At 35.1% G+C, this 60948-nt stretch overlaps 3 protein-coding genes and 2 long non-coding RNA genes across 13 annotated transcripts; 3 read left to right on the forward strand and 2 right to left on the reverse strand.

Moving 5' to 3' along the window:
- The first annotated feature begins 7203 nt into the window (after positions 1–7203).
- LOC110880251 lies at positions 7204–8765 on the forward strand. Its single transcript, XR_002559291.2, has 2 exons — positions 7204–7426; positions 8375–8765. It is a non-coding gene; the product is annotated as an uncharacterized LOC110880251 (long non-coding RNA).
- Positions 8766–10472: 1707 nt separating this feature from the next.
- LOC110880253 lies at positions 10473–13348 on the forward strand. 5 transcript variants are annotated; one of them, XR_004868299.1, is made up of 3 exons: positions 10473–10723; positions 10885–10950; positions 11023–13348. It is a non-coding gene; the product is annotated as an uncharacterized LOC110880253 (long non-coding RNA). The 5 variants fall into 5 exon arrangements; XR_004868297.1 differs by lacking the exon at positions 10885–10950 and having other exon boundaries at positions 10484–10723; positions 11023–11296; positions 11404–13348; XR_004868298.1 differs by lacking the exon at positions 10885–10950 and having other exon boundaries at positions 10485–10723; positions 11023–11099; positions 11249–13348.
- Positions 13349–36455: 23107 nt separating this feature from the next.
- On the forward strand, positions 36456–42143 carry LOC110880254 (GBF-interacting protein 1-like). 5 transcript variants are annotated; one of them, XM_022128836.2, is made up of 10 exons: positions 36456–36965; positions 37682–37725; positions 38752–38899; positions 39406–39538; positions 39623–40128; positions 40206–40509; positions 40587–40860; positions 40969–41064; positions 41150–41605; positions 41699–42143. In XM_022128836.2, exons 1-10 carry the CDS (start codon positions 36794–36796, stop codon positions 42017–42019), a joined length of 2454 nt encoding a protein of 817 aa, XP_021984528.1. In that variant the 5' UTR covers positions 36456–36793; the 3' UTR covers positions 42020–42143. The 5 variants fall into 5 exon arrangements, with proteins under 5 accessions (XP_021984528.1, XP_021984532.1, XP_021984531.1 ...); XM_022128840.2 differs by having other exon boundaries at positions 40969–41043; XM_022128839.2 differs by having other exon boundaries at positions 40599–40860.
- Positions 42144–53203: 11060 nt separating this feature from the next.
- Positions 53204–57071, reverse strand: LOC110876986. Its single transcript, XM_022125144.1, has 6 exons — positions 56666–57071; positions 56291–56549; positions 55228–56136; positions 54733–55106; positions 54542–54672; positions 53204–54187 (listed from the first exon to the last, which is right to left on the reverse strand). The coding sequence occupies exons 1-6, from the start codon at positions 57069–57071 to the stop codon at positions 53204–53206; spliced, it is 3063 nt and encodes a 1020-aa protein (XP_021980836.1).
- A 29-nt stretch (positions 57072–57100) lies between these two features.
- LOC110876987 lies at positions 57101–58390 on the reverse strand. The gene has a single exon (XM_022125145.1). The coding sequence runs from the start codon at positions 58388–58390 to the stop codon at positions 57101–57103; it is 1290 nt and encodes a 429-aa protein (XP_021980837.1).
- Between the last annotated feature and the right edge of the window lie 2558 nt (positions 58391–60948).

A 60948-nucleotide genomic window follows, 5' to 3' on the forward strand; every position in this document is an offset into this window, starting at 1 on the left:
ACATGATCTAAGTAACAAACCTCCTTACGCTAATCATACCATGTATAAACATATTCATAATCATTGTAACATGTATTTCACCCCCGCAGTTTAGAAAACTGAAAACAGTTAAGAGAAAAGGGGGACATGAACTCACAGTCAGTGCGTCGCTAAATCAAGCACTCCAAAAGTCCGAAAGCTGTGCAACGACCTACATGTGCTAATTCTATTAGACGGATGGCCGTGCTTTAGCTTCATAGTTTAATTTTCGGAAAACAGTTAGACAACTGTTCCTTGTACATAATTGGTAGTTAATCTCTTTCCCAAGGGTGGGGGAATTAATACATGTGCGTTTATGATATTAAGTTTCACTTAATATATTTTATTTCTCATTCCAAAATATAATTATTTTTCTCAAAAATAATATATTTTCTCTTCGTATAATACTTTCCAAAATAATACGTTGACAATATCCGCATTTATGAATATTTCCGTATAAAGCGTAAGTTACGTTTTGGCGATTTAGTGGTAATAATATTTACCGTTGTAACTTATATGTTTGTCGTGTAGGCGTTGGTATTATTTTGGGTTCGTTACAGTTTGTAAATATTATTTTTACTCTAAAAATAATATTTATATATTTTCACAAAATAATCATAAACAGTGTGGTGAAAAATATATTTATCGAATAAATATTTATCACGTTTAGTTTTTGTGAAAATCCCACCTCCGATTATTTAATAAATAAAGTCATGGCGAAATGTATTTTGAAAACATCTCCAAATAGTTTAACACTTGCAAATAATTCTAAGTGCTAGATTTTAGAAAAATTTCGCCAGAGTTTCCCCTGTAACTGGAGGTGGCCACGCTTTCAAGCGTATCATTTTCTTTTACAAAATCACTTCAACAATTTCTTTAATCAACCAATCAAGTTCCGATACTTCAAACCAGTTTTAACACATCGATCTTGTAGACTAGTATGTAAAGTCGCGTTGTTACATGAACTTGTAATTTTTCCGAAAGTCGTAATGTAGATCACCTTATATTTAGTGGATCTATGTATAAAATAGTTTAGTCTTGTAAAAACCCCGTTTTTGGAACAAATCATCCTTTACAACTTCCCGGCAACTTTTATAAAAATTGTTATTTTGTCGGATCTTTCGTTTCACAAGTGTTTATACACTTGTAGTTTGTAAAAATCATATTTGTTAACATGTCATCCAACTTTTATAAAACATGATTTTCTCGACACTTGGTTCTACGAATATACCACTTGTACATACGTAGATCGGCTCGTTTTAAATACTATTTTACAAGTCAAAATACTTTTACACAAGTTCATGTTTCTCATGTGGTGGAGTTTCACCTTTTAACCCTTGTACCGATAGAAACAAGCGTATGTCAAGATTCGTGATCTTAACAAAGTCGGGTTAAACGATGATAAGAGCCACCACATCGTAGATCGGGCCTCAATAACCAACATATTCGAATACTACGACTTTTACACGCGTTATAAGCTTTTAACCAACAATATTCGAGTTTTAGTAGCCTTTAAAGATTCAAAACGCATGATTCCGACTTTTAACCGTTAAAAATCATATTAACCACTTTAGATACGATCAAGAGCGAGTTTTAAACGTTATACCTCTAGCTCGGGGCTAGGGAAGATCTTTGGCGAAAATGGCGTGGATAAAAGCAAATGGGTGAGGTCCTTCAACTTCCGCTTGCTTCAAGCTTCCTTATACGTGACCCGAACACCTTGTATAAGCTTGGAATGGCTAGACAAGAACTCGAAAATGGTGGTGGACAAGTGTGGGTGTTCGGCCGAGAATGGAGCAAGAGGGAGAGAGAGTTGTTTGGTGATTGTGATGGATGATAATCTCTAATGTGTGTGAGTGGGGTATTTATAGAAAGATTAGGGTGCCATAAACCCTTGGTTACTAGTTCTCTAGATATCCACGAAATCAAATAAAATAATTAAAAAGAGTACTAGCTAGTTACATGGTGACCAAACCGGCCCAAGGGGGGGGGGTCACTTGGTTCGATTTCAATGGTTTAGTTAGGATTTAGTTACGTTAAGTCGGTTAACTTTAGGGATTAACCCCGTTAGTTGCATGATGCATTATAAAGCGGGTGTTAGGGTAATCAGGGACCCTAACTGGCTCAGAAAAAGACTAATAATATTTCTGGCAATATTTTTATGTTCCGGGTATAGTCCGGTTATTCGGTTGGATAGTAATCCGTTAAAGTGCTTAAGTAATCCTTCAAGCGTCGTAAATAATATTTTTAGCGACACAATTTATTCTGCAAAGTGTCAGGAATATTTCCCCATGTTTTGGCACTTTATTAATTAGCTAGAAGCTAGTATGTTGATAAAAGTGCTGTGTTTCGTGCTTAGAGTACGTTTTAGGCACATCCAATCTCTGTATCTTATTCCTAGAGACGCAGTTTAACAACCCTTGTATCCCTACACACATTATGGGTGTAGTAAAATATTTCTGGCTCATTCAGGCCTTTAGAGGCAGTGTTTGCCTGATGCTGGCTATATCAGCATGTTCAATAGGTTATCCGTCCAAATGCTACTGTGCTTTTGTGCATCATGTTTGTCACTAGAGTTTAGTAAGTAAATAATGTAGTGACGGAAAAATCAAAGTATGATGCAGATATGTACAAGTCTCAACAATCAGGTAGCAGTTTATCAGAAATCTCAGTTAAGCACAGTAATTAGGCAACAATTAATAGTTAATTAAGTCGTACGGATACCTGGTTTTGTGAGGGTTGTCACAACGATGTCGTTGTTTTGTTCGGTGATGTTGATGCAAGCCTTTTTTTGGGTGATCTGAGGCTTAAGGATGTGCGGATAAAGGTCCTGAGCCAGCCGTTGGTCGGTGGCTATTTTGATACTGCCGTCTTTGGCGGAGACGGCTCCGGTTGTAGGTTATGTTGAATCGATGATGATGAGGTTGTTCTCACAGGGAGCTATGTATGTCCCATGATAACAGTGTCGTTGTCAACTGTAATTTTTTGGGGTGTGTCAGTCGGTCGTTGCCAGCGGTCGTTTTGCAACGGCCATCCCTAGCAGTGGCGGCTATGGTTGTGGCGATCAAACAAGACACCTATGGTTGTGGCTTTTCCCTCTGTTGTCGCGTGGCGTGGCGGCTCCGTTCGCAACCATGCTGACGTTTTAGATTTGATTTAAGGGCTATGATGAGAAATCTGAGCCCTCTTATTTACTTAGGGCTGTCCAAAAAGCTCGCAGCTCGGACCTCGCTCGAAGCTCACTCGGATTTAGCTCGGAAAAAGCTCGCTCGATATGACTCGGTTTGAGAGGGAGCCGAGCCACCTCGACTCAGTTAGAAAGTGAGCCAGCTCGGCTCGGCTCGTAACGAGCCGAATTGGCTCGGTTTGGCTACCTATTATTTGATCATCGTTGGAGTATACTACTTAAGGCAGGTGGATTTTATATTTATGTTAATAGAAAGGACACCTGAATATCTGAAGTGCATGTACTTATTTTTACAGTTTGATCCGTGTATTGATATCTCAGCCATGTGGCATAGAAAGATATGTAGGAATTTATATCGAGCGTTATATTTACGACTTTAGTGGTCAATATTAAGTTGATCTATTTTGGCAGGGTGTTGGCTCTACCGGTGCTGTTTTAACTGTGAAAAATGCTTTGTCTTCACCTCCTGTTCAGTCAGCGGTATGTTTGTCTTCCCTTGGTGTACTGGGGTGAGCCTCTAGCTTGTGGTTTTTTTATGGGTTAATAATAAAAATAGTGTTTTGTTTGCCAAACACGGCGGGTAATATATGTGGCCCCGGCCGCAACGCGGCGGGTGCTATTTCTAGTTTTTATAGAATTAAAATGTTGATTTTGGTCTAATCTATCTGATTATGTGAAACAAACACCGTTTGATTATGTAAAACAAATATACATAAATTACATTACATTACAATTGTGAACAGATTACAAATTTTAACTGTCGGACCTAATTTTTAAAAGTTACGAATACCCAACCGCATATATAAGCCTTTCATCCATGGTCTAAAATGTTAATAGGATTACTTGTTAAACCTATGTGAGTTTATGATAGGAACCTACTTCAGGTCTATATACCCATAAGGGGTAAACAGGTCATGTCAGAGATTCAAGTTCCCGCCTAAATTGTTTAATTCAAGAGAAATTGATGGAGGGAAAGTAGAGGGGAAGTTTTTATCAGTTTTAGCTAGTAACTCATGTCATAGGACTAGTATTAATTGTTTTGTTCTTCCATTGTAGTTTCAGTTGTTATTCATCAGTTATGGAGACTAGCCTATCTTGAATCAGGCCAATTATCCTCTAATTTTGTTAATTTGATTTCTGAGTTTTATCATATGGTTCTATTGCCGGTAGGGGTGTTTTTCGGGTTTTTTAATCGGGTTTCGGGTTCTTCGGGTTTTCAAAGCTAAATATTTAACCCGATAACCGAACCATTCTAGGATCGGGTTCTTCGGTGTTCAGGTTAAATGGTTCGAGTTTAAATGGCTCGGTTAGATCAGGTTTCGGGTTAGAAACTCAGAATAGTACAACCGTTTAAATTTTAAAATATTAATATTAGTTATTAGCGAACACTATAAAAACGATTTTGTAAAACAACTATTGTATGCCGCTAAGAATGAAGGATATTTAAGATATGGAATGTACTATTTTTTTTTTTTTTTGAAAAGTAAACTTCATTAAACAAAAACAACGACCCAAGCCGGGCCGCCAACACAAACTACATAATTACATATTTATAAACGAACACCATTCCTTCCACTCTACCCCTTTATGTTTCGACCTACTTAAAAACCACAAAAAACTCAAGGCCTTAATTTCACTAATAATACCTTCTATTCTAACCGGATCCTTAAAAAATTTAGTATTATTCCTAGCTCGCCAAAGACTCCAACAAGTGATCATAATAATACCTTGCACCGCATCCTTTTTCTTATCCGACAAGCTGAGACCTTTATGTAACGTAAGCAGATCCTGAATAGAGAACGCAAAAACATAAGGAGTTTTGCACCATTTACTAACACCGTTCCAAACTATTGAAGCAATGAAGCAAGCGATAAACATGTGATCCGCGGTTTCAACTTCCGAAGAGCACATAGGACATAATGGGTCTTTGATTCCAATATTCTGATATAAAAGGGCCTCGGCCGTAGGGACCTTATTCATCTCTAACCTCCAAGCGTGAATATTAATTTTGGCCGGGATCCAGCTACACCAATCCATAACGAACCGACTACTTAAGACCTGATCTTCTTTCAGCAGTCTTTTTACTTCTTTCACTGTAAAACAGCCAGATGGAGTAGAAACCCATTTCCAACGATCCGGACCGGCTGTAAAAAGAACCCCATTAAGCGCCCCACACAGCTGAACAAAACTAGAACGCAAAGAATCAACAGAAATTTCCGAATTCCAGCTCCAGTTGAAAACAAATCCGCCATTCATAAACTTCATTCTCTCAAACACCAAACATCTTTTATCAGTTTCCAAACTAAATAAATCTGGAAACGCCGTTTTTAGCGGCACATCTAAGAGCCAAGTGTCGAGCCAAAAAGCAACATTCTCTCCATTTCCGATAGATCCTTTCAAAAAATACCTTAAGGGACGACCACCCACCTTAGTGTTGATAAAATTTTTTGCAATATTGTTCCAAACACCGGAAAGCGTTTTTTTTAAATGGAATGCATTCCTAACCTTTTCTATTAGAATGAAGAGCCACAATCACTTTCTAAATGGTTCTTACAGTTTGTATACGAAATGTGGTTTGTATTTGATCCTACTCCACCAATACTATTATAGATGTTGTTTGGTTGTTGTCTATTTGTTTTGATTCAGTACAACAGTGGCACGGTATAGTACTGATAGTCAGTATAGTTTACGATAAAAAAAAAAACTTTATTTTGCATGCACTCTATACAACAATAAAATTAATATCAAAATGTTGACAAAAATTAATTAAACATAACTTCGCATTTAGAATTTTTGAAAAGACTAACAAGCAAAAAAATATTAAAGAAAAATCAAATCAAATGATAAATGAAATACTAAAAAGATCACTAGTTGGTAATCACACGCGTTCCGCGTCGGGTCAGTTTTGCACAACATGTATTTAGACACGCAGATAAAAAAAATGTATGCTACAACGTTATGTCTATACTATATTATAATGCATGAGGGAGGGGTATTTTAAGATACCCAAAAAATAAGAACTCCCCCCCCCCTCCTTTATTTATAGATAAACCCCTAAAATGAAGGTAATTTGGTCTTTTAACCATTATTTATTTTTTAGCCCCTAAACTTGTTACACTTAAATCCTTGAGTTTTAACAAAATTATAGATAATTAGTTACACTTTTCCCCTTCCACAACAAACTTACAATTCTTTTACGTATTTTTTCCATATCTTATAAACTATAATGTTTTTAAAAAATCCAAAGGTACCGTTGATGGCGGCATACACGGTGGAAACAAGGACGAAAGCTTCGGAACTATTTAAGTGTATGTGTCAATCAACCAAGCCAAATTTGGTCAACTGAGCCAATTCAGTCAACGAAAGTATTTGGGAGGTATAAACATGTACATAGCTATTGAATCATTTAATGATTTATTTCACAAAGCTTGGGTGTTTTGGAAGTGGGAGTTTCTCTGAAATTGCTTAAACAAGAATAATCTTGCTTCATGGTCCCTTTGGTATCTATTTTTTTAGCTCTTTTAGCCGTTAAACTTTTAATTATTTGTGATGTGTTGGTTGGAATAACCTGGATTGGACCTGAACATAGCTTTCTGAAAGATCTAGGTCGTGTCGAATTGTATATCATCACTGATGAAGAAGCATTTGAAGGTATGGAAAACCTAATTTTTATATTTTGAGTCTTCGAAATTCGTGAAACCAAGGTCCGCAAAATAAGTGGGGTTAAACAGTTGAGATTTACCCACTAACATGTTTTTGTGCAACTCTTTTTAATTTAAAAAAATAATTAATGTAAATAGGATTACAAAAATTATACTACTTAAATAATAGTCTACTTATTTGTTAGTGAAACAATACTCTCTGAATACATGTTGGGAGGTTTTCAACATGTTCAACCCATTTGACATGTTATTTTATTAGATAGATGTTCATCCATTTGACACAGTGAAGATAAAATATACTTTGTATCTACTTATTTTTAGGTAAATATGTCATGACTGCCAAGAATAGTATGTTGCTAACAGTCCAAACAAAAATGATATCATTGAGGCCTTGAAGTTCTATATATGCTTGGCAGTCATATTTTGAATTATCTTACCTAGAGAACAGCCTGACACAAAACACCTATAGAGTTGAACCAGAGGCCAGGGCCTTCAAGACAACAGTCTATTGGAGCTTCGACTGAGCCGATGGAGGACACGTCTGTTGTCGACGATGAAGGTACCTTTTTATAAATTTTATCCTCCTTTTACGGGGGTGTTTTGATGTGATTTTGAAATAGATTATCATGTTAGCTGGTCGCAAGTATTCAATTTTAGATAATCAACTGATAACGGCTGCAAAAAGTTTGATTATAAAAGAGCACAAACAAGTTATTTTCTTATTTTTTAATCTAATTTGAGAGATCTTGACACTTATTTCACCAGACGTTTCCCATTTTTGGCACACGATTGTTCTTTTAGGCCTTTTGAATTTGGTGTTTTTATGTCGTTTTGTTCATTTGAGGAAAGGTAATCATTTTCAGTTTACTTTGAAGTGTTCAACCCAGTGAAAAATCTTAAATATGCTTCATTCTGCAGGTCTTTTTTATTTTTATTTTTATTTTTGAAATATGCATATTTTTGAAGATTCTTGTTGTTGTTGTTGTATGTGCTACGTTTATACTCATACCTAAAAGCCTTTCTAAAAACCTCTTCACCAGCCACGTCTCAATTCGGAGCTCATACATCCGACTCAGTTTTGGGAACGTTAAATATTGAGTCTACACTTTCAAAATGAACAAAAACAGGTCAAGCGAGTCAGTTTTATTAAGTTGTGGTCATTTTTATTAAAGCCAACAGTCAGTTTAATTAAAAGGGTCAATTTTTTTTAACTTTTCAAACGGGTCAGTTTTATTAAGACGTTTAATAACACATCATTTATTTTCCCAGTTGGTTGGTTGCTTCACAATTTTAATAACGGGTCATTTATCAAGGCGCTTGTATAAATTCCGCATAAAGATTAGTTAAACTGAAGCAACATTGCCAACTCACACTATTTATTGGGGTAGAGAACAATATAACCTTAAATTTGTTAAATGATCATAGCTACACAAGAAAATTATTAGAACGTATTTTTTTATTTCTATCTTATAACTTGATTAGTGAAACTAAAATTTTCAACTTTTAGCTATGGCGGATGTTGTTTCGGTAACAGGCCTGCTCATGATGCTATTCAAGAATAGTGTTTTAATTAAGCGAGGAAGATGACTCTATGGAAACAATACCCAAAATTCTCAAGTATAATTGTGAAATTAAAGAAGCAAATGGGATTCTTGATGAGTCATTTGCTGTAAATGTTGAAGAAAGAAGCAAGTTTAATATGCTTTTAAGGTACTAAAAATGGGCAACAAACTGAAGTATTAGTTGTTTTTTAATAGACACCTTGGGATTCTGGGGAACTATTTTGTTATGTAGATACAAAAGCCTATTATTATGAGATGTAATATTCATTCAGAGTTTGTTGGATTTTCTTTGTATATGATGAATTTGACTTGATTTGGTTGGATATTGTGGATAAAGATTTGTTCCGAGCATAGATGAAATTCGTTGTCAATACTAGCAATAAATAAATCATTTTATAAAGAATTATGGTTTTTTGTTTTACAGTCTGTACGTTTAATTTTGACTTCTATAGTTTGTGACTAAACACTTTTGTCATTCATAGTTTAAATGTCATACGACACTATATGGCTGACTTAACGTATTACCGGGGTTTAAGATAAAAAATAAACGTTGAACTAACAAACCCTCTTGCTTGATTGACGAAAACAACAAAATAAATTATCTATAGTTTAAGAATGCTTGATTAACTAAATTATGTATAGTTTAAGAAGTTATACACAAATGTTTTTTAATATAAAACTGAAAATATAGTTTAAAACGTTAATCAAATATAAGAAATCGACATTTTTTCTGCCCTTTATAATTGGGGTAAAATGGGAAATCACTCGTATACCCATTTTGACTAACTATTTTTAGGAAGATAGCCTTTTGACTAAAAGTATTACATATATTTTGACTTCGAATACGAAAAGGTTAAAAATAGTTTTTTTAACGGCGAACAAAATTAATCTCGAGCACTCTCGAGACATTTACTGGAACAAACGAAGTACTCCGAGAGTAACCCGAGTCCACCACCAATTCCGAGGAAAACCCGGTAATTCACTCGCCCGTAGGCATGATGGTGAAATTACCGATAAAACACGTTTGACTCAAGGATCGAACCCAGGTTTCCCTGGGTCTCCTATCATTGCCCATCAGTGCCTTACTCTGCACCAAGTGGGAGTTGAACCTGCAATGCATCTCTCAAAATAAATGCAAGCGTTCCACCACTTGATCTAAAAATAGTGACACGATATTCATGTGATTTAAACTTTTTTCATGCTATTTGTTTTTTTTTTTTTTTTGTTGGTTGCTATGCTGAGTGTCAGTGTCATACCAATACCGTAATAAACCAAACCCATATCAAATGGCTCCCCGCCGCATCGTGCGGGTTTCCTACTAGTTTTATATAACTACTCAAGTATTGAGTATAACAGGAAAACAAGCTATACGTGCAATCGTAAAAAGAGAAGTATATAAAACTAAAGCAAAGCACTTTTTAATTATCTATACTATATTATAATGTATGAGGCAAGGACATTTTAAGATACCCAAAAAATAAGAACTTTTCTCCTCTTTATTTATAGAAAGAACCCTAAAATAAGGGTAGTTTGGTCTTTTAAACACTATTTATTTTTTAGTCCCTAAACTTATTACACTTAAATCCCTAAGGTTTTAACAAAATTATAGATAATTAGTTACAATTCACCCTCCACAACAAACTTATAATTTTTTTACTTATTCTTGACATATTTTATAAACTATATTGTTTTAAAAAAAATTCAAAGATAGCATGACGACCTACACATTTTTGTCAACGTTTCGATAGTTGTCTTATTCAATATCGACACACAGGTTAAAAGGTACAAGTAGAATGCTTTAATGTACAAGTGATTAAAGAAGAATATAACAACTAATCTATACTACATAATCATTTAATAAGTTAAATAATAGGTTCTATAACATTTTCATTCTAGAATTTTAAAAATTAAAACTATTATCAATTAATTGAGTAAACAATTTCTTTATACTTTAGTCAAATTTTAACAAAACTTCCTAATTTTAAGGATAGATAGTATAACAAACCTTCTAGAGAAACGAATGTTATAAGATCAAGTTATTAGATAGTTTCATTATAACCCTTTTCGTTTGAAACACCAACATATAAAGTCCATTTGGAAAAAGTCATAAAGCCCTTCAAACACTCACAGAGTCAGGCGCGACAAGCATTTTGAATTTCAAACCCACATCTATCTCTCTCTCATATTCCCTGTGAATCAGGATCTGGATCTGCTCTCTTTATTCACCTTTGAATCAAAGAAAAAGATCATCAATCTGTTTTTGGCTTAGATTTGAAGGTGCATCTCCATCCAAGGTAAACCTCCAAACCCTAATCGAGTTTTGGGTTGTTTAAATGGTTAATAACCACCGACCTGGACAACGGTCGGTGTTCTGGATTCGTAAGCTACATCGACCGACGGTGTTGTCCATGGCTGAAAATGACCTTTGATTTCCAATTTGTTTTCTACATCTCAGATCTTACTCGCACTATACGATGATCCACTGCAGTTCTCAATTTCAAGAATCATTACATATGATCATGTAAATTTCATTATAGTAAACCATAACTAATACATAATACGTATTATTTTTTTTGTTTTGCCATTGTTTCAGAAGCAACCGCAAAGACAATTATGAGGACAGTGGGTATAAAAGGGCTCACCCTTTATCATTTGAAGTCACATCTCCAGGTTAGTCATTTTTGTTATAGATTTTCATAATAAGCATATGTCATATATATGATAGCCTAAACGCAGGGTGTTTGGATGTGAGCTTTTTTTTAATGATTATGCTACTTTAAGTTGTAATTATAAAGTTGAATGTGTTGAGTATGTATCAGATTCAGATTCAGATGATTCAAGGAATTAATAGATATCAGGGCACATAAGTAACTATTCTTACTACTTTAAATGATTATGCTACTTTAAGTTGTAATATATTCTTACCATTTGATAATTTTTGTTTGTATTTCATGTTGTATATTTGTTCTTGCAGAAATATATGTTGGGAAAGTAGTTTCGTAAAGAGTGAACTGAGAATTCTAAAGACGGTAATTATCTTACACATCCTAACTCATGGTTTTAAAAAACGGTTGAGGCGCGCGCCTCAAGGTGAAACGGCCAAAAGACGAGTCTGGGGCACGCCTCAGGAGGTTTATAATGTATGTGCACCTCAGAGGGGCTGAGGCGCTAAAAGGTAGCGCCTTAGGGGTTTTTGATATTTGTTTTTGATGTTTTTGAGTTTTTTTTTTTGTCAATTTCAAGCAATATATGTCTTTTTTATGTGTGTTTTTGATGAATTTGATGATGAATTTCGTCAGTATTACTATTTTCATAAGATATATAATATTTGTATTTTAATTCCGCCTCAGTTCTCCTCGACACTTACACCTCGTGAGGCGAAGGGAAAACGCCTCGAAACTCGTTTCCATTTTTTTAAACCTTGTCCTAACTGATATTTTCTATGCTTTTTTTGACACAATAAATTTGATTTAATGATACCTTATATTGAGTGGTTTCTATATTTTATAAACTTCCCGTGATCTAAAATCTTACAATTATGTAAAAAAAGAATACTATGATTTGGACAACAAAGGGGATTTTACGGATGCACATTTATAAAGTGATTGGTATTTGAAGATTCAAAATCACATATTTTAAGCTTAGAGATAGTTTTACATTTATCTTGGCAAAGTTTTTTTGGTATGACAACAGGTCACTTCTATGTTTAAAGGTGCTACATTTATGAGGTGTTTTAGTGTGGAAGAAGTAATAGAAAGAAAGGTGAGGATAGTATATAACGTCACCATACATTTGATAAACCATATTGATATGTTTCAGACTAAGAAAGATAGTAAAAATGGGAAGATTGGCTAGAAGTAAGAGTTTCATTTCATTGGTGAACCAATCCGTTTGTATGTGTGTTTTCCTGAGGAGAAGGCCTTTAAGGTGCTTCCTGAATCGTTTTTGGTTTAAACTTATTGTTTTGCAATTGTTTCTTTTGAGACGGTTCGTAAAAAATATACGAAAATTAGCTATAAAAAGAAAATGGTCAAATGAGTGGAACAAGTTGGAAGTCGTCTTAAGTTTGTTTATAAAGCATAAAACATCCAATATGGTTGTATTAAAAAATATTTGCAATATTAAAATTTTGGTGTTAATGTGTCACTTCAAGTAGCATATCTATTAGATAGCAAATGGCTGAATGAACAACTACCTGCACAAATAGTTGCGGAAGAAAGGGGTATGCTTTCAAGTATTGGTTTAAAAAAAAAACCCTGGTTGTAAGTGAATTTTTGCGTTTTTACATGCTTTTTTAAGTCTAATTCCTCATCTTTCACTCAAGAAAACTACTAATAATTTATGTTTTCTTACAGTCTTTCTTTAGAATGAAAATGCGAGTGTTCTTCAATAAGCATTTAAGTACTAATAGATAACTTGAAAAAAAAAAGATTTTGGAAAAAGTAGCTTGTTGGCATGTGCTTATAAATGTAGTGAAGATGGTTCAGCAGTTAATTGGTTTGTCACTGGTCAACTTACTTAACATCATGCTGAGTTTTCACCTACGGCAGATCCTTTGTTTTGAACTGCGTTGTCTTGGAGAGACTGCTATTGAACTGGGTCGGATTTTAGATCATGGTTTAAGGTATCAGTCTATTTGTTCATCTAACCTTTTTATCTTTTATTTTCACATATTCACCTCTGCTTGCCGGTGCACAAACAACTGCCAATATTTTGCAGCTCAGCGCAACAACGATCTCCGTCGCAAGCTAATGTCCGTTGCAACTTGATTCATTGCCACAGACAATCGCAATCATGATATGTAATATTTTTATTATTAAGGATTGTTATGGGTATTTTAGTTTAGTTTGGCATGGTTATTGTAAATTGGTTGGATTATTTATATGGTTATATTTGGAATGGATTAATTCGTCTTCGTAGTTCTTGTTATATGGATTGAAGTCATTGAACCCTGTCAAACCACTGAATTTGATGTCGTCATCAATAGATTCACGAGCAGCCATCATCACCACTACTTCTACCACAGGTTTTTATTCTGCCGCAACAGTTCCATCTTGTAAGCTTACCAAACAACTTCTCAACAACGAAAACCCTACTTTTGCGCTTCTTTCTCACTCACAACCAATGTATTATAAGACAGAGCTTTCTCTTCATCATGGCCACCGTCCTTCAACCGGTCGCACGACCTTCGCCACTGCCACCGTTGTGCTACTCTGTCACTATGTAGTAACCTGCTGTGACCACAACTGCATTGCAACTCACAAACCATCTGTTTGGACAAATTCATCGCCTCTTTTTGTACAAGTTATTGCACCATTGTTGAGTGCAAACGTTGAACAGTTTCTGTAGTTATAGAAAGAAAGGTGAGTTTGGTTTTGGCAATTAAACGAATCGAACAAAAAATTGTCAATCTAACCAAATAATTAAAATTGATAACAGAAAACCAATTGGTTAATAAAATTGACCAGCCGATGACTTCGGTTGAGGATGAGAACCAAAACAATTGAACCATACATACCACAATGAAATGGACTAACAAATGATTTCGCCTATGGCATATATCCACCAAAATGATGTTATAATAAATATTGCACGAATAAGAAAAACTACCAGAAATGAGTACCACAATGCAAAGTGTCACCCCCGCCGCATCGCGCGGGCACCCTGCTAGTATGTTTTGTATGGAACTAGAATTTTGACATGTCTCGCGTTGCGGTGGCGTCGAAACATAAAGTAACTTAAATTTGTACCGTCAAATATCTTACCGACTCGTTTCCGAGCAAAAGTTACATAAATACGTAATACGTTGACCAACTGAAAACATACATAAAATAAGCACGGAAACATATTATATTTCACTTCACACGTTACCGAGAATAAATTATGTCAAAACGTAAACCGGCTTGGATTTATACCGAAATGCACTTAAATAAAGCCCGTAAGAAAATAGTATTTTTTTTAAGTTAAAAAATGGTATCGCGTGTTTCGGCAGCGTTGAAACGTAAAGCGACTCCAATTTATACCGTCTAGTAAAAACGTATTATATATAACAAAACGTAGACCAACTGAAAACATACATAAAAAGGCTAAATTGCACTTTTCGTCCTTTATGTTTCAATGTTTCGACAGGCGTTGTCCTTTAACTTTAAAAATTACATTGTATGTCCTTTATGTTTGCAATTATTAACGAACCGTGTCCATTCAGCTAAACCCAGTTAACTTTTTATGTTAAAACCCCTCAGGTACATCACGTGAGGGTATTCTCGTCCTTTTGCCCCCTAAATTTTATGAATCGAGGGAGAGGATACCCTCTTATTGCATATTTTAGAAGGTAAAAAGATGAGAATACCCTCACGTGATGTGCACGTAAGGGGTTTTCACATAAAAAGTTAACTGGGTTTAGCTGAAAGGACACCGCCCGTTAATGATTGCAAACATAAAGGACATAAAATGTAATTTTTAAAGTTAAAGGACAGCGCCTGTCGAAACATTGAAACATAAAGGACGAAAAGTGCAATTTAGCCTACATAAAAATAAGCACAAAACGTATTGCCAAAACGTAAACCAACCGAAAACATACATAAAATAAGCACGGAAATGCTTTATATACGACCCACGAACATAAAAATAAGCACATAAAACTTGACGGGATCAAAACGACATTTTACAAAGTTTTTATAAAGCTAAGGGTGTAAGTGATAACATGTTGAAAGTTAAAGATATAAAAAAACAGTCATGGTAGCATGACATGATATTCGCTACAGTGATTTTGGTTTTTGTGAAATTTTATATTTATAATTGTAGCATGTGTGCCCAAATAACACAAACAAAAAAAATAACGAACCAAACATTGTCACTGTCACGTGAGAGGGGGGCATCATTCATACTGGCCTTCATAATTAAGAATGTGTGTATATAAGATAAATACCACATAACCTTGATTTTGTAAAAATTTAAACCCACAAACATTATTTTTTATAACTGCACTAGACTGCTATGTCATGGATAGTTAATAGTATATATGTTTTAAAAAAATCAAATCATTACTAAAAGTTATCAAAACAATAACTTGTAATGGATGTAATACATTATTTGGAATATATATATATATATATATATATATATGTATGTATAGAGAAGGTTCATTTGAGAAGAAATTTAATGTGAAAATAAAAAGAAGAAAGGACATAATGGTAAAACATTAAATAGTTTATAACTCCTCCTATTAATTATGTTATCTCTAATTAATAAAACAAAAAACATTTTATCCTACACATTTCAAAAATTTATCCTACATGTATCTTACACTTACTGAAATTTACCCTACACATATCTAAATTTATCATACACATTTAAGAATTTATCCTACACATACTAAAATTTATTCTACACATGTCGAAAATTGTCCTTCACCCTAAATTATTTTATCTTGAAAAAGTATATTTAAAAGTGAGTTACAAATTTAATTAGTTAGCTAATTAATTACAATTAGAAATTTACTTATATGCCCTTGTTAATAACATTAAATACACATATTAAATGAAGTAAAATGAAGCTTTTCTATTGTTTTAAAACTTATTCTTTTTATTCTTACAAAATTTTTCTTCTCATTTGAACTCTCCACTATATATATATATATATATATATATATATATATATATATATATAGAGAGAGAGAGGCCGGTTATCATACAAATATACTAATCGTACATTATGTACGCTACATTCACAACCGTCAGATCATCTCATTTAAACCGCGTGTTTAACTATTACATTAATCAAATTAAAATTAATAAAAAGAAACCGCCAAGGCTAAAATCGTCCAATGCGAGATCAAAATCCCTGATAATCAGCACACAATAACTCACAACACATACCGTAAAACCCAAAATCAACATCTCCCAAGTCCCTGCTACTCTCCATTGCGATTCAACTAAGATTCATGAGTTCTGAGAAACGAAGCAAAGCAAACAACGACAGACCACAAGCGAAGAAGATGAATCCAGGTATCGATTGACATTTGCGATTTTATAATGGAATATACAGGGACTTTAATGTCAAATGCGATTTTGTTTGTTTATTAAGCTTTTAGACTGAAACATATAGTTTTATAAGATTAGGGAGTAGGGTTCCTCCGGAAAGTGTGTTTTTCCTAGAAAGTCTAGGAAGCGATCTGGGCCATTCGATTGGTGTGTTTAATGGCTTAGATCAAATGGATGGCATTTTCATAATATCTGAGTTATATAATTATAGACTTTTAATATAGTGAGGATATTCTGGTAATTGGAAGTGTTTTAAATAAGTCAAGAAACTACCATATCAATAACAAAATCCCTAAGATCATGCGATTCCCCTTTCTTTCTCTCTCTCCCTCTCTAAACCGATCTCTTTCCCCTTGCTGCTGGCGACGCAAAACAGGACCCCAAAAAGCATTCAGATTTCGGTTCCAAAGCTTGTTCATACCCCTTTTCTTCACTAGGTATTCATATATTGTGTTGTGATTAAAGTTCTTGAAGTGTATATTCGTTTTCGGTCGTAATCTGCTTGTAACTTGGCTGCGTTTTTGCTGTTTTTGCTGTTAAAACACAATGGCCAGCAATCTGCTTGCTGTTAAAACACAGCGTCAAGAAATCTGCTTGCTGTTAAAACACAATGTCAAGAAATCTGCTTGCTTTTAAAACACAATATCAAGAATCCTCCAGCAAATCTGCTGACTTAAAACACAATCAGATTTGTTAAACTTCAGTATAAAACAACCTATTGTAAAACACACTATGATGTAATTTAATCATCAAAAAACACAATGTGATGTAATGTGACATAGACAACAACATAAAACACATTCAGAGTGTTAAAAATGCAAAAGAACTGTTAAAACACAACCTAATTATATATTGACTTCAGAGTGTTAAACTACTGACTTCAACTTCTCTGACTGGTAAAACACATCACCAAGACCTGCTGATAGTTTTCCAGATAAACACATTGACCTCCAGATTTGAATTCGAAAGCAACAAAAATTCCGAAAATCATGGAATGTTAGTTAATAAAAAATAAGTTCCAAAAATAAAATTAAAATGTGAAATTACATAGTTGCCCTTTTAGTTAAAATAACTCAATGCCACATGTCCAATTCTCATTGCTTCCTAGACTTTCTAGGAAAAATAGACTTTCCACCCAACTCCTACTATAAGATTAGGTATTGTTCATAACTACAATTTTGTTAGGGTTTATGAATGGTATGGTTATTTATTAGGTTTAGCATGATTATGCAGTTTTCTAAATGATAAACTGATATATGTGCGATATTATATAGGGTTTTGTGAGGGTTTTGTATTACAAATGCGATCTTATAGCTAAAGTTTTGCTTGTAAAAGATTTTTGTCTTAGCTTAGGTTGAACATGCGAATTGATAAAAATCTCATGCGATTTCATATGATTAGTTAGTTTTAGGGGATTATGATTAAATTATACATGCGATATTATATAGGGTTTTGTATTACAAATGCGATTTTATAGGTAAAGTTTTGTTTGTATAAGGTTTTTGTCTTAGCTTAGGTTGAGCATGCGAATTGATAAAAACCTCATGCGATTTCATATGATTAGTTAGTTTTAGGGGATTATGATTAAAATATACATGCGATTTTATAGTTTTTTAGTTGCTTAAAGCATGCGATTTATAAAGATTGGCTAGTTTTTGGTAATGTTTAACTAAGACATGCGAATTGATAACTCATTCATGCGATTTTATCACTTAATGACTTAGTGTACATGATTAACTAATAATGCGATTTTATAAAGGTTTTTGACTGATAGCATGCGATTTTGTAGAAATAGATTCTGATGATGACTTTGAAGGCCCAATATCAACACTGTAAAAGTTAACAAAAATAGAAAAAGAAGAATAGTTGAAGAAAGTTCTGAAGAGGATGACTTTGTTAAGCCATTCCCAAAAAAGAAAAAAGATGACAGGAAATCTAAGATACAGACAAAAAAAACATTCAAAAAAGGTGGAACCACCTAAAACGGAACATAGGGAATTCTTTAAATACAGCAACGAAGCAATACTGCTGAGATGCCAACCTAACTCATACATGGATACTGTGAAGAAATTTTCAAAAAAAACAGGTTGAAGAGGTGAGGAATATGGGATTTGGTGCTATTCTATATATCAATATCAACCATATTTCGACACGATTGGCATATTGGCTAGCCAGAAACTTTGATGAGAACTTCGATACGCTAAATGTATGAAAACTCCAAATAAAGATAACATCGGACACAGTTTATGAGGTATTTGGAATACCAAAGGGGCCAAAGCAGGTTGAAATAATAGCCGATAAGAGAAAAGTTAAAAAGCAAGAAAAAATTGAAAAGATTAAAGAACCAGGAAATGTTGTGAGGGATACATTCATCAGCCAGTGGGGGGAAAACACGAGAATTACCCATGGCTTAATTGCAAATACAATGGAAAATCAAAGAGATGGGGGGAGCCTGTTTAGATTAAATTTCCTGGTGTAATGGATGACCTTCTTTGTGGAGATTACAAAGGCAACAACTGCAAATGATAAATGTTTGCTTGGTGTAGAGGCTGTTGAGGAAATACAGAATCTAGATTGGTGCTCATTTGTACTTGACACTTTGCGACGTATATGAGCGGGCTGGAAGAACTATAAAATACAGTTCGTGGGACCTGTTGCCTTTCTTACGGTATGCATTAGTACATTTCATAACATATTTAAAATACTAGTTTGTTTTGTCATATAATTAAATGATCTTGCGATTTATACAGCTTCTATACACGCATGAGTACAACAAGAAGCTTAAACTGTTTGAGAAAGTCGTGGAAATACCAATTATTCGTTATATCACATTTTCGGAGATTGATAAAGTCGAAGAGCATATTTCGGATAACGGACCTCTGTGGACATCAAGTGAGAGTGAAGAAGAAGAAGAAGAAGAAGAAAATGAAGAAAAAAATGAAGAAGAAAATGAAGAAGAAGAAGCGGGTCGTTCAACGGAGGATTATACACTACGACCACCGGTTGACACCACAATAAGCTACAAAAGAAGGACTGCACGTGCAGTACAAAACATAGAAACCGGGGAAGAGCCAAATGATAACGAGAACATTGATGATTTCATGGATTTCAGTTTTGAAATACATGAAATGTCTCAGTTGAACCTTGAGATGAGAGTTGGAACACAGACACAGAAATTGATGGATTATTGCAACACTCCTGTTCAACTTTCACCATCGGTAATCTACGACACAGCCCATGAACGAAAATGAGAGGCTTCGAGAATCAACAAAAAGGTAAGCGGAAAAAATATTAATTTCACTTAATCTATTTATATTTAACATTTGAATTGATAGTATCTTAACTCGAAAAAAATTACAGAACATGTTGAAAAAAATGAAAGCAAATGTCAAAAAATACATTAAAATGGTCCAAGATGTTCAAGAGATGAACAACTTAGTTTCAGAAGTAAAAACTAAGTGTTTTTGGGATTCGGAGATTATGGAGGCCTGTAAGCAGTGGGATGAGACGCTTCGGAATAATCCCATTTGTGTGCCGCCTGATTCGGTTCAAGAGCATGAAACTTCACCCTCTCATGTCCATCAAGAGCCTGAAAATCCAGCTTTTGAAGTTCACCATGAAGTTACTACAAACGAAGAAGGTAGACAGGATGAAGAAGCTCAAAAAGTAATATCCAATGTTTTGGTACAAATGACATCAGAAGGTAAAACATGCGAATTCAATATTAACACATGCGAAATTATGTAAAAAAATCACTATTTTTTATGCACATGCGAAACCTAAAAAAACACATGCGATTTATGGCAAAACACTTCAAATTTGATTTCGCATGCAATGTCATGTATACCCCTGCGATTTTGATTCTGATGTATTAAAATTCAATAATTTGTATCTATAGGGGTACTGTAGCCAGATGATGAAGCACTGACAAATAAAGATGATGGAGGAGTAACAGACACCCTTATTGCAAACATTCAAACTGTCGAAACGGGTGTATACGCTTACAAACCACCCGCCAAAGGTAAAAAAAACTTTATATTAGGAAAAAAATTAAAAAAACACAAATTATTATATTTCTTAACTTACTCTGGCCTGCAGAAAGTGGTGAAAACGAAACTGTTATCGAAGAAACAGTGAACTTGGCAGAATCTACACAAAACATTCAACAAAAAGTTCAAGAAAAAGTGCCAGAAGTGGAAGCAGTTTCTTTAGGAGAAATTACACAAAAAGACCCTCAACAACCCGATTCGGGAATCGAAGTTGAGAAGGAACAGGAAGTTGAATGCCGTCAGGTGACGGCTGAGGAATTGCAGTCAGTTGAGTTGCTTTTGAGCCTGGGACCCAGCCTGGAAGAAAATAAAGGAAAAAAACCAGCTAGGGGCAAAAAAAAACTGTCACACCCCAACCGATAGCGGAATCATCAGGGCATGGCACTGAGCGAAACAGATTGTCCAGAAGTTTCCACAACAACTATTAATACTATTCAGTTAAATGATACGTCCCATACCGTATCCCAAATAATACAATATATTATTACAGATAACAACTAGGCAAATATTCTGTTCTGACAACTCAGATTTAAATTAATAACATAAATATTGTTCAAATGCTCCTAAGACCCAGTCGGACAAGATCTACAGACAACTATGCTCTAGACGCTTGTTCCTGACAGACAACTATTTGTTGGGGGCCTCTAGAGCTTTATTCTAGCCTCGCTTTCCTAGCAAGCAAACATCTTAAACACCTGTCACATACGTTAAAATAAAGTCAATACATATAATGTAAAGGTGAGCATACAAGTTTGATAATAGCATAATAGAGTTCGAATAGTTTACGCATAACCAACACATACACAGAGGAAAACGAAACATGTTAATTATCGACATGGACCTATCGATACCAATGACTGCGGGTTAACTGTCCGAGACAGTTCGCAATACATGATTACCACCGTAATACATGCAAGTAATTTGTCCTTAACAACCCCCGTATGAACGGGTGCTGAGTCTAAACTATAGTACTACGTCGTTAAGGCATGTAGACAGCATTCCACGTGTAAACACAATCAATAAGCATTCATTTAGTCACGTAATACATGCGAATCGGTTAGCGTTCAAATAATTGAGTAGTGTGATCGATTGTGTTTTGATATAAGTAACGTATGTAACACCCAAAAGTGCTAAAAGCAAAAAGGGATCGAGTATACTCTCAGCGATTGACTGATGGATTGAAGGGAGCGCTTGAGAGTAGGGTTAGCCTGAATAGTTCGATAGCATAACGATGAGCAACACGTAAAATGGAAACAAGTGATGAAGGGTCGAACAGCCTGGTCGATCGATCGATCAGCATGTTCGATCACAGTGAGTCCTCAGCTGGGTATCACCTGATCGATCGAACAGCATGTTCGATCGGGTGGCACTTCGTACTACTAGAGTTGTAAATCGATTAAGTGTTGAAGCATAGTATCTCATGATCCGATGAGTAATGTTACCAAACAGCTCGTTCGTTCGAACATCACCTCGTTCAATACCATACTTCATGAAATTGTCAAAGTGTGGGGCCATATGCTAGCCGATCGGCTGGCCTGGTCGATCGGCTGACATGTTCGATCGGTTGGGTTGTCCGTTCGGACAGCCTAACCGTTCGGCCAGCATCCTGACCTGGTCGGCCTGTTCGTCTAACACTTGGCTGTTCTGATTATTTGACGTTATATTGAGGTAGTTTGACAACGAGCTGAACCAGGGAACCTTCGTTCTTACTTGTTTCTCCTGCTGGGACAGGAATCACCCAAGTCCGGCCGGTGAACGGTTCGGAACGGCGGTTTAACGTTTAACCCGAAGTCGGTGAACCTCGTAGATAGAACCCGAATCTTGAACCACACAACCATTGGAATGATTAGTGAGTTGGCTCAAGCTCCGTTTCTATCGGTTTGAAGGCATTGAGTGTAAAAGAGTTTAAAGAAAGTTGGAAATCATTCTTTCAATCCTTCACACCATGTAAATGTTCAGATCTGTGATAGATCTTAGTTTGTTTATGTGGAAATCGGTTAGATCCAAGCCATTCATGGTGGAATGAGGCCAAAACATGATGTTCTTGAAGAACACCATGATGACATCACCCTAGAATGCTTAGATCTTGGTGATTTCACGGTTAGAATTCAAGATTTGAAAGATAAAAAAGGTGTAGGAGTGTGTAATGATCAAGAAAGTACAAGATTTAGGATGGAAACTTACCGGAATTGGAAGAAATCTGGGAAAAGATGAGGGGCACGAGCTGGTCGGTCAGAGAGTTTCCAAAAGTGGAAAGAATGACAATGGCAGCCCTATTTATAGGCTCCAAAAGAGGAAAGGGCTGGCCGATCGGCCTGGCATCCCGATCGGACAGCCTGCTCGATCGGACAGTCCGTCCGATCGGCTGGGCTGTTCGATCGGCTGACAGCCTGATCGATCAACAGCCTGGTTCGAGTGTTCGGTGCGACGATTTTCGATATTTCTATTTCGATTGAAGATGATACGAATACGATAGAGTTTCCTATTCAAATTACTTTTAATCCCAACCACTATATCTAACATACAGTCATCTATATTTCACACTATCTTTACGTTACCATTCGACATAATTCGATTTCATTTGCATTCGATTTGAGATTCGAGTTTCGACTGATTCGATTGAATACCACACAGGACATAAAGTAAGCACGCACAGGTAACACATAAGGCATACACACAAGTAATATAACACCAAATTCGCATAGTTCGAGTTTCGAGTTCGATTGATGATTCGATTAGCTTGATTATTGATTGATTAACTTTATCGCATTGTTACTTCCTACTATTCACAGTCGTAAGTCGGTTCGCGTCAATTAAACATTAGATCACTTCGATTTATTCATATTAACAACACTTACTCCACATAATACAAATAAAACATAAAATAGACTAATTATAGTCAAAGAAGTCAAAGTTGACTTGGACTTTGACTTTGACTTTGACTTTGACATTCGAAAACACGGGGTGTTACAAAAACACAAAGCCAAAGCAAGTTCCACAATAAGTTCTACCAAAGGAGTTAAATGAACTCCTTTATATAACAATAGAAGCAGCCAAAATTCGAGCTGAGAAAAGATGTGCAGAGCTTGGAGACAAATTTTGTTCCCCTTACTGCAATAGAGTGGTAAACATGCACGAAGCACTCTTAAATCAAGAATTGATTGTGATCCGCTATACATTTGCTACATTTGCAGGCATAAAGTAAGTAAAAATAGTTATATCAACTAACAAACATCTAAAATATATACTCACAACAATATTAATTATTTATTTTTTGCCTGGCAGAGATGAATTTTACCGATCAAAAACTGAGGTTTACACATTCAAAGCTATATTTGAAAGCTTCTACAGGGGTCAGTACATAGCATCAAATGGAATAGATGCATTTGTGGATGTTCTAAACCTTGAAGAGAAAAAGAGGGATAGAAAATCATCACCATACAGACTCTTCTTGTTTAGCACAATGATGGTAAGTTTTCATAAACATTTTGGCATTTGAAATTATAACAGTAAATGCATATTCAATGATTTTGCATGCTAGTTATAGCTAAATCGCATGTAGTATAAGAGAAAGTTTTCCTGTGAAAACAAAAAACAACATTTCTCATACTGTTGTAATTTCGCATGTGATATACATACTATTCGCATGTGAAAAAAATACATTGTTTAGATAACTTTTAATACAATACTTAACTTTGACTCTAATTACATAACATACAGCCGGATATCTTTTACGACGAGAAGAAATACACAGACAACCAACGACTAAACATATTTGCCTCAAATTTTGAAGACATCAAACTAAAATATGAGGTAAAAAAAATTGATTCGATTGACCTGGTGTTTATTCCGGTACTTCAAGTTGACCACTTCTATGTCTTGTGCTTCCACTTGAAAACCGGCAAAATTGAGCTGATTGACAATTCAGCAGCTGAACAAGAGTTTAATGAAATATACAGGGGGCTTCCAGAGACACTGGTAATACAAAAACTTATACATATAAATGTTATATATTATGTAAAAGCTACTAACACAATGTTGCTATGTTACAGAGAAGGGTATTGGTTTTATACCTTCGAAAGGCTTTAAAACCAACACCGGCTATAGAAGTACTTGAAACCTCAGTTATAGAAAGAAAAGAGATGGATTGGAGGACGAAGAATAACGGCGTAGATTGTGGAGTGTTTACGATGCGTCACATGGAAACATACAAAGGAGAGAAAACACCATGGCTGACTGGATTTGTGAAAGAAGATGAAGTAAACAACAGACAGAATTCACAACTTCATCTCCTACGGCACAGATATCTCAGTAAAATCATTCTATCTGATCACAATATGCATCGTGAACTAATAATTAAAAAAGCAAATGCTTTCGATAAAAGGCCAGACAAAGAAAGGTATATGAGAGATTTGGAGAAGATAATCCCAGATAGGATGAGTAGATATTTTGGAAAGCCAAAGTAAACTTGTTTGATGTTGGATTTATGTTAAATATTTAGACTTGTTATATAACATTAATGTTTTTAATTTCGCATATATTATGTTTAAAATCGCATATATAACATTGAATTGCTTAAAATTTGCAAAATAGGGGAATACACACATGCGAAATAAAAAATTCATTCCATAACACAACATGCGAATTTATTGAAAAATGCAAAACTTAAATATTTTATTAAACCAAAGCACTAAAATAAACAAAAGTTCATTCAAAAGATGAAAGAAACTCCATTTTCATCTTCATCGAGCATCTTAAGACAGTTATTGCATCCGCCAACTCTTTCAACTGTTTCTCATCCCTCTCACCCAAATCCACCATAAACATAACAACAATTTCTTTAAGACTACTCACTTGCATCTGAGATAGCAAGTTCAGAATTTCTTGTCTTCTCTTCATGTTTTCTGTTACACGAGAAATGTTGGTCTCCAACATCTCTTGACATGATCGATCCTCTTGAATTTGTTCCTGAATCCTTTTCCTCAAAGCCTGCTTGATACTTGATTCAGAAGAAGAGGATGTTGGTAGATCTGTCATCTTTAATAGGCTGTTTGAAATAGTGATAAAAAGATAAAATATATAATAAAAGAAAAATTATTGATATGAATTATTGAAATCAATTATTAAACTGAATTATTTGATATCAATTATTGAACAGAATTCTGAAACACACTGTGCGAAAATAAATATAATTATTTTTAAAGCATGCGAAATAAATAGCTATATATGTTAAATACTTTCTAGTTTGCGAAATCTCGAACTAAACATGTGAAATTAAATATTAAACTTCATTGTGTGCGAAATGTCTAACTTAAACATGCGAAATTATACAAATGATCCAATCTTAACTACTTGGACTATGTTAAAAACACCACATGCGATATCATAAACTCAACAAATAAAACCAGAAACAACTTATCTTTAACCTCAACCCTATTATGAAATCGCCATATCTGTTTTCGTCAGAAATCAATAAAAAAACCTACAAATAGAATTGATACTAACAGTAATTAAATGGACGGTTACGAAACGAACTCCATATATGCTTCCTAGTTGACAGAATTCCCTGATTAGCCCTCAGATGTTCGAATAGAATGTCTGAAATACCCTTATTTAATTAAATTGAATCAGGACACGTGTACGTGTATGGCTGTGGGTAGCGCGTACTTAATATACGATAAGGAGATTTGTACCCTACCCTTTACTTATATATATATATATATATATATGTTCTACTTAAAAAAGAACCAATACTAAGCGTTACATGCTTGATGCTTCCTTTCCCCCCTTTACTTATTATATAATAACGAGTTGATGCAAACCCGCGCGTTGCGACGGGATGTTAATAATGTATGTTTTTATATAAATGGGTTGGATCCATTAGACTGGATTTAAAAACCGAGTGACTTTTTTTTATATTATTGTTACTGGGTTATTGTCCCGTGTAATACACGGGGTGAATCATAATTATAATGTGAAATAAAAAAATATGTACATAATATGATCTAAGTATATATAATATAGAGTAATATGCAGACCAAATACGAAATAAATATTGAAGTTTGTATAGTCATTCATAATAATATGATCTGTTATTTGTTTTAGGATTTGTCATAGGAACTTAAAATTTTGTACCGCTACTAATATTTATTGTGACATTTTCTTGTTCAAAGGTAACGTGTCTGATTTTATCTGATAATAGATTATTCTGACGGGTTAATGTTGGCATAATATTATATTTCCTACCATCCAAATATAGTTTCCTCAATTTCGCTATCATTAACATTAACATTAATATAAGGTATGCTCGTATTCAAAGCTATAAACCAATATGAATTGTACGAAATAATTACTTTTATCACAATTAGTAAGGAAACCAATAAAAACCATTGATAATGTAGTATGTCCCATACCATTTGAAAGGTCTAAAAAAGGGACTTCTAGACTGATAAAAGTAATGTAAATGAATAGACAAAAATTGAATCAATAAAACCAATTAACTATAGTTGAGAAAATACTGTTATTATTTAATATGATCATAATAAAAACAAACGTTTGGCTTTATCTAAATACTTATTCATATATAATAATTTGTATCAATTATTATTATTTAATATGAGAGATAAATAGAAAAAATAACGTGAGAAAGAATTATACAATGGGAGTCGGTTTGGGTTATTGTATCGTTGCAGCGGTGGCTTCACCTGGGACAATGGGAGTCGAGGTATGCTTTCTTTATTCTCTTTTATGCAATCAAATATCGATCATTGATATGTGTTGGTACATTGCAGACATTTGTTCGTTACCGGTTACCGGTAGTGGTGATAGTGTTCAACAATGGTGGTGTATACGGTGATGACAGAAGAAACCCTGAAGACATTACGGGGCCGTATAAGGATGATCCCGCACCCACTTCGTTTGTCCCGGTGCAGCGTATCATCTTCTAATTGAAGCTTTTGGTGGAAAAGGTTTTCTTGTTGGGACCCAGATGAGCTTAAATCTGTTCTTACCGAATCTTTTTCTGCAAGAAAGCCTGTTGTTATCAATGTCACGATTGATCCGTATGCTGGTGGAGAAAGTGGTCGGTGCAACACAAAAATTGAGGTATGTAAGATTTGGTTTTGTCTTCATTTTGCATACGTATGAAGATCAAAAATTGTTTGTTTCAAAAATTGTTTACCAATTTATTTGTATGAAGATCAAAATTTTGATTTTTTGTTTTTGGTTTACCACTTTGATGCAAACTATTAGTTGATCTTGTGAAAATTAAAGAAAGAACACAAAATGTTCTTGCAAGAATGTCTAAAGAAACATTGTATTTGGGCAAGTATGTTGTGTTTCTCTTTACACATATCAAGGATTTTGATTTGTTTCATTGTTTGTAACGAAAATCCATGTATGATTGTTTGGAGAATCATGCACTGATGCACTTATAACTTTTATATAGTTGTAAGGAGCATTGCAAAGCATAGTTATGTTTATTTTTAAACGTTATGCTTATTTTAAGAAGAGGTAGTAAGTATATTAGGATTTTGATTATTTAAAATCTCATTCACAATAATGGTGATTCGTTCTAGATATATGGATTCAATCAAAATAAAATTCTAATATAATATTTAAATCTTTTGAATTTAAAATTTAAAATTTATCTATAAATTATTGTTGTCCTCATTGAATGACATGTGTCCAAAATCAGGTTTCTTTTATTATATAGTATAGATGATATTGTTAAGTTGTAATATTTAAAAGTAATTATTACTAATATATGTATATATACGAAAGTGAAAATGTAACTAATTAAATTAAATAAACCACTTCCAACAAATCTATTCTTACTGCACATGCAGTCATGCATCCAATTCATACGGTCTACCACCGATGACACTCCCCATCCACCGATGACACTCCCCACATACTCATCCACCGACTGCCGTTTCTATTCGTCACAACCGTTTCTAACTGTCGCAATGGTTTTTAACCAGTGCCATGGAAGGCCATACGATGCCGTCGCCGTTTGTAATTGTTGCAACCGTTTCTATTCGTCAAAATCTTCTTCCGACATTTATTCCAATTTGGTACTTATTTCAAAAACACTAATTTTCATGATTCAATCGTTATATTTATAACTTCTCAGCCATGGAACTCCGTCCAAGAATTTGTATAACTTCTCGAAGATATAAAATACGAACTGTTTTAATCAACAACGAACACATATAGCCATGGGAGTAATCATATACCGGAATCGAAGCGTCAAATGTAAACACGAAAACAACTTCACCAAATCAAGGACGTGCGTGACATGAAGACCAACAAATTGTCCGAGTAAGTCTATTACAACAACGAATATCCCCACTTTCAGCGGTTTCGTACCAAAACGGTGATGAAACAAACAAATACCGGGTAGAATAATTCCAAAGTTCCGTACTGAATTTCCGATTAAAATGGAAATCGTGCACAACTTAAGCCACTGCCTTTGATGTCTATAGGTGTTATTTGAAAAACGCAGCGCCCGTGTATGACTCTTCATTTCACCAAATCAAAAGAGACGAATTTCTACATAACGAACAAAAATGAAAACACATAACAATTCAGAACCAAATATTGGTCGAGTAACATATTTTTTATATATGAAATAATGAATGTGTAATTTCAGTATGGGATAAAATATTAAAAACATAGCTTTTGGTTTTCACATAAATAAATGGTGTCGACTCAATTCTTTTAAACGGTTTTAATTCCAACAAATAATTAATGATGTTGCATGAAGCGTTTCATAAATGTATTGTTTTTGTATGGAGCGGTGTGATAATTGAATTGCTTTTGCATGTAATGTTGTCTTCTGGGGTGAACGATGTGAGTTGATAATTTTAGCATGAAACGGTGCTTTCGATGATTAAAAAGTGTTATGGATTCATAATTCACTGGGGGTGGCGGTTTATATGTGTTTATTAATTCAATGGTATTATTTAAGGGGTGTGTATATTAGGACATGTTGGTTGACATAACATATCAACATGTGTTTAAGGGTATTATTTAAGGGGTGTGTATATTATTTAAGGGGTGATGGTTGACATAACATGTGTTTATTAATTCAAGTATTATTCAAGGGGTGTGAGGTGAATAGACACAACTATTAATTTAGGCAAAGGTACCCTATGTTAGTTTTTGTAGGGTTATATAATAATACAATTAGCAACAAGGATACGGTTAGCAACAAGGGTTGCGTTTAGCGTCGAAAACAACTGCCACCTTTTCGATGAAACTAACTGCCACCCTTTGATGGTATTGCACCGTTCCAATAGAAATAAATAATTCTGTTTACACCTCTTCTCCATTCAAAAAAAAAAAAAAAAAACTGCTCCATCATTTGACCGTGCTGCGACTTTCCCATCAATCGAGTTAGGCAATCCCAAATATATAATTCACGTAAATTGTTTATGACAATCCTGATTGATAACGAACTTTTCCACCATTGACCGACGTGCGCGTCATTAACACACATCCACCTCAGTCACCGTATCATCGGATGTCTGCACATATCCATCATGAAAACCCTTATCGCATCCCCTCCGAGGAGGCAACCCGCATATTCCTTCGTATCTATAAATAAACGGGATGCACAACCGTCCTCATAACAAATAAGTTACGATTCTACACGAATTCAACCACATTTGTTGAATGATTTCCGAAAGATCTTCTCATTCGTAAGGTTTTCATACGAATTTTTGGTTGATTCAACCATTTTTAATCGGTAAATCGCGATGTCGGATCCGAAAACAACATCAACGTCAATAAGCAGCGACAGATTGATAGTGTTTTGTCCGGCGCCATTCATCTATGTCGCCATTCAACAAATGTGTCTCAAGACATGTGGTTGTTCTGGTTCCTGTATTCTTGGTATCCGTTATCATATTTCTCCCTATTGCGTTTAAATTTGCATCCAACCGAATCATTGATAAGATTTCTTCTCGAATGTATCTCAGACGTGATATTATGAATAATGATATGGAAGTATGTTGGGATTTATTAATATTATTAGTTTTATCATAATTACTATTATATGTGTCTGCATTTTTCTTCTCGAATGTCTCATATTGATATTGAATATGATGGTGTATTGATTAGTATTATTGGTTTTATTATAATTAGTATTATACGTGCATGCATATATTAGAGGGTATGAATATTATGGTTGTACGTTGGGTTTGATCAGTATTATAAGTTTTATGATAATTAGTGCTATATGTGCCCGCATGTTGGTTTTGTCACCATATAAGATAGTATGTTGTGCCATAGGAACCATGTAGGTTTTTGTAACGGCGAAGGTGGCCGGTGGCTTCCACAAAATTGTCGATAGTGTTTCGTTACTTGGCGCTATTCATCTCGGTAGCCATTCAACAAATTTACATGCAAACTTCAAACAAACAAATTAAGTGGGATACACAACCATTCTCAAAACAAATACGTGAAGAAGAAGAAGACTAGCCTTTCACTGATACCGAATTGTCACCACTTCCACCTATACCAATTCCAATTCGATTCAATAATGTGTTTTTTTTTTTCATAATTTTCGGTTTTCAATTTGCGCTAATTACGATGTACATGGATATATAGATACAAAGATTATGTATGTATATAGTTGAGATTGATAACCACCTAGAAATCGCTTTCATTGCGTACGTCTCTGCGAAGAGAGATACGTTGTGCGTTTGGGTTAGTGTATGTTCTTGAGAGAAATGAAGGAAGAAGTATATTTTGGGTTGGTGTGAGTTTCCTTAATTTGTTGAGATGTTTATGAATTTTTGGGAATAGGAAATTTCAATGTATGAGTTTCTTTAATGGTTCAGACCTTTTAGTGGTTCAACACTTAATGGTTCAGACCTCTTATTGATTCAACACTTAACTATTCAGAAGTTTCCAAACAACCCCTAAAAGAATATTTTGCATAAACAAAAGAATTTTCACCTCTCATATGGTGATACTAAAGACTTTCTTAACCAACATCCCGCCGCAACACGCGGGATGACGTTAACTCGTATATATATATATGTTCTACTTAAAAAAGAACCAATACTAAGCGTTACATGCTTGATGCTTCCTTTCCCCTGCTTGTGTTCTCTTTGATTTTTTTCTTTTATTTGAATTTCCAAATTCCAATAACATAGAAACCAGATTATAAGTGATTGTTCAGTGTCGTTCTCTATCTTCTACTCATTTCTTATCACCGAAACGGTCATCTCGGGACCAAAGCTCCGTCAAACTCGACGTTTCCTGGACTGACAATGTAGCTTGAGAATAGGGGTAGCCCCCGCTACCCTTGACGCTCCGGCAGTAGTGTAAATTTTGAAAAAATTGACGTTTTTTCGATTTTGCTACCACTATATATTTTTTAAGCGTTGCCCCTTGACGTTTTTTCCATTGTGTGTTAAAATGTGTGCGTTATTTTATTACATGCGTGGTGTAAAACATTTTATTTTCATTATTTATTTGTTTGTGTGAATAGTCGAATTCATTGTGTGTTAAAATGTCAAACATGTCATGTTATTTTTGTGTGGGTTCATGCAAACTAGTGATAGTGAAGCTATGGGTGATACACATATCGAAAACCACATGTAACTTTTACTTATATCTAAAAGTGTTGGCTAGAACTAAACACACATGTACCATATGTGTAATTAACTATTTTTATCTTTTATCTTGGAATCTCATTTCTTACAAGCCAAAACATCTTTCACGTTTAAGACCGAAGTCGTGAGATTTACATATGATGATTCCATTCATCAAACATATGTCACTATACCAACATACATGATTACACGTATGAAAAATTAAACATTAACAAATACATTGAGCAACTGGCCTTAACAATAATATCTGTATCAAAATCATAATTAACTATCTAATTTTGATTTTTTATTCAACGTTTTTGTTTACATTAATTAAAAAGTTGGACTCGAATATAACTATACTAGGTTAGAACCCCGTGTATTACACGGGTTGCATGAATGTAATTTTATATAATAAATATAAAAAAATATATATCTTTAAAAAACTCGTATATTGCACGTGTTGGATAAAATATAATGTGATATGTTAAACAAATAGTCGTCAAGATTTATCTTTTAAAAATGAACATTGAAGTACTATTTACTTATTATAACATTTTACTTTGTTTTTTTAATTTTGTATAAATGTAACTTTATATAATAAACAATAAACAATAATGCAATTATTAAGCATATATCAAACAGGAACATTTGATTCCTAATTTACCATAATTTCAATCAACGAACTCCAAAGTATATATATCTACTCATAATAAAAACAAACGTTTATCCTTATCTAAATTTTTGTTACAAATTATTTATAGAAAAACAAAGATTTATTCTTATCTAATTTTTTGTTTAGAATTATTATTATTTAATATGATCATAATAAAAAAAACAAACGTTTATAGGTAGATTTGATGTGACAGTGTAGTATTAGCTAGTTTTAGACTACTTTAGAATTATACCCCTTACCCTAATTATAAGAAAAAAATACAATAGAATATATTAGAATCACCAAAGGACCTTTGGCCTAGTAGTATTAAGGTGTTAGAATAAGGCTTTGCCTCATAGTGAGGGTTCAAATCCCATTGATGGCAAAAATTTAGTTGTTAAAAAAAATATATTAAAATTATATGCTAAAAATTGTGTTATTAATTAACCTAGATACAATAGAATATGTTAGAATTATATGCTAAAAACTATTCTATTGATTAACCTAGATCAATATAAATTAAATATGTGCCTTGATGGATATAAATTAAATTTGTGTGATTGTGTTTTTCTAATTTACCCTATATTAATTATCATTTTTTCTCCCCCTCACCAAACTACTGTTCAATTTTGTACAAACTTTTGATGCACCATCTAATACTTTGTACTACCATTTATTGCATATGGTGGTTTACTCATGCTATGTCTACATTTCATTCACACACTGCCTTCCAAATTTCGTCACTTATTCACTCACCACTAAATTCGAAATACTGTATAAATCTTTCATCAAATGAATCACAAAAAACCAACTAATCACGGGATTCCAACACGACGAGTTGTTAGTCTTAGCGGTAATTAGTGTAGTGTATTTTCTTGGCGGTGATGAATGCAACTGTGGATTTTGATTTTAGCGTTTGCAGTTGGGATGGAGACCGGTGGTAGGAAGAAGTCGGTGCTAAGTGGTTGTTTTGTGGTGGCGATCATGGTGTTGTGTTTTTCGTGGTTGTCTACCGAAAAGAGGCGATGACTAAGATGAAGCGAAGAGAAAATAAATTTGGTAATAACCTGTGTGAGATTAGAATTTGTGGAAGGTGGGGTTCTAAGTGAATTTAGAATTAGAAGTGAGTGTTATTTGTTCAAGATGATGACGATGAATCGATGATGGATACACTGAGTTGTCTAGTGAGAGGAACAGAGTACAAGTATGATGTTCTCTTCAAAAGGTGAGAGTTGTACAAGTATGTTAAACTAGCAAATTTGTCCCGCTTAGAAATGAAAATTTCTCCAAGTACGATTTAATTAGTACTTTAATTTTAATTTAATATTACTGTATGAAATTTCTATCGTATTCTTATTATTGTATTTACAAATTACAAGACTGCATCCTACTCATAAATATTAACATTCAAGATTGATATTATAACTATAAGTCTATAAGTATTTGTTTACAAACTATAAATATATCAAACGAGTACCAACATCGTTATTCGTTTTTATCTCTTTTGACTGCTCTTCTGATTACATGTATCGTGACGGTATTGTAACAAACTAAACTGATACTGACTGAAAGTTCACCGCTTTAAATATATAAACATTTTGATTTTATTTTGTAAAGTTTTTAGTACATTGATTATTCTAATGGTTTAGTACACAACAACGTGCGCGGGTCTATAAAACTAGTTAATTTAAATTAAAATTAATGCTTTAAATTGATTTTAGATATATTTTTAAACCAAGATAATATAACGTCATTATTAATCTTGTAATTCTTTTTAAAAAATTTATATTGTTGATGATAATTATCTTTTCACTATTCATATTTTTAATAATTCTTTATTGTAATATTATTTTTTAACAGAGGAGATAAGTTTATAAATTATTATTTTAATAGGAAAAAAATTAAAAAATAATAGCATTGCCTAACTCAGTCTAAAAATCTGGTTATAACCAGTGGTATTTTTGGCATAACTGTTGTGTAGTGATAACTAGAGGTAGTTTACAACATAATTTATAAACCTCATAATAGTTTAATGCCAAAAATACCCCTGATTATAACCTGCTTTCTAGACTAAGTTAGACAATGTGATCAAAATGACAAGAAAAAAGAAAAGTTAGGGACCCAGAGGAGAAAAAAAAACTATTTAGACTAAAATGACAATTTGGACAAAAACTCAGCGACTAAAATGACAATTTACTCAAACTACCAATTAAATAAAATTTTTATCTTTATAAATATTTAAAACGCTATTATATTTTTTTCGATTTTAATAACTAATATATGATTATAATAATTAATATATTATTATCAGTTATCTTTATCTTTATCATTAAAATCTCTTCTACAAATTTTAAATTTTAAATTTAATATTATCAATAATTGAATTTTCATAATAAATATTTAGAAAAATAATTAAGAACACCTTATAGAGCGTCATGTGTCCCAAACATGGTTTCTTTTATTATATAGTATAGATAATATGCAAGTTATTTAATGTATAGATAAAAAAAATGTTCTATTTAATATAAAATTCAAGACTCAAAACAAAATTGTCATAAATTTGGCAATATAACTATATATGTGAGTTAAGTATAGTTATATTTTTAGAGACTCAAAACTTGGCAATAACTATATATGTGAGTTAAGTATAGTTATATTTTTAGAGTAATCTCCAATTTGCGCACATGTGGTATGTTGTCAGAATCAACATGAGACCCTAATTCAAGATAACGAACACTTGAGTCCTTGTCGTATGTATTTCGCTACCCTTTCCGTCCATCCGTTAGTCTGCCATTCGAATGGTTGTTAGAATCTTAGTAAAATGACTTTTTTAACCTTGGTTCGTTTATTATTATTATTATTATTATTATTATTATTATTATTATTATTATTATTATTATTATTTAAAGAAAAAGAAGAAAGAAAGAGAGATGCATACGTGAAGTAAAGAGAGGGTAAGGGGTCGATCACCATTCCTTGGCAACCTCCCATAACATGTTCCGACACGTGGATTGGTTATACCTACTAAACAAATGTTGTTGAGTACAATTGTGACAACGGTTTGGGGGTATCGTCAGTGGTGAAGTTTTTGCGAAAGTTCAATGACATCAACCTAAGGTTTTGAACTAAGAATTCCATATCCGGGAACCCTTCAAATGATTGTGACAGAATTGGGTATCTCTCTCTCGCTACCAACGACAACTCGTTTTGTTGATGATTCGTTTGTTTTTTATTAATGATTTTGTTGGTTGAAGTTGGGTGTTAATGTTTGGTTTGGTTTGGTTTATTGCACGCAAGCCGTTTGATGAATTGCCTCCCAAGGGTTGCGAGGAGTGGTGGCAGGTGGTAATGGTGTTGAGGAGGGTGGTGGCAAGTGGTGATGGTGTTAAGGAGGGTGGTGGCAGGTGGTGCTAGTAGAGGAGTGGGAGGTGGCAGGTGGTGAGGAGGATGGTGGTGGCAGGTAGTGATGGTGTTGAGGAGGGTGGTGATGGTGGAGGGGTGGTAGGTGGTGAGGAGAGTGGTGTCAGGCGGTGATGGTGGAGGGGTGGGTGGTGGCAGGCGTTGATAGTGGAGGGTTATGAGATTACCAAAATACCCCTCTTTAAAACGGCTCAAGTAATATTTAACAAAAGGACACAAATTACACTTTACTCAATATTTTATATATACAACTCAAGAATCAAAATAAATTTGTCATGAAATTTGGGGAAAATTAAAGAAAAAAACCCTAGGAAAGAGATTGTGAAGGAAGGAAGGCGCTAATTTGGGGAAAATTTCATCCGAAACCTAAACCCCCAAATTGGAAAATTAAAATAGGACAAATTGCCCCCCTTTTCATCTCATCTTTCCAAAACCCTCGCTCGTCAAACTCTGCCGTTCTCTGTTTTCCTCGTAACCCTTTTCAGACGTTCCTTCGATTCATTGATTGATATGTGTCTGTGTTGATACATACATACATACATCCCTTCGCACAACACATCTGCTTCTTCTTCTTCTTCTTCTGTTTTACAAAATGGTCTCTGGTTCGCGCATCGAAGGGACCCACAATTTATCAGCCGGTGTTCGTAAAACCATTCAATCCATCAAAGAAATCGTTGGTAATCATTCCGATGCTGATATTTACGTTGCCCTTAAAGAAACCAACATGGACCCTAATGAGACCACTCAGAAATTGTTAAATCAAGGTTTCTTTTCAATGATTTCCCCTTTCTTTTCTTCTTTTTATGTTTTCTTTAAAGAAAGTTGTTATCTTTATGTAATTGTTTGAATAATATTTCAAGATTTGTTCTTGTATTGTGTTTAGGGTTTGTACTTTGATGATGCGACTTAGGGGGATTGGAATGTCGTTTGATTAACAAGTTTTATGATATGAAACAGACTTCTTTTTAGGGTTTGATTAAGTTTATAAGTTAGTAATAATCTGTTTAAGTTTATATGCTTTTCACCAAAGATTGTTCAACTGGGGCTGCTTATTACTGTCGTGGGCGCAGGATAGTAGGGGCGGGAGGGAGCCCCCCCCCCCCCCCCCCCTCCCGAACTTTTCTCAGTAGTGGAGAGATTAGTTTTCGTATAGAAATATTTGGGTATATACGTTTTTGACCCCCTGGTTTTATAGAAATATTTTGGTATATACGTTTTCGACCCCCCTGTCGGAAATCTCAAGCTTCGCTACACCCGGTAGTATGTTAAAGTTTTGTGTGATTGGAGTATCTAACTGTAATATGTTATCTGAAATAGATGTTTATGGTTAAATGCAGTTAAGAGTTCTCGAATGCATGAGTATAGTTTCTGTAATATGTTATATTCGGATGATGTTTTCATTTTCAATTGCTTTTAATGATAACCTGACTTTTTATTTCTGCAAGCACTTATAATTTGTTTTACATTCTGTTCTTTTCAGATCCGTTTCATGAAGTTAAGAGGAAACGAGACAAAAAGAAGGAGGTATCTTTTACTTTCATGCTTAATGTCTTTCACATAGATAGTCACTCTTCTTTTTTGTATATCTTTGAAGTTAAGACCTTGATTAATGGCTTAAACCGCTATTCATAGGCCCTTTCTTACAGTGTTGTTAATAGCGAGCATAGCGTTCGCTATAAAGCTTAGCGTGGCGATGCGATTAGATTATAGGTTTTGTTTGTTTAAATATAAGTAGTGATAATATGTGGCTATAAAATAGCAGAATTTTCGTTTTTTAAACGTACATATGAAAACAGCGTATTTTGATAAAATACACATAAAATATTTAAAATTATCTTCTAGTGTATCGCTACACAGAAAATAGCGCCCACTATTTCATCGCTATCGCTACGTAGCGTATAGGTAGCTTGACGCTATCGTCCACCACTATTAACAACTATGCTTTCTTATGTTACATTTGTCTTAATTGCCGAGTGTTGTGTGCCTTATGTCCAAGGCTTGATACAAAACTACCATCGAGCCGGGGGTCTCACTGGAAGCAGCCTCTCTATTCCTGCGGGGTAGAGGTAAGGCTGTCTACATCTTACCCTCCTCAGACCCTACCTTAGCTTTGCTATTGGTGGGATTTACTAAGTATGATGATGATGACGATGATTCATTGATTTATATGTTTTCTTGGTTTTAGTAGCACACAGATACCAAGTTTTGTTTATATATTACATAATACTAATCCATTAAAGAATGGAAGGTTTAAACTTTTTGGTGCTTATGATTTTTGTATACGGTAGGTCGTTTGCTCGAGATGCTTACTAATCTCACTTGTTTTATGAATCGTATGAACAAAAGTTTTTCATCTAATATAGTCTCCTGCAAGTTAATATTTAGATCATCTCGTAATTCATTTTAATATGTATGATGCATATGGTATGGACTTATGGTTTACACTTTACAGGTCTTCTATATCGCATGTTTAAAGTTATCGTTTTTCTTTTTCATATGGTTCGTATTTTTGAAGGCTTGAATATATTCTATTAACTTACATTATTTCAGGTTACACCAATTAAGGGGCCCACGCCTGTAAGGCCAAGAAAGCCCATTGAAAAGCCCACTGAACAACTAGTTCAAGGAATGAAACCCAATACACATTCGGATCGTAGCTCTTTTCGAAGAGCAGGTTTTGTTCGGAGTAACATATCCGGTAATTTAGTTTCTGCTTTTGTAACTTTGTTGTTGACTTATACGGGATAACGTTTGTGGAAGCCACTCAAGCAATGAACTTTTACATTACATATATTAAAACCAGTGGCGAAGCTTGACCTGAATGACGGGGGGGGGGGTCGAAAACGTATATACCAAAAAAATATCTATAGAACCGGGGGGTCGAAAACGTATATACCCAAAAATTTCGATATGAAAACTACCTATATAACACTACTGAGCGAAAAGTTCGGAGGGTCGGGCGCCCCTTCCCGCCCCTTCTATACTTCGCCACTGATTAAAACTACTTAATAGGTCACCCGGGCCGAGTATGCATCTTATTTCATCTATATCAATTTCGACCCAAAACACACAGAATGTAATGTAGAAAATGTTTTTAAAATTTCTAACAAAAACAAGTTTAACTAACATGTTGATCTAAAAAGCTTGCTTAGGAATAACTGTCAACTGTTGTATTGGTGTTTGTTGATTGTTGGATTTTACTAGATGCAGGAAGAACTAGACAGTTTCGTGTTGTGAGGGACAACCGAATTAGTCAAAATGAGATAAAACCTTCTGCTAAAAGCTCAGTAAGCGTGACCACTAAAGAGCCACCAACTTCAACCGCTCATGAAAAGAGGTAATTACACTTTTTTTTTCGAAAAACATGATTTTACTAAAATCGGTTTCTAACTATTTCATTTATCACACTTGTCATATGCAGCTCAGCTGAGGATTCCAAAACCCTAAAACCAGTTGTGAATCCGCCGATTGATTCATTATCTAAACAAGTAAAAGGTGTTAGTTTGACTGCAAGTGGTAAGAGACCCGTGGTCTCAAACGTTACTCCACCTGTACAGGTGGCAACAAAACCACACGATTCAGTCACATCACCCAACAGTTCAGTAATCGGAGTCTATTCATCATCTTCTGACCCGGTTCATATACCATCTTTAGCATCCAGACCAGCTGCAAATGTGGGGGCCATAAAACGGGAAATCGGGCCTGTTGGTGTTCGCCGTCACGCCACGTCAGAAAATCCTACCAAGTTGGGATCCGTGCAGGCCACTTCTGTATCAAACTCAAAAGATCATTTTAGATCTTTTCCCGCCACATCCAAGACCGACCAACATTCTCAGTCCAATGTGGTGGAATCTGTGCCAAGCGGACGGTCCTTTAATAATCAGTACGGTAGCAGGCCACATCAGCAACTTGTGACTCACCACAAAGGTATGCGGTTTGTTTTATTTCTGAATATCGGTTTCTTAGGGTAACATGGCGTTGAGCTACTCTTTGTTAAATTGTAGCTCCTCAAGCAAATAAGGAGTGGAAACCAAAATCAAGTCAGAAACCGAGTGTTATTGAAGTCGGGGTTATCGGAACGTCAAAAAAATCCACATCATCTCCCGCCAAAAATTCTAAGGATTTGATTTTTGGCAGCTTTGAAGTTGAGCCAGAATTACCGCAGAATCACGAGGATCAGAATGTGATCATTGCAGCACATATTCGGGTCTCGGAGACTGACCGTTGCCGGTTGACTTTTGGCAGCTTGGGAGTTGACTCAGATTTACCCCAGAATGTTGATGAATCACATGTTGAACCTTTGGCAAGGTCGGTGAATCTCGATAAAACTTATATTGATTTTAATGTCTGGTTAGTGGTTAGTAACTGATTTGAATTCATTTTAGACTGGATGACAGTTTATCGGCTAGCTCACCGGAATCTTCTATTGATGAACCTTCCGGAAGCAAACCAGCTGAGTTGGTAGACGAACAAAGCTCCGGTTCAGTTTCTCCCGGTTCAAGGACATCTGAACCACAATTGACTGATAAGGTCGAGTCATCAAGTCCACAAAACATGGAAAACTACACCAATATCGGTATGGTTAGGCACAGCAGCCCGTCTTATGCTCCTTCAGAGACGCATCAACAACAAGGTTCTTCAGAATTGCCAAGTTTCTCGGTTAGTGGATTCTTTTTATTTCACATTCTCCATAATATCTTATTACTATTTAATCTGTAATTTTTTTGTTCAACATTCTGATTTTTGGAGTCGGATATCGTATTACAGCAGGCGTATGATTCTCAGAGCGGATATGATATGTCGTATTTCAGGCCAGCTAGCGATGAATCTCTCCGGGGTCAGGTGTTACAAACTCCTCAGGAGGTTGTGTCTTTAACGAACATATACTTATGTTATTTAGCCTATGTGGAAAACAATAAACGACTAATTTTGTATGTTCTCTTCGCAGGGATTTAATTCTCATGTGGCTAACAGCATTCCCGCAACGACAATACCGATGGTACAGCAACAAGCTCCAGTGGCGGCGCAAATGTATCCGCAAGTTCATCTTCCTCATTTCGCAAACCTTATGCCTTACCGCCAGTTTATATCCCCTGTGTATGTCCCGCCAATGGTTATGCCGGGGTACTCTAACAACCCTACGTATTCCCCCCATCCGTCTACTGGTAATAGTTACCTGATGATGGCCGGTGCCAACTCAGCGCATGTAAGCGCAAACGGGCTGAAATACGCCATTCCACAGTACAAGTCTGTCCAGGCTGGCAGTCCTACCGGGTTCGGGAACTTTACTAGTCCTACGGGATATGCGTTAAATACTCCTGGTGTTGTGGGAAGCGCGTCTGGGTTAGATGATTCCTCTCGGCTCAAGTACAAAGACGGGAATATTTATGTTCCAAATCCACAGGTTTGTTTTCCTCCTCGCCTTTTTTAAACATACGTATAAATATATTATATATTTATATGTACGTGAGTGACATGAGTTAATGGATTACAACAGGCGGAGACATCTGAACTTTGGATGAATCCTAGGGATATGCCTAGTATGCAATCAGCTTCATACTACAACATGGCGGGACAATCACCACATGCGGCGTATATGCCATCACACACTGGGCATGCTTCGTTCAATGCGGCTGCTGCGCAGTCTTCTCATATGCAATTTCCGGGATTGTACCATCCTCCTCCACAGGGGGCAGCGGTTGCAAACGCGCATCATATGGGGGGGAATGTTGGTGTTGGAGCAGGAGCTCCGGGAACCCAAGTTGGTTATCAGCAGCAGCCTCAGTTGAGTCAGCTGAATTGGACAGGGAACTTTTGAAACGATGATGATATGACTTTTTTCTTGTATGGGGACTTAAAAGTAGTTATAGAAGCGTTTTGTTTATGAAAAACGGACCTTACAAGTTTCCCCTATCTATGCATAATGATGCTGTTTCTTGTCTCGCCTTTTTTTATAGCGAAAACAAACCCCTCCCCCGTCACACACTGGCCATCGTTACTTTTTTGCTTTTATAAAATAGTCTTAACGTTCGCTGAGTCCGAGCTCGACCTCGTTACGGTTAAAGTTTTATTTTTAAAGCTCAATAAATAATTCTAAGAGAACTTCCTATAAGCTTAGATATGCTTTATCTTTCTCAAACTTGCAATTTAATTTTTATGCATCTTTAGTGTTAAAACTAGTGGGATGAGACCCGCACGTTCGAGCGTGCGGTGCGCGCTGCTACAGGCGGAAAGTCGGCCAATTTAGGATACTCGCTAACACATGTTTGTTTCATGTTATATCATTTTCATCATTTCCACATATTATTCCCGGAGATTCACTCAGTTTCATTATTTTCATATATTGTTCTCGATTAAATCTATCAACAGGGGCGGACCTATAGCGTTACAAGGGGTAACCCCTGTTGCTCTTTAACGCTCCAATGGTGGTGTAAATTTTGGAAAAAAATTGACATTTTTTCGATTTTGTTACCCCCTTTTTTGAAACGTTACCCCTATACGAATTTTCTAGATCCGCCACTGTCTATCAAGTAGTCGATCTCGTTATTAACATGAATATCATGACAATTTCAATAGTTACGTCCAATATTCACTTCAAGGAATGAAGCACGGTCAAAATAAGCTTCATGTTTGTCATTATTTTCTCGGGCATACGAAACTAAATTCATCAATGCTTTCCATATTCTTTTAATATTATTGTTATTTCAATACATGTAGCTATATAATCAAGTGTTAGCAAATTCGATCAATGCAACTATCCAACAAGTAAAATTTAATATATGATAATTTTATATTTTATTTTATATATATAGTTTTCAAAGGACTATGAATAGTAATTTCAAATTTAAATTAATATATAGCTTTTTAATATTTTATTATATATATAGTTTTCAAAGGAGCATGAATAGTTTTATTATATTAATTTTTTTAATATTTATTTTTAACTTTTAACATATTTTAATTTTTTTCTATTTACTTTTAGCTTTTAACGTATTTATTTTTTCCCCTTTTCTAAGACCATATTTCCTTTATCATTTATTTTGTTTTTAATAATATTTTTTTCCTTTTTTAAATCTATCTTTACTTTATCAATTAATTTGATATTTCTTTAATAACTTATGATTGTTAATTTTTTTTCTAAAAACTTAAGTACGTAGTTGAGCGTAATTTTTACCCTCGAGTAGTATAAGTTTTATTAAAAGCGAATTTATATTCAAAAATAAAGTATTTATTTGCTATCGTAAAATGATACGATGATAACTGAGCCGATTCTAACGGTTTGGCTTTCTAAACAACATACTACATTTTTAAATAACGTTTGTTTTACATTATTATTTGCTCCGTTTCGCCGCAACACGCGACTGAAAAAAAAACTAGTTAAATAATTATTAATTTTTTTTTATTAAATTATGATTATTTATTATCAATTTTTTTATTTTTTTTTTTGATTTATGTATCAAAAATTCAATTTTTAAAATATCATGCCACACGAAAAAGGGCAATTACAAAGCAATGGCAGGTAGTCGGTCAACAAGTTGCGCCGCCACCCCCTTTTGTATATTAATCAACTTACTACATAAATATACATTGTATAAGAAATACCTGAATATGATTTTGATTGCAATAGGTAAATATCAGTTTTATCTTGGATTTTCTAAGTTGTAACAAATATAAAGTGATGAAACAATTATAGTATCTCTTTGATTATGTTTTCCTATTAATACAGATCAAGATCTGTAGATATTGAAAAACAAATACACAATCTCATAGCATTAGAAAGTATCGATATTCATATCTCAAGCAATAGCTCAAAATTTATATTGTTATCAACGATAATATTAACACATGTAATTATGTAAATTGATAAAAAAAAGTTCAATTCCTCATAACTTTATAAACCATATATATAAAACGGATCCACAGTATGTATACTATTTTTTTTACACAATTAAAATATAAATTAACATGTTATCAAAATATTTTTCATATATTTACAATTATTAATATAATTTATCAGTCACCTTTAACTAAAAAAAAATGCAGAGTCGCATTGAAGGGAAAAACCTAACTATATTTATGACTGATGACTAAATGGCATTTAATTAAAATAATTGGAAGAAAGCAACTGTATGATCCATGCTCCCCCCCATGTTAAGGTTTGGGTTAGCAGGCCCCATGCATAAACCAGCCGCCATATGATCCCTTTCCAAACATAATTTAAGTTATAATAATGGTTCAAAACTCCAAACATATGGCATGGGTAGCAATTAGCAGACTACTAATTACCTTAGAACCATTCTTAATCTATGATGATGATCGAGCGGCATCGATCTGTGGCTATGGTGGGTCGAATCGCGACGAATATTTCATGTAGCTTGAGTGAGGACTATGCCTAGAGGAAATGATGGAGATCCGCATTAGCCTTACAGACAATTATGGCCGTAAACGAACCGAACGTTCAGCAAACACTTGATGAACCATTAGGCGGGAAGTTCATTTACGTTCGTTCATCGGATTAATGAACAGACATGAACAAGAAATTCCATTCGGTTAGTTAAATGAACGAGCACGACCAAATGTCTCGTTCGTTCAATTGCGTTTGTGAACGTTCGATAACGTGTTTGTGAACATTCGTTCATGTTCGTTTGTTTATGTTGTTAAAGATTTTTTAGCATTTATTTATTTTATCTAAATTTTTCATATTCTTTAATTCTTATTTATCTCATTACCCAAACAAATAAAATAGGAAACCTTATCTCCACCTTATATATGCACCGTTCCACTTTTCTTTTCATTATTCACATCGAAAAGAATACTATCGACCTTCGTTCAACGATTAGGGCTTCAAGGTCTAGCGTTGCTCCCTCTCACCATCCACCTCTAGCCACTGCTGTCTTTGCCGATTTTATCTGTGTTCGTGAACACGTTCCTTTCTTAATGAACAAGCACAAACAAAAAATCTCGTTCGGTAAGTGTTCATGAGCCGTTCGTGAACACATTATATCCTTAATGAACGAACACGAACAATGCCTTGTTCGTATTCGTTCGATTCGTTTACATCCCTACAGACAATAGAAATTAGCGTTGTGGCTGATGTTCACAAGAAAACCAAGAAAGGGGATTAGGGTTTGGTAATTTTCATGCTTCATAACGTGTTATAAAACAAACATAATAGCAAAATGATATGAGAAAGAGATTTGATATTTCATTAATTAATTTTACTGTAGAAATGAGATACATTAACATTATATTGTTGATAACCATAAGCGTGAAAGTTGGCTACAAAGTCTATTTTTCCTACAAAGTGTAAAAAGTCATAAAACACCATAATGTTAAACCCTAAAACACACTCAAAACCCACAAATAACAAAGTGAAGATTACTAAAACACCATATTTGTAGGTTTTGTGTTGTGTTTTGGATGATAAAGCTTTGATTATTGAATGACTAATATTAGTGTGTTTTATGTTGATTATAATGTTGTATTTTATATTCAGAGTTCTACGATGGTGTGTTTGAAGTTTTTATGGACTGTTAGGGTTTGGATATTGTGTTTTAGTATTCTTCACTCTGTTATTTGTGGGTTTTACGTGCGTTTTATGGCTGAAATTGTGGTATTTTACGACTATGTACACTTTGTAGGAAAAAAATGGATTTTCTAACCGTATATATATACGTGTGTATATATATATATATATATATATTTATAACAATTCAACTATTTTTATTATAGTTTTATATATAGTAATATTCTCATCATGCAAATTTATATTACTTCCATGGAAAATTGGAATAATCCCAACTTTGACTATTGGTTGGCAATAATTCTAACTAAGGATATGTTTTTTGACAGTCCCAACTTTTAACTTATTTTCTCTTATCGATCCCATAATAACTAAAAGTTAACTCAATTAGTTTTTGTTGACGTGGACAACTTATGTTGTAAAAACCAGAGGCGAAGGTTAGTTATTGCCCGGGGGTGCACCCGCCCACCCCAATGTTTCGGTTAGAAGTGTATATTTTCCGATTTTTCGTCCGGAAATTTTAAAAATTATATAGGATCGCCTCCCCCAATTATTTTTCCTAAATATTTATACAATATATAAATTAAAGTAAAGTTTATTACCACTTTGTATATCCTAAATATTTATACAATTTAATTAAAGTAAGTTTGTTACCACTTTGTATATAAGTGATGAGTAGTTTTGTAAATATATTTTAACTCTTATTTGTTTAACCCTAGATTACCCAACACACAATAAACTTAATCACAAATTTTTATGTGTAAGGACTGGAATGAATGAAATTTTTTAGTTTTATTTGGAACTATTATTATTTGACCTGACCCGAATCGATAGCCGACCCGACCCGAAACATAACGATAGGAAAAAAAATTGGGTCTCATCACTTTACGCCCCCTCAAAACTTTTGGTCAAGCTCCGCCACTGGTAAAAACGTCAAACTTTTGCTGATGGGGGCTGCTTATGTGGCAAATAAGTACTTCTTATGTGACAATGTTTTAATGACGTGGACTGCCACACGTTAGCAAAACAAACTGGGTTAACTTTTAGTTAGTATGGAATCGCTGAGGAAAAATAAGTTAAAAATTGAGACTGACACAAAGCATTTCCTTAGTTGTGTCGGCCAATATGTCAAAGCTGAGAGTATTAAAATCCAATTTTCCTAAATACATCACATAAAATTACAACACGAGTGAGCTTGTTTAGGTTCGTGAGTCTACTCAAAGACGAAAGTATTAAAATTCAATTTTCCTAAATACATCACGTAAAATTACAGGAGTGAGCTTGTTTAGGCTCGTAACTCTACTCAAATTCAATATGTGAAACTTAAAGTAAACTTGTTTCTCAAACAAAATTTATTTGTAAGCTAATTCAAGTTTTATAGTGAAATGATCTTTAAGCATCTCATGAAGGTAGGGTTGTAAACGAACCGAACGTTCAACGAACAGTTCGTGAACCGTTCGGCGGGAAGTTCGTTTATGTTCGTTCGATAAGCTTAACGAACGAACGCGAACAAAAAATTTCGTTTGATAAGCTTAATGAACGAACACGAACAAAGGTCTCGTTCGTTCGACTGCGTTCGTGAACGTTCGGTAATATGTTCGTTTATGTTCGTTCGTTTATGTCCATTCGTGTTCTGTTTTTTTATGTTTATTTTTCTAAAAGTTTTTAATGTTTTATTAATTTTTTACTTTCCCCCAAAAGTATTCTTTCCCTCTCTTTTTGTTTACCTTTCCCGCCTAATTCCTACACTTCACTACTTCAGTACACTAATTATATTAAAAAATTAGTAAAAACTAATAACACATGTGGCCTTAACGGTGCCTTTGTTTAATTTTCAAAATTAATGTTCATTTGTGTCCGTTTATGTTCGTTTGCGTTCGTGGTTAGTGTTCACGAACTGTCCGCGAACAACCAAAATTCCTTAACGAACGAACGCGAACACAAACTTCTGTTCGTCATGTGTTCGCGAACAGTTCACGAACATCCAAATTTCCTTAACGAACGAACACGAACATAGCCTTGTTCGTGTTCGTTCGGTTCGTTTACAGCCCTACATGAAGGCTTTTAACTTCTTTACTCCCATAAATTTATTTGTAAGCTAATTCAAGTTTTATAGTGAAATGATCTCTAAGTATCTCATGAAGGCTTTAACTTCTTTACACCCATATTAAGATACCTTAAATATATATATGAAAAAAATAAATAAAAGAGAGGGTTGGTTTCGTCTTTTCAAATGTGATAACTTTTTATTAAATGTTATCAGTTTTCATTAAATGTTATAAAGGTTCATAATAGGAAACGTCAATCACTCCAGAAAATAGAGTTGGCAGTGCACATGCACTTGAATCTAATCATCTTAATATCTAATTTCTCGTACTTTAGATTATACAACCAAAAAAAGAAAACAAGATTATACAACCAAAAAAAGAAATTTAAATGCAAATATAATAAAATACTTGTGAAAATCTTAAATATTTTGTATATGCACTTATTCTTATGGTTACTACTAGACACATATAATACAATCAGATAGGCTTTAAACGCACATACTTGATCCGTTTGATTGTTATTGTGCTGAGAAAAAGATTGGACGAAAACTGAGTTTTGTAGCTCTCCACAAAGCTTCTTACTATCATTTAAGAAGTACAGGCCATGTCATAAACTTCTACTCTTCACAATTTTATATATAGCTAATTTAACTATAAAAATTATTTATTTAAATATTTATCTTTTCATATTAATTAAAAATCCAGTTTTCCTAAATGCACGCTATTAAATTTTCTTTTGAAATCAAAACCGTACTTTTATATCCTTAAGTCTAGATCCTATAAGTAGTTTTTACTACAAGTGAGATTTTAGTTAGTATGATCGTATAATCTTATGCTTTAGATATACATATCCCCGATCTTATATATGTGTATCCCCGAATAACAAAACGATGGATGTGCTTGGGTGAAATAGGTTAAGAGTAATTATAATTTTAAAGAAAAATTTTAAAGTAATTTTAATTTCAAAGAAAAGTTGAAGCTAGCACCCTAACAATAATATACTTTTTAAACATTATAAACTCCAATACTTTTATAATTCTTTAAAATATATAACTAGGATTATAAAATTCCACTTCACTCGTTTTAACCTACCATTAAAAAGAGCCCATTGCACACAACTAACATTACGGCTGAGCATAAAACCGAATAATCAAATTAATCGAATTGAAAAAACCAAATCAAAGCAATAACCAATGGTTCGGTTATTGTTTTTTGTTTCGTTTCGGTTTATCATATATGTAAAACCGAAAATAACCAAACTGCGCACGCGCACACACACACACACATACATACAAGGTTAAATTCATTAGTGAACAACCCTCTTGATAGTGAACACTAGTAAACTAATCATAGCCCTTGATTATCAATACACAAGTGTAAATCAATAGTCAGGATTTGATCTAGTGTATTTTACGATTTGATGATTTAAATCAATGGCCATGATTTGTTCACCCAGTTCACAAATACAGGGGAAGGTTCAAATGAAAACGTCTTTTATCGCGATAACTCGAAAACTAACTAAAAAAACCTAAAAAACATACGATTTTTTTTTACAATTTTTTAATTAAAAATCGCTATTTTTATATATATATAAAAAAAACTTTTTTTCAATTTTTTTTTGTATTACACATAGTGTATTATTACACATGTCCACTACAATTTTTTTTTTTTGAAAAAAAGTTTTCTTTATACACAAAAACTAGCGAAAATTGGTAAAAAAAATAAAAATAAAAAATTTTGGTATGTTTTTTTTAGGCTTTTTTAGTTAGTTTTCGGGTTCTCGCGTTAACTAGTGTTTTTTTTTTACCTTCCCCTATATATATATATATATATATATATATATATATAGTGGAGGGTTCAAATGAGAAGAAATTCTTTGTAAGAAGAAAAAAGAAGAAATTTCAACCAATAGAAATGCTTCATTAGACTTCATTTAATATTTGTACTTAATGTAACTATAAGGGTATATTAGTAAACTTACATACATCATTAATTGGTAGTTTCATCTTTAATAACTAATTATATTAAATTTATAACTTATTTTTAAGATATATATTTTTCACAAAAAAATAAAAATAAAAATTCATTTATAGTGTAGGATAAATACGAGGCGTGTAGGATAAATTATGAGTTGCGTAGGATAAATTTCATTATGTGTAGGATAAATTTCGAAATGTGTAGGATAACTTTTGATGTGTGTAGGCAAAAATATTTAATGTGGAGGATTATAGTCTTAATGACTAATTAATTAGTCAAACACAATGTTAAATGAGATGAGAAAAAAAACTATTTAATGTTTTACAATTGTACCATTTTATTCTTTTTCTTCTCAATAAAATTTTCTTCTCAAATGAACCTTCCCCTATATATATATATATATATATAGAAAAAATATATCGTACATTATGGCTTAACGTACTTCACGTACAACAACGTGCGTGATTTGTTATATAACATGCGTGATTAATGTTTTCAATATGCGTGCTTATTGTGTTTCAACATGCGTGATTTTTGATTTTTGAGTTATAACGTGCGTGATTTTAAAATGAACGTGCGTAATTACCTATCGTACGTGATGTACGTTAACCTTCCTCTATATATATATACACACACACACCAAAGTCTCTTAATATAATACTCCATCCGTCACATTAAAAGTGTCTTATTTTGAATTTTCAAAGTTTTTATTTATAAACTTTGACTTTAATTATATATTTTTTTGTAAAAACGCCCAATAAAACCTCCTTACTAACTAGACTACCATATAACGAAAAACGCCTAAAAGTAATGGAATTATTAACTAAACCACATGGTCTTAGGATGAGTCGTCCAACAAGAAGTGTCAATTTCCTACTTTACACGAATATAATAACGTCGGCCAATAATGTTTTTATGATACATTTATTATTATATATTTTCCTCCAATAAGAATTTGTCACCCTGTTAGATCATGTGTAGTGGTAGAAGCTTATAATGCCCCCACCATGGGGCATTATACGACACGTGGCGTCCTAGTCAGCAAGGGGGCATTATAGCAAAAGTGGTGTAGTGGGGCATTATGCCAATAACCCTCATTCAATCATTTTACAATCATTTCACAATTATTTTTTTTTAATTTAAAACATAAAATAAACTTCATTAATTTAAAAATAAAATTACATTACTTGAAAAAAAAATAAAAAAAAACTGAAAAAAAAAACCGAAAATTAAAAAAAAAAAGAAAAAAAGCTGAAAAAAATAAAAAAAAAACATAAAAAAATAACATGATCTAGAGTCCATATTTTTCTCTAATTTTTTGGCGACGCATTTGCGCAAGGATCAACGCATCACCTTGTAGGTGGTCGATAGGTTTGGACAAAAACTCGATGTCCTTTTCCATTTGCCTCGCCTCTTGCATCTCGTTAAATTTTTTTGTTTCGGCCACTCGTTCCTTCATAATCTCATAACGTTGGTGGCCGAGATCGCGAATGTCTTGGAGACGACGGTTCATCTCCTCGAAATCATCCTTTAACTCGAGATCGGAAGACGACTCGACCGTTTTTTTCCCCGTTCCCTTTCTTCTACCAGTGGGTCGGACCAACTCTTCTTGAATGCCCTCGTCAACGTCCACCGCCTCATTTAAATCAACATTGCGGGCATCCGATGTCGGAGTTGACGGGTCAACGGAGGATGATGTTTTTGACCTTTTAGCCCGACGTCTACTACTAGACGTCATTGGATTAACTACCGCCCACTTTGGACTTTTTCGTAGTAGCTCCCAACACTTGTAGTACGTGAAAGGGCATTTTGTCCTCTCGAACTCCTCCAAACTCTTCGTTAAAACCCCCACGTCACCTTCACCGCTCGGCCGATTATCGTAGTTACGTTGAAAGACTTCTTGGAACGCATGACACTTGTTGTTGATGTCGGTCCATTTGCTAGAAATGGAGTCTTTGTCCCGATGTTCGCCTTGACCCCACGTGCTAAAGAAGAGTGCACGAACCCTATCCCAAAAAACCGGGCCCGTTTGAAAGTTTGCTACAAAAAAAAAAAAAAATAATAAGTTGTTTGTTAAAAAATAAATTAACAAAGTAAGTAAAATAATATTTATATAAAATAGTTACCGGTCTCTTCGTCCTCCGAAATGTCGACAAACGCCCGAGTCAACGCGTATTCCTCTTCCTTCGTCCATTTGATTATATTTTTTGTACGCCGCGGTGCGTCCTTATCCTTCTTCTTATGCGACCTTTTGCCGCGTTTCGATGTTTCTTGCACCGGTTCGGGTTGCGTCTCCGGTACGACTTCCACATCGGGTTCGGCTTCGGGTTGTGACGGTTGAGACCCGCCGGCTTGACCATAGCCGAAAGTGGGAGGAACAAACGGAGGGGCGCCACTCAAGTAAGCCGCGTAAGTTAAAAAGCTCGGGTCCATGTCTTGAAGATTGTACGGGGTTTGCGGTTGGGTTGTGTTCGGGTTTGCGGGTCTAGCGGGGACACCAAAAGGAGGGCGGTATGGATGCATGATTGTATAAAAATTAGAAGAAAGTGGGTTTTTTTTATAAAAGTTGGAAGAAAGTGGGAGAGATAGTGAGTTTTTGTATAAAAAATGGTGTGAATGTGGGGTAAATATATATAGTGGGGAATATTTTAAATTAAAAAAATAAATAAATAAATAAAGGAATGTTACCGTTCGAGAACGGTCGAAAATGGTGGCCCCCATCTTTTTAAGCGTTATTTTTAAAACGCCGGAGGGGTTTTTTTTTTCGAAAAACACGCCCTAAAACGCCCCCTGTAATGGGGGGGGGGTGGGCGTTATGCGGCGTTTTCGGGCAAAAATTTAAAAAAAAAAACGCCCCATTACACACGGTCTTAGAATCACTTTTCCTTTTTTCCACTTCAAAGTATTTATCAAACATATCTTATTTTAACTCCTTTTATTTCAACTTCATTTATTCTTTTATTGTTTGCAACTCCTCTTTTTCTGTTTTACTTCCCTTTTTTTAAAGGAAAACTTCATTAACAACAGGCCCAGCCAAAAAAGGCGGCAAGCACAACTAAACAAATTTACACCAATCGATCCATGTTATATCATTGAACTTAGACCTATTTTTAAACCAAAGAAAACCTATGGATTTAATCGCACTAACCACTTCCTCAACTTTCCGAGATATGTTCGAAAAAACCATATCATTCCTGACTTTCCAAACCTGCCAATATGTTATGCTGACAATCCCTTTAAAAGCTACCAGAGGCCAACCTTTAAGACCACAAAATTTATGAAATTCAAGAATATCTCTAACCGAAAAAGCGAACAGGCCCGGAACTCTACACCACTGAGAAATTTTCATCCAAACAACCGAAACAAACTGGCAAGACGTAAAAAGATGTAAAGCGGACTCCCTCTCGGACTCGCACAACGGGCAGACGTCATCCGGAAGAGTGCTATTGCGTTTTCAAAGCTCCACCTTAGTCGGAAGTCTATCTAGTTCGGCCCTCCATGCAAAAAGGTTGCATTTTAACGAAACCCATTTACGCCATTCCCACACATACCTGGAACTGAAATCTTTATCTTTATCAAATAAGCGCTTAACGAATCCCACACTGAACTCTCCCGACTCATCCCCCAACCATGACCATTTGTCTTTTTGTTCCGATAAACCAACCTCACGAAGCTTCAAATTTAAATCCAGCCACTCAGCTAATTCAACATTAGAATCGGGCGGATGCTTCCATTCCCACCTAGCTTCCGGGTTCTGAATCGGACGGACAATCCTATCACGAACCAAACATTTCTTATCCTTTTCCAATCTAAAAAGGTTAGGGAAGCAATCTTTCAACGCATTATTACACAGCCAAGGGTCAAGCCAAAAACAAATTCCGAATCCATCCCCAACATTACCCCTCATAAAATTCCTAAGCTTGTCACCCGCCACAATCGGACAAGCCACCACCTTAGTAATATTTTTCCAAACCCCACCCAAAGAAGCAACAATCGGGAGGAGATCCCAAGACATTCGATCATTATGAACCGCCGAAATGACCTTCACCCAAAGGCTATCCTTTTCTGTTTTATACCTCCACGCCCACTTGAGAAGAAGGGATCTATTAATGGAATCAAGATTCCTAATACCGAGCCCTCCACAATTGATAGGCGAAGCCACACGATCCCACACTACCCAATTAAGTTTATTATCTCCACCCGAGCCACCCCAAAGAAATTTTCTAATCATCGACTCCAACTTATTTAAAACTCCCACCGGAGCCTTGTACCCCAAAACAGACTTAATAAGAGTCACCCTACCCCCAATAGACAGGACAGAGGCCTTCCAAAGAGATAATCTTGATTCAAAAACCTCAAAAACCGGTCTCCAATTCGCTATACGGTTCATATGCACACCAACCGTAATCCCGAGGTAAACAAAAGGAATTTGGCCCGTCTTACATCCAACCAAACTAGCCAGTTCATCAACATCAGGAGAACCAACAACAATACCATAGATATTAGACTTAGGGGCTGTTTGGTAGCCTCTGAATGGTCATTAAGATGCTACCTCTTAATGGAACCATAAAGAATTTTACCAATGAGAAGGTAGAAGAATGTGATATGTGATGATTTATCATTCAGAGGTTACCTCTTAACCATTCAGACTTGAGGTTACCTCTTATTCATTCAGAGGTTTTAAACCATTAAGAGGTAACCTCTGAATGGTCATTAAGAGGCTACCAAACAGCCCCTTAGCCAAGTTGATTTTAAGCCCCGAGCATAAGTGAAAACATCTAAGAATCCTGACCATATTGAGAACATTCTCCTTAGACCACTCCCCAATAATTAAGGCATCATCCGCGTAAAAAAGGTGGGAAAGAGTCGGACCACCATTGGGAAGCTGGACCCCAGATATAGCACCAACCTCGACCGCCTTATCTACACAACAAGACAGAAATTCCATAACTAACAAAAAAAGAAAAGGAGACAGGGGGTCACCTTGTCTCATTCCTTTCTGACATTGAAAATCAAAAGTTGGGGCTCCATTGACGAGAACAGCGGCTCTGGCGGACGAGAGAATCCCAAAGACCCATTTGCACCAAAGAGGAGGAAATCCCATCTGACGCATAACACTTAAAATAAAACCCCAATTAACGTTGTCATAAGCTTTCTCGAAATCAAGCTTTAACAGAAACGCTTTCTTCTTCTTCTTTTTAATCCAATTAATGACTTCGTTGATTATGAGAGGCCCATCAAGAATGAATTTTCCTTTCAAAAAAGCGGATTGGTTGACCGAAACAATCGAGCCAAGAACTTTCTTGAGGCGATCGGCAAGGACTTTGGAAACAACCTTATTAATGGCACCAACCAAACTATAGGATGAAAGTCACTTAAGCTCACCGGGTCAATAATCTTCGGAACAAGAGTAATAAATGCCGCGGCACAGCCTCTACTAACCGACCCGTCGACATGAAACTCATTCAAAATTCTAACGAAGTCGTCCTCAAATAAATCCAAAAATGTTTAAGAAATCTGAAGTTCAAACCATCCGGCCCGGGGGCGCGGTCACTCCCACACTCCGAAATAGTTGATTTAATCTCCTCTTTACTGAAATCCCTAACCAGAAATTCCTCCTCTGCTGAATTCACCTTCCTGAAATTATCACACGAGAACTCCGGCCGGTTCACCAACTCCTCACTAAACTTGTCTTGGAAAAATTGGAAAACAAACTTCTTTATAACTGACGGTTTAGAACACCAATTCCCGTTGATCCTTAACCCATGAATAAGATTGCTAGCTTTCCGACAAATGACCAAAGAATGAAAAAAATTGGAGTTTTCGTCCCCGTCTTTTGCCCATCTAACCCGGGATCTCTGTTTAATATCTTTCGACTTATTTAGCTCAATCTCCTTAATAAGTTTAGAGTTCTCAGCAAGAATCCACTCATCTTCCTCCGAGAGACTCCCGTTTTCCAATAAAATTTCTAACTCGTCTAGCTCTTCCCTCGCCTTGGATTCCTTTTCACCTTCCTCTTTAAGCATAAGATCTCTCCATTTTTTCACGCGGTTCCTGATATGTTCAAACTTTTTTAAAAGAAAAAGGTCAGCCAGACCTTCAAATACGAACGAGTTGGCGGCGTCTCTGACCGTTTCATCAAAACCTGACTGACCGATCCAGGAGTCAAAAACTCTAAAAGGTTTAGGGCCGAAATTGTTCTCCTTAGAAACCAACACAATGGGGCAATGATCAGACAAAAGCTTCGGGAGAGCCCTTAAGCACGCATCAGGCCATGAATTAAAAAACTCCAGACACACTAAAAACCTGTCAATCTTACTTAGTTTTTTCCCGTTACTCGACTGCCAAGTGAACTTTCTGTCTTTCATGCTGTATTCCAATAAACCACTGTCAAAAATAAAATCATTAAAAAAACCTGCACATCGATGGTTGAATCTAGAGTTGCACTTCTCCTCCGGGGTCCGAACGACGTTAAAATCTCCTAAGAACAACACATACCCTCAGCCCCTACCTTTTCATTCTTTAATCTGTCCCACAACACCTTTTTTGTTGAATATCCTGAGGGCCATACACATTACCAATATTCACCTTTTGCCCACTACCTTTCAACCTACCTTTGATGATAAGAAAATTATTCTCTTTAACCACCCCATCACAACTAAGAATACTAGGGTCCCAAATACAGATAAGGCCTCCCGAAAGGCCAGACGAATCTACCCACTCGGCCTCAAAATTCTTACCCCCCCAAAGCTTAAACAAATCGAAACGGGAACGAGGAGCACATTTCGACTCTTGCAAAGCTATAAAATTAATCCCAAATTTCACTTTGATTCCTTTAATCCACCTGGCTTTCTCATCTCCCCCCGGACTTCGAACATTTAATGAAAGAAAATTCATTTCGAAACTTCATTAATACCTTTGCCCAAGATGATGTTTCTTACCAAACCTCCAGCAGCATCAAGATCCATGCCCAGTTGATTCCCCAATTTTACTGTTGCTTCCACTTCCCGATCCACTAACGAAGCTTCACCAGAAACTTCACCTCCATCGCCAAAGATTTCTGAAGAATTCCCCAAAACAGAACCCTTGGAGACCTTGGATGAAGCCACGTTATTCAAATCAAACTGACAGCCACCTTGATGAGAAGACGGAGCTTCCTTATCAGAGGAACTTGGGATCTGAACCTCTCTCAATTTGTCACAGTTTTTATTAAATTGGTCCAGTAACCGGTAAATAGAAAAAGGATCAGAGGCCCCATTGAAACTTTGGTCCGCTCCGCTTGATGGGCCTGGCTTTTTCAACTGAGTCCAAATTACCACCATGATCCATATTAGGTGGAGAGGAGTGGGTCCTACCAGATCTTCTCCTGCACCGTCTCGATCTCTTCTTGGAATGAAAAAAGAATATTTTTTTGCGGCTCCTCACCCAACTTTTTGGAAGAAGACCTCTCCTCGGGAACATGCGAGACAAAATCACCTGCCACTTTATCGAAACTACCTCCCTTTCCCAAGTCACCTTTGGGAATAGCAATGCCCGACCCTTCTCCTTCCTCCTGACTGTCCAGATGCCTAAACCCTTTAGCTTCCTCAAAATGATCCACCGGAACTTGAATCACCGGCGACGACTGCAAAGGAGAATCCTCGCCGGAAGAAACCTCAACAGAACTTTTTAAACAATCGGGGACCCAAACTTCTTCTTCTTCCTCCTCCACCATAACCCTGTAACACCGGTTTTTCCACTTGAGAGTAACAACCTCTCTAACTCTGAATGATTCCCCTACCAGGATACCCACCCTACTCATAGAGAGATCTTGTTCCTCCACCAAAAGCTTCGGGACATAAAGAACCTTTCCGAACATTTCACCGATCTGATCAAGGACGTCAGGTTCAAGGATATACAAAGGGACTCCGTGAATTCTCAACCAAGCCACTCGTTCCAGGGGAAGAGACTGACCATTCCATGGATCAAGTTTGGAAAACCACGGACCCCAAATAACCTTAGCGTCAAGAAACCTTCTAGCCGACTCCTCATCCGAAAAAGAGATAAGAATAGATAAGCCACCCAGGTATTGCAACCTAACGTACTCGGTACCGGCTATCTTCAGAAGACGATCGAAATCGATCAAAGTTTCCAAATCCACAGTTTTACCCACCAAAGCTACCCCAAACACTTCCTTAAACGCAACAGTTCTATCTGGCACCACTAAAACCTTTTCACAATTACCTGAGCTTCCCACGGACTCCATAACATTATCACTATTCACTTTAAGTTTGCCCAGTACCTCAAGGTAAGACCTGGAATCTCTAACGTTAAACCTTTTACTTTTCTCCTCCGCAACAGAAGAACCCGAGTTACAATTCTTCACCCCTGCTTGAACACTAACCCCTGAATTTTCCACGGCAAACCCGGCGATATTTACCTTGAGCTTGCATAATCCCATTTTGACACCATTCAGCTCCTTCTCCAGAGCACTCTTATCTCTAACATCCACGAAACTAGCAAAACCAAACCTGCTTCCTCCTTTATCTCTCTTCTTAGCGACAAAAGTTTTAGACAATTCCCCGAAACCTTCCAAACACTTTCTAAGTTCCCATGGCGTGCACCCCTCAGGGAGGTTGGAAATAAAGAATTTGGTTAGCATGACAGCCGGATCCGAACAAAACCGAAACACCCAGTCCAACCGGCACCCACCACAAGTTCTTAAGAGGTTAACGGGATTCGTACTAATCAAGCTGTTCTAACACGTTAGACGCGATCAGTAACAGACCCGCTAAGCAATCAGAACCCGAGTAGACCCAGAGAACAAGAAAAGACCCAGAAAAACCAGCCCCAGAGGCGAATGGAATCAACCTCTGATCCGAATAGGGAGAAGGGTAAACCAGATGACAGACGGTCACGTAAACCCCGCCCGCTATTCCGATGAGGGTCTCTTCGTCGAGCACTATAGTAATGCCAACAGCTTTGATGGTGTTTCTGTCATCAATGTCACGGGCGGTCTTACTTTCCTGTCATGGGCGCCTCCACCAGTGTATCTTCCATCTTTAAATAGGTAATTATCGTTATTTATTTTCTATTTTAATTTGTACGTATCAGTGGCGGAGGTATAGTATAAGGAGGGGTTTCACGGGCTACGGCTCAACCATGTATTCGTAGTGTTTTTTTCTTTTTTTGGTTTTATATAAAGGATATCCCTGATCAAATAAGGGGATAACCTAAAAAAAGGATATAAAGGATATCCCTGAACAAATGGATGAATTGATCGGTATAAATTGATATTTGAAATTGGGATCAGTATAGTTGTGTTACATTTTTGTTGGTGGGTTCTTCAAATTGGCCAAAGGGACGGAGGATTTGCCGGAAGGAAAGCAGGCGGTCCGAATACGAAACCGGTCACACGGTTCGTTAAAGCCGGTTTGCAGATTCCTATTGGTAGGATCGGCCAGTACCTCAAGGTCGAACGCTACGCGAAACGAGTCAGTACTGGTGCTCCGGTTTATCTCGCTGCTGTGCTTGAATACCTTGCTACTAAGGTAATTTGCTATCTAATTTCGTTCATAATTTCACCAATTACATATAAACTGTTTTGTTTTTCAGGAAATGTAGTAGTTCGTCATTTAATTATACTGTTATTGATGTTACGAATGTAATTTAGGTTGTAATATTTCTAGTCTGAATTTAGGTTAAAAATTGATTAAATGAATTTTGTAATTGATGTTTTGCAAATTGCTTGTAATAACTGAATTTTATCCTCATTGAAGATACGGTTATTAATTTAGGTTAACGATTGGAATGATGATTGAATGGTGAAGACGGTGGTGGTGAAGATGGTGGTGGCGGCGCCACATGGTGGTGTTGGTGAAGACGGTGGTGGTAGGTGAAGGGAGGGGGGGAGAGATAATATATGTATTGTTTGTTATATATATATATATATATATATATATATATATATATAGGGTAGGGTTCTCGAGTGAACACTAGGTTAAGAGTGAACTGTGTGAACTAATCTGGGCCATTGGATTACACCATCTAGTGATTTTTAAACAATGGTAAGATTGTAATTATAATGTTGTAACTTCCCTTTAAATTAATTGATAGAAGGGTATTTGCGTCTTTTGTAAATTGCATTTATTAAGCAATATAATCAAAATCCCTAAAATCTCGCTAGTTTTCGTATATACAAGATACACAGCTGTTAGTGTATACACATGTGTACAGTCTCGCTATTATTAGTTTATACAAGATACACAGATGTTAGTTTGTACACATGTGTACAGTCTCGCTAACTATCAGTTTATACAATATACACAACTGTTAATTTATACACATGTGTACAGTCTTGTTAACTATCAGTTTATACAAGATACACAACTGTTAGTATAACACATGTGTATAGTCTTTTATACACCTGTGTATTATATTAAAAAATGGTTACATGTGTGTATATTAACAACATATAATATATTATGCATGCACACGAGTAGATTCATATGAAAATTATGAAATTAATGAAAATGAAACATATCACGTGTATGCAAAAATAAATAACTTCATCACATATTAAAAAAAAGGTTAATGCCAAAAGATAATTACAATTTCAATCTCAACTTTTTTTCAATATTTATTGAAAATTATAAAAAGTTAAAAACAATATATTATGATATCTGTATATACGGATAATAAAAAAAACAATATTAAAATTAAAATTAAAACAAAATCTATGGATAAAGAAATGATGAAAAATATTTAAAAATGAATGAGAGAGAGAGAGAGAGAGTTAAGAGATCAGAAAATTAAGGGATTTTAATTAAATATACTTGACTAATGTCAATCTTGCCCTTTTAATCTAAAAAATGATCAAGGGCCAAGATTAATTCACTCAGTTCACTCTCAAGAAATTGTTCACTCTTGAACCTAATCCTATATGTGTGTGTGTATATATATATATATAATTTTTTTGAAATATTTTTAAAGAATAAATTACAAGTTTTGTCCTTTAAATAAGTAAAAAGACTAAATTACCCATGTGTAATAAGATTTAACAGAAAAATTTAACTGGGTTAGGCTTAAAGGACGTAACTTGCAACAAAATTCCCTATAAAAGGTAAAACATGTCAAAATCGTTAAAAAGGACACCGCCTGAAAAAAATGTATATAATTAAAGGACAGAACTTGTAATTTTTTCTATACAAATATACATAG

This window comes from Helianthus annuus, chromosome 9 (assembly GCF_002127325.2).
Source record: "Helianthus annuus cultivar XRQ/B chromosome 9, HanXRQr2.0-SUNRISE, whole genome shotgun sequence".
NCBI classification, from domain to species: Eukaryota; Viridiplantae; Streptophyta; class Magnoliopsida; order Asterales; family Asteraceae; genus Helianthus; species Helianthus annuus.

Bases quoted from the DNA above. Each gene is read 5' to 3' on its own strand.
- LOC110880254 (XM_022128836.2), top strand. From the start codon at position 36,794: ATGGTCTCTGGTTCGCGCATCGAAGGGACCCACAATTTATCAGCCGGT. The intron at 39,539-39,622 runs GTAATTACACTT...TGTCATATGCAG, and splicing joins TCAACCGCTCATGAAAAGAG to CTCAGCTGAGGATTCCAAAA. The intron at 40,129-40,205 runs GTATGCGGTTTG...GTTAAATTGTAG, and splicing joins ACTTGTGACTCACCACAAAG to CTCCTCAAGCAAATAAGGAG.
- LOC110876986 (XM_022125144.1), bottom strand. From the start codon at position 57,071: ATGGTGGTAATTTGGACTCAGTTGAAAAAGCCAGGCCCATCAAGCGGA. The intron at 56,550-56,665 runs GTATTAATGAAG...TTAATTTTATAG, and splicing joins AAACATCATCTTGGGCAAAG to CTTTGCAAGAGTCGAAATGT. The intron at 54,188-54,541 runs GTCAGGATTCTT...GTTGGATGTAAG, and splicing joins AGGAGAATGTTCTCAATATG to ACGGGCCAAATTCCTTTTGT.
- LOC110876987 (XM_022125145.1), bottom strand. From the start codon at position 58,390: ATGCTAACCAAATTCTTTATTTCCAACCTCCCTGAGGGGTGCACGCCA.